This window comes from Lissotriton vulgaris, chromosome 11, assembly GCF_964263255.1.
Source record: "Lissotriton vulgaris chromosome 11, aLisVul1.2, whole genome shotgun sequence".
Classification (NCBI taxonomy): domain Eukaryota; kingdom Metazoa; phylum Chordata; class Amphibia; order Caudata; family Salamandridae; genus Lissotriton; species Lissotriton vulgaris.
Window position 1 is genome coordinate 581286192 of NC_141699.1, and position 72089 is coordinate 581358280.

Sequence of the window (72089 nt, forward strand, 5' to 3'; positions counted from 1 at the left end):
GGGCGCAATGTTTTTAAATACCCACTGGAAGTTCGGAAGATTCTTATATGACCAGCAGGTGCGACCATTATTTCGAGAATAAGTTACATTGTCATTCTTCTGATTCCAGAGTTCAGGTTTCTCAAAATGTAATGCTAAATTTACCACCAAGATGTTATGGTTGCTCAATTTAGTGGGAAGCACTTTAAACTGTGAACATGCCCCAAATAATTGAAAAGACAGGGCCATATAATCAAGTAAGGAATGGCCAAATGCCCCATGAAAGGTAAGCGCTGTGGGTGAATCCTCTAGAAATCTAACATTTAATAATACAAGGCCAAGATTCCTACGATTTTTCAACAGTGAAAGGCCACGTTTATCCGATTTTAAATTGGCCTGGAATATTGACTCTGGTATGAACCAAACCTCCTCCAACTCCACATTGGAAAAAGACGATATGGAACTGTTACTTATTTTAGCATTAAAGTCCCCTACCATTATTAAACATACTCGTTCCCCATTACTATATACGTCTTGCACAAAAGAGCAAATTGAGTCAACCAATGTAGTAAATGTTTTCCCAGGCGGAATATACACGTTTCCCAAAAGCAGAGAGGTTGCATGTCCCAAGTTATCTTTTTCTATTTTTAACTTGCAGAAATGCAGCACTTTGATGGATGTATGTATATCACAGGGTCCCATGTTAACTCACAACTCAACAGGATGGCTAAACCCCCACTTGCATGCCCCTTTATAGATTTTTTTGCTTCACTACAGTACACATAGTAATTCTCTACCTGGAACTCTTCCCTTGCCCACGTCTCCTGGAGAAAATTATCTTGGGGGCTAGGTATTCTAGGGACTTAAGCTTATGTTTTTCTTTTCCTAGCCCCGCCATGTTCCACAACACAATTGTCCCCAGTAGGCTACCCCCGCTCTATGGGTTTTATATTAGTTGTTTTTGCCCCATTCAAAGTGCTTGCGATCCAGCTCCATTTAGACACCTCATCTCCCTCTTCTATACTAAGGACCTCTTGGACCTCAGGGGCTGAAAATGAAATTTCTCTTGCACCCGATACCCTTCCTACTGTTATTTCCAAAACCTTAAATTTTGAAGGTTTATTTTCTCTCTCATGTTCAATAAATCCTTTCCCTTGCCGATAATTAGGTTTTTCGAGGCTTTTGGGTGGGACACCATGAGGAACCGTACCAATAAGAACATCTATTCTTCTTTTCCTGAAGCCATCCACATTTGCTAAAACGAGCGAATACACTACCGCGTATTTAAAAATGGCTTTAGTTACATGTGGTTTGTACCTCCAGTCTAAATGAACCAGTGCAATATCATTACTGGTAATTAACTTTAGATCATCTATTTCAGATATAATTCTAAGGAGGGCGCTTCTATTCAATGTCATTAGCTCAGCATCAAAGAGTGGGATAAAAATTAAAGTCTTATTCACTTGCTGAACACCTAATTCGGGAAGAATAATTAGATTATATCTTGCTGGCTTCTGGGGAGATCATCATTCAAATTCCCCCCTTTATTATTATTACCCTCTATAAACACTCTCTGACTAAATCCCCCGATGTTACTTAATTCTGGATTCAGTGATGACAATGCAGGACCAATTGGCACCTGAGCGGCACCACTCAATTCTACTCTCTGGAATGTTACGAAGCTTTTTGTATTGGCCTCTTTAATTCCTGAACTACTGTGCAGGTTAGAGCCCGTTCTTAACCTATCTTCACCTCCCCCATCATTAATCTGATTGGTGTTCGGCCTATCAGTCGAACTATTCTGCTGAAGGGCAAGATCCTGCTCATGATTCGGACTCATACTCAATTTCAGTTACCCCACTGAAGACATAGTATTCTTTTCGTTCACAAGGGCTATGTAAGTGTTTTCCTTTTCGTTTGCTGTTTGGAACCGCAACTTTCTTTGCTTGAGTTTTCTGAACCGGCGGTTTTTCACCTTCGTTTTCCTCCTTTGACCGTTTTTAATTGTTTCCTTTCCTGCTATGGAAGCTTCCCCCACAGCAGAACTCTCTAGAATGTTAATTATTTCCTCTGGTTGCTGAGGTTTAGATTTTTTTGACTTACACATATTAAAAATTGGAAAGACACTCACTGTGTCTATTACAGGTGAAACACTGACATTTAACCTTTCCCCCAAAATGGGGACCTTTACAGATTTCTTATGGATAACTTGCGACGCACTTGAAATTGAATTTTTTAAAGGTGTCGAGCTATCAAAGTCTGCCAGCAAAACTTTTGGATCCCCTATCCCATACACTTTATCCGCATTATTTATTACAATATGCATTTGACATGCTTTACTAACTGTAAGGGAAGCACATTTCGTGCATGATTGACTTTGATGTTTAAGATCTAAAACCCCTCCTAAAATGGGCGTGAGGACTCTGAGGATATGATCGGAGTTAGAAGTACTTTTGTCCAGCAAAGACAGGATTGCGGATAGAATAGTTTCCAATTTGAGAAACATATTCATTAACCCCTCTTCCCCTGCATTCTCATTCGCGAACAGTGAATACAGGGAATGCCTTATCCTTTTATCATATGACATTGATAGCTCTTCACCTGAAAAATCATGTAAGTCTGAAACCAAAGATAATTTAGTAGGAGTACTACTATACATGATAGGCGTGTGTGTATGAACTTCTTCTCGAGATGACAGTCCTTCTTTATTAGAATAAGATTCCGAGACCAAACTTTGAGCATCCAATATTTCTAGCTGCTTCACTCGATCGCATTCTTCTCAAATGGAATGGCAATGTCCGGAAGAGTTAAGTTCTCTATTTTCGCTTGCCCATTAAGTAAGCTGCCTTCTTCCACCTGTTCCATTTTTGGAGTGAGATCACTTACTTTTACTAATGGGTAGTCCGGCATGAGCCTCTGAGACACACTAACGTTGGCTTTTGCCTTTTCAAAAAGGGATATCAGATCTGCTAGTGGAGAGATTGGAGTGACTTCCTTACTTTCACTGGCCTTGCTTTGGGGAGAGCCCACATTCTCAAGCCTGGATAGGGCCATCTCCATCTCCATGTCCAAAATATTATCCTCCCCATCTACTTGCTGCTGATCGGCTCTTCTTACTGTTAACGGGGGTACTACGTAACATTCATCCCCATTTATCTTTACTATAGTTACAACGGGGAAAAGCACCTCTGGTCCTATTATATGACTCTCCGCTTCATTCTTGACTGTTATTTCTGAATCCATTGAAACCTCTGATATATTCCCCTCCTTTCCTTCATCTCCTTTTTTAGTCCAGGTCCATACGGAGAACTTCTTCCCTTTTTAGTAAACATTGACTTTACTGATGGATAAGATTTCAATAATGTTAGATGCACATCACTTTTGCGTCGACGGATGGTTTTCTGAGGTTTTAGGGGACTCAGGAGGTTCTTAGCACTCTGCTCGATGGTTACTAGAGATTCTGCTGATTTTACTGATTTTGCTTTTGAATGTGAGCGCAATTGCCTTACAGACATTACCATTGCTCTAGAAATTTAACACCACTTAGGCTTATTACTCTTCCAGCTGTTAATAAGAAAAGTTAAAAGCAGGTAACAATATGTATGAGGTTGAATGAATGTAAAACCTCGAACCTCAAATCTTGAAGGAGTTGGCAGAATTGACACTGCCTCAAATATTCATCAATTGCCTCGCAGATACCCCACTACTGATCACGTACCACCACGCCCAAGGCCTGGGCTACTCAGCAGTGGCCCAACCCGGAAACAATCAGAGCCACACACCGATCCCCGTCTGGCACTGGGGGAGTGGTGGCGAGGTAGCCGTAGTAGACTCTGAGGATTGATATAAAGTTTAAGGCAAAGTTTTGTGGCAGAATGAAATACTCGGCAAGCACTATATTTGAGTGCTTGCCGCGATACTATACCCAGTTCATATAGTTCGCACTGATGTTCGCACTGTGCACACCGCTCGCGCTGATCAAGGGACTGATCAACATCTATATCAGGAAATATTCTGCATTTATCCGGTTTTAAACTGTCACCGGTATCCTTAAAAAGAGAGGCAGGGCACCGCATGAATCCACACAAATCCCCGGGCCCAGGGCAGGACTCCGAGCAGACCACAGCAGACAACTATGAACCACGGGGTACCACAAAAGTTATTCTGGAGTCAAAGCGAGTCACACGGCACAGATGGCACAGATGCACGGTGGCAAGAAAGGGGTACACACCAACAGCTCCCCGACCGCCTCACTCGCTCGCCTTGCTCACCTCGTTCTCCAAACGCTCTCTGTCGCTGCCGTGGCCGCTCACCCGCCTCCACCGCTTCTTACTTTTTCCACTGCTTGACTCGACGTGTGCCCCGATTCAAACACAAGCAGCGTACTCTGTCCCATCCCTCCGATTCTTGTGTCCACCTTGTCTCTTTGCCTCCCCACCTCCTGGCCTCTCTGACAAGCTCTAGCGGGCTCTGGCGGGCAAGCGTGTGGGTTCGCGTATGGGTTCGCGAGCTTGTGGCCTGTGGGTCCGCCGACTACACACCGCCGGATACAGATGCGCAGAACAATGGACTCTGTTCTCCAATCTCCGACCTCCAGGCGAAGACGAGATAGACAGGACAGCGGGCCACAGACCACGGGCCAAGGACATGAGACTCGGTCCCAGACCTCTGCGGCAAGACCCGCAGCGAGGACGCCACACACCGCCACCGAAGCTGCTGCTCGAATAAAGCTCCACCTCCAGAAACGGAAACAGAAAACGGAATCAGTCTCGGTCATCAGTTCCACCCTCAAGGTCCTCAAGCTACATTTCCTCAAGTATGCGAGCATTTTTCCATGAGTGCTTCACTTGCCAAGAATTACCTCTAGTATGCCAGCATCACTTTTCTACCATAAGTACCCATTATGCCAAGAATTACATCCAGTATTCTAGTATCAATATTTTGCCTTGGGTGCCTGTATAAGACAAGAATTACCTTTAGAATGCCAGCACCAAAGGCAGACTTGCAAGCATAAAACCACATCCTTATTCACACTCACTTACATTCACTCATTCACATTTAGTCTCAATCACTTGCTCTGACACACTCATTATTATTTACTGTCTTGCACTCACTCTTTCTCTCACTCACTCATGCTAACTCTGAATCACTCATACTCACTTTCACGCATGCTTACTCACACTTGCTCTTTCTCACTTAGCCTCACTTATCCTCACTCACTTTGACCCATTCATTCTCACGCATTCATTTACACTCATCTCACACACTCATTCTTACTTTCACTCACTCATTCTTTCTCTATCATTCATATTCGGTCTTATTCTAACTCACTTTGACTCAATCATTCTCACTTAGTTCACTCACTCACTGTCACTCACTTGCACTCACAATCATTCTCGCTCACAATTTCTAACACTCTCCCACACTCATTTTTTTTCATTCTCAATTGTAGATGCTCTAGCTCACTCATTCTCACTCAATCAGACTCAATATTAGCATTGTATTTCATTCTCACTCTCTACCTGTCACTGATTCCCACTCACCTTTAGTCTCACACACACTTGCTTACATATACAAACAAACATGCATGCACTTTCTCACATAAACCTACCCTGACCTGCAAGAATGCACAAAACATACATTTAAAATAATTGTTTACTTACCTTAGCTGTCAGTAAAGTAGCTTTTCCAGGGACTTGTGCATAATACATTATTATTCACAATTCGTTAAATAATAAATTAGACAAAAAACAAGGTAGGGAGGAGCTCTGAGAGCCCTGAGTTTTGGCATTGATTTGGTCACCTCTGAGGCCAGGAGTTGCAAATGGCAAGCTAGAGGTCTCAGTTGTGACTCCTGGTGTACCCTAAATGATATCCATGCCTCCATATTAAAATGTGTTTCACCCATTTCAAGATGGCAGTCTGTGAATGAGCAAGTGAACACCTGTGCGGTGGACACCAAAAAAAATGGGTTTGCTTAATTTGAACAAACTCATATAAGGGTGGCTACAGCAGATCCACGCATATCCACTGCAGCCATCTTTGATTGTGTTTGTTCAAATATTATAAATACATGCAAAGATCGCACTTCGGATGCATACACCATTGTCATCTTTGAACACATTTGTTGACATTTTACAAATGTCTTTTAATTTGGCTGCTAAGACTCAGGCACATCGACGGATACTATATTACTCAAAAAACATTGGCTAAGCCATAAGGTTTCGCAGAGAGAATCTATTGGGCTTGACAATTTTTCCTATAAAAAAAATATATATATATATATTCACTGAAAAAACCATAGGTTTCACACCAGTTATAGTTAGGAATTAGCATTTAAAAAACCTATTAAATTCACTGAAAAAACCATAGGTTTCACACCAGTTATAGTTACCTGGAAATTTTACTGACATAAAACCATTGAAATTCCCACGTTATAGTTAGTTGGACTCACTATAACTTGCACGCCTGCAATGCACTGCTGATGAAGTCACATATTACATCACTCATGACATGGTCAGTGACATCACTCATGACATCACTGATGACACCATCCAGTGAATGTTTGTCTTTCTTAAAAACATTTTTTTTTTAATATGTATTTGTAAAGTACGATGCAAGAATAAATGGTTAAATAAGTGTGTAAATGGATGTTTGTTTTTAAAATAATTGATTGGTTAACTGCCTTATTAAATGTATCTTAGTGAATACATATATTAGCAAGTAAGTTTTATATATTGAAATGTATGTATCAGTGTTTCACTTTGTGTAAAAGTGGCTGTATGGGTTGGTGACTGACTCACTGTTTGTATGTGTTTTGAAGACAGCATATGTACAGGACTGTATAGATGTATGAGTGTGTATATGTGTATGTTAGTGAGTAAACGACTGTCTCACTATTGTCTTTTTCAGTAACGACATATGTTTTAATCTAGTATATGTGAGTATTGATTTATAAAACTGAGTATATGTGAGAGTGAGAGAATAAAAGAGTTCCTGTTTAAATTAGTATGTGTTTATATAAGTGATTGTTTAAGAGAGTAAGTATGTGTAAGTATTCTTGGAAGTAAAGTGGTAGTGTGTGTATAGCTGTATATGCAAATAAATGAATGTTCATTAGTTTTTTGCATGTGTGAATATGTGTGTGAGTAACTTTTGGATGACTGTCAGTGTGTAACAGGATGTATAGGTGTATCACTACATATAATGAGTGAGTATATGTATGAATGACTATATAGAACTGTTTGTGAATGAGTGGATGTGTATATAGATGGTGGAATTACTGAATTGTTTGTTGTAACTGGTATGGGTATCTCCACTTTTTTGAAAATGTTAAATACTATTTTTCAATATGTGTTTCAAGGCTTACATTACACTGAAAGGAGGTCTGTCACTCTGTCACAAGGATGGTGTCATCAGTGATGTCATGAGTGATGTCACTGACCATGTCATGAGTGATGTAATATGTGACGTCATCAGCAGTGCATTGCAGGCGCGCAAGTTATAGTGAGTCCAACTAACTATAACGTGGGAATTTCAATGGTTTTATGTCAGTAAAATTTCCAGGTAACTATAACTGGTGTGAAACTTATGGTTTTTCAGTGAATTTAATAGGTTTTTTAAATGCTAATTCCTAACTATAACTGGTGTGAAACCTATGGTTTTTTCAGTGAATTTCCTAGGTTTTTTAAATGCTAATTCCTTTCTATATCGAGTTTCTAACCTTTTTTTTTTTTACAATTTGCTGTTTTGTGTAAGTATTCATTTTTGAGTTTTTTTTATATAATTTTTTCCTTTTGCGCTCTGGGTGCGTGCTCCAGTAAGCTCTCCGGTAAGCTCTCCGGTAAGCTTTCCGGTAAGCTCACCGGTAAGCTCACCGGAAAGCGCACCCAGAGCGCTACTTTCGTTCGTGAAAAAAAATATGAATGAAAAGTTAATAATAATGCAAAACATTTCGTACCATACAAATAAAATCAGTTTTTTTTTATAATGAAAATGATTATGCATTTCCGTAAAAGTATGGTGACGTCACTTCGGCGCGCAACGTAAGCGCCCTCGGAAGCGCCTACGTTCGCGCTGCGTATACGCCCCCGGAAGCGCCTACGTTCGCGCCACGTATGCGCCCCGGAAGCGCCTACGTTTGCGCCGCGTGTGCGCACCCGGAAGCGCTCCGGAGCGCGTAGCGTAAGCGCGTCGGGTCATGTGACCTTAAAATAACACTTTTCATTGGTTGCTAACAGTTTTTTTTACAAAGAATGAAATCCCCACCCATTTCCTTCACTTCTTCTTTCACTTTTGTGACTGCAAGACCTGCCTTTTTGCTCCTGGATATTTCTTGGTTTTACAATGGCTGCAAGACAATCCAGCAGTGAGGATGAACCAGAATTCATCAATGAAGAGCCTCCTCAACGAAAAGTTAAGGAACATTTCATTTGGAATTTTTTTTAAATCCCACCTGGCCAAAAAAAGGTGAATGCTCCAAAAGTGGAGTGCAGGATCTGCAAAGAAGAGCTGTCACTGGGTAACCCTTTAAAAAAGTACTCTTTTGGGAACTTCACAATGATCTGGCATGTGGAGAGGAAGCACCCCCAACATTTTGCCCGGGAAAGTGTCAGGGCTCTGGCACAAGAGGTTCCCAGTGATGGGGCCTCTACATCAACCGGAGGAGCAACTTCTTCTGGGAGGGGGAGATCACAAGAGCTGGTTCCGAACATTCAACCTGCTTTTAACCATGGTGCCCTCAGATGCAGATACTGCAATCAACTGCTTACCTTTGGAGAACAAAGTGTACAGCTCATGGTTAGAGCATCAGAAAACCATCGCTGCCCTTCCCACCCCTAATTTTTTTTGTTTTTTTTGCTTCTGTTGAGCAGTTTCCATTCCCTGTTTTTGTTCCTGTTTAGAAAAAAGAAGAAAACCAAAAGTTCTTTTCAGAACTACCTCCAATTCTCATCAAAGAGCTATATTCTTAAAAAAATGAAAAAGAGTAAGTGAAATAGAGTGCATTGATAATGGAAAGGAGAATGAGTAAGAAAGAACAGAAAGGTATGAGAGGAAAAAGGAAGTGAAGTAGGAGGACTGAAAGAAGGTGAGTGTTAGGAAAGAAAGTTATGAGAAGAAGAGTGAATATGGGGAATGTTGATATTCAATGAAAATGTTGAAAAGGAACAGGGGTGTGGAAGGATAAGAAAAGATGCATTGCTGGACTCGAAGGCAGAAGGCCTCATTTATGAAGCCATGCGTCACTTTAACGCCACCAAAGCATCACTTTTTGTGACACAACAGTCCAATAAAAAATGCACCTTATTTATTCATATTTACAAAGTGGTGTTTCTAGGTAAATACGTCACTTTGTAAACCCCTGTGCCACATTATTCCTACATCAGGTGTAATGTATGCAAAAGGGACGTATTGACACAAGAAAGGGTCGTAGAGGTGACACAGTGAATAAACTGGAGGCCTCATTTCTGAAAAGTGACGCATCGCTACGTGAAAACAGCGATGCGTCACTTTTCTGGGCGCACTCCTTATGACATTCCAGATGTGTCATATTTAATTTATGACTAATCAATTCGCAAGGAGTTACACATACGTCAGTATTTCTGACGTATCTGTAAACACAAAAGTGATGCATTGCTGGAGTGCGTCACAAAAGTGACGCAACTCCAGTAATGCGTCCTTTCACATGGGGAAAGCACCATGTGAAAGGTCTTGCGTCAGTCTTACACCTGCTGTGAGGCAGGCGCAAGATTTTGACGCAACAGCATCCTAAAAGTGACGCAGTGAAATCTCATAGATTTCACTGCGTCGCTATTACGAAGCTTTTTGCGGGGGAACGCCCTCTCTGCATACATTATACCTGACGCAGGTATAATGTGGCGCAGGGTTTAAAAAAGTGACCCATCTACCTAGATACGTTACTTTTTAAATATAGCGCAACGAGGCGCATTTTTTTACACCGCTGGTGCGATGCGTCACTTTTCTGTGCGCACTCCTTACGACATTCCAGATGTATCATATTTAATGTATGACGAATCATGTCGCAAGGAGTTACAGATACGTCAGTATTTCTGATGTATCTGTAAACACAAAAGTGACGCATTGCTGGAGTGCGTCACAAAAGTGACGCAACTCCAGTAATGCGTCCTTTCTCATGGGGAAAGCACCATGTGAAAGATCTTGCGTCAGTCTTACATCTGCTGTGAGGCAGGTGCAAGATTTTGACGCAACAGCATCCTAAAAGTGACGCAGTGAAATCTCATAGATTTCACTGCGTCGCTATTACGAAGCTTTTTGCGGGGGAACGCCCCCTCTGCATACATTATACCTGACGCAGGTATAATGTGGTGCAGGGTTTTAAAAAGTGACCGATCTACCTAGATGGGTCACTTTTTAAATATAGCGCAACAAGGCGCATTTTTTTACACCGCTGGTGCGATGCGTCACTTTTCTGTGCGCACTCCTAACAACATTCCAGATGTGTCATAATTAATGTATGACGAATCATGTCGCAAGGAGTTACAGATACGTCAGTATTTCTGACGTATCTGTAAACACAAAAGTAACGCATTGCTGGAGTGCGTCACAAAAGTGACGCAACTCCAGTAATGCGTCCTTTCACATGGGGAAAGCACCTTGTGAATGGTCTTGCGTCAGTCTTCCACCTGCTGTGAGGCAGGCGCAAGATTTTGACGCAACAGCATCCTAAAAGTGATGCAGTGAAATCTCATAGATTTCACTGCGTCGCTATTACCAAGCTTTTTGCGGGGGAGCGCCCCCTCTGCATACATTATACCTGACGCAAGTATAATGTGGCGCAGGGTTTAAAAAAGTGGCCCATCTACCTAGATGCGTCACTTTTTAAATATAGCGTAATGATGTGCATTTTTTTACACCGCTGGTGCGTCACAAAAAGTGATGCACAGGCGGCGCAAAACTGGCAGCGCAAGGCCTTCATAAATATGGTCCTGGATTTTCCCCTTACTTCGCTCCCCGGTGCACTTCCCGGTGCGCGTACCGGGCGCTCCCCCCGCGCAAATAAAAAAAAAATATTTTTTTTAAATGCCCAGCGTGACCCTATTTTAGCCCCCACATTAAACCTAGGGGGTCAGGAGGGGGTCTACCCTGCCCCCTTATGGTCAATTCCCCCCTTTGTTTTTGCCACCTCTTGTGTCTCGATTTTACCGAGACACAAGATGGCGGCCGCTCCAGACTGTTTAGAATGTTTACAGACACCCAGGAGCCAATCAGCGTTCTGTGCGCAAGTCGAGTGGCATGCCCGGTGCGCTCCCCGGTGCGCGTACCGGGGCGCGCCTATAGATATATATATTTTTTTGAACCTAAATTACTCAAAATCCACTGAAGCACATATCTTGAGACATAGCAAAGGCACATCGGGCTGCTAGTCCCTACAATTTTGCCAAGTTTGGTGTAAATCCATTCAGCCGTTCGAGCTATAAGTGAAATCGACCGCCCTATGGAAATTAACATGGGGAAAACGCGTTTTGGGACCCCCCTTTTATCTCGGACCCCGCTTGACGAATCCCCCCAAACTTTCAGGGAAGGACCAGGGCGCCGCGAGGCCATTTTGAGGAAATTTTCAGGCAGATTTGTCAACCGAAGCCAAAGTTATTCCAAATAGAATTTTGAGATTTAACATTGAAAAAAATCCTAACGATAACTACCTACTGGCGGCCGCCAGTAGGTAATATATATATATATATATATATATATATATATATATATATATATATATATATATATATATATATATATATATATATATATATATATATTACCTACTGGCGGTCGCCAGTAGGTAGTTATAGTTACAACCTAGTTTCCATAGGAAATCCGCAACATTCCATTGAGAATAACTTTGGCGCCGGTGGACGAATCTTTGCGAATTTCTCAAAGAAGATGGCCTGCTCTGCTCCGCTCCTTCCCTGAAAGTTTGGAGGGGATTCGTCAAGTGGGGGCTGGGATAAAAGGGGGGTCCCAAAACATGTTTTCCCCATGTTATTTTCCATAAGACATTTAGACACGGCTACAGCTCGAACGGCCGAATGGATTTATAAGAAATTTGGTAGAAAGGTAGAGCCCAACTATAGCCCAATGACAGAATGTCCCAGAGTGTTCTAAAGAACAACTAGAGTGCTAACAGTCTTACTTATGACAAAAGTATGGCACACCTGAAGTCATCTTGATTGGAATAAAGTGTTAACACTTAAAACATTTAATTTGCAAAGGAACAAAATGAGGGGGTTCATTTTGCCATAGAAATTATGATTAGTGCTGAAGAAAGAAAAATTAGGGCACATTTTGAGTGACTTCTCAAATCCTCTTATATTTCATTAAAAAAATTCTGATATGCAGTCTCCCAAGATGGCCACCAGAGACAAAAGAGCCCAAATGTAGCCCAAATATCAGCCAGATGTAGCCCAACTATAGCCCAATGACAGTAGTTAGGACCTAGTTTCCATAGGAAATCCGCACATTCTATTGAGAATAACTTTGGCGCCGGTGGACGAATCTTTCCGAATTTCTCAAAGAAGATGGCCTGCTCCGCTCCGCTCCTTCCCTGAACGTTTGGGGGGATTCGTCAAGTGGGGGCTGAGATAAAAGGGGGGTCCCAAAACGTGTTTTCCCCATGTTATTTTCCATAGGACGTTTAGACACGGCTACAGCTCGAACGGCTGAATGGATTTATAAGAAATTTGGTAGAAAGGTAGAGTCCGGCTCGCAGATTACACTTTTCTTTGAATGGTGTAAATCTGTTCAGTAGTTGCTGAGAAAATTAACTTTGAAAAAATATTTATTGGGCTACATTGGGCTATATATATGTTAGAGCCCAAATGTAGCCCAATGTAGCCCAATGTAGCCCAAAGATGGTCACCAGAGACAAAAAAAAACAAATGTAGCCCAAATATCAGCCAGATGTAGCCCAACTATAGCCCAATGACAGAATGTCCCAGAGTGTTCTAAAGAACAACTAGAGCGCTAACAGTCTTACTTATGACAAAAGTATGGCACACCTGAAGTCATCTTGATTGGAATAAAGTGTTAACACTTAAAACATTTAATTTGCAAAGGAACAAAATGAGGGGGTTTATTTTGCCATAGAAATTATGATTAGTGCTGAAGAAAGAAAAATTAGGGCACATTTTGAGTGACTTCTCAAATCCTCTTATATTTCATTAAAAAAATTATGATATGCAGTCTCCCAAGATGGCCACCAGAGACAAAAGAGCCCAAATGTAGCCCAAATATCAGCTAGATGTAGCCCAACTATAGCCCAATGACAGAATGTCCCAGAGTGTTCTAAAGAACAACTAGAACGCTAACAGTCTTACTTATGACAAAAGTATGGCACACCTGAAGTCATCTTGATTGGAATAAAGTGGTAACACTTAATTTATTTAATTTGAAAAGGAACAAAATGAGGGGTTTCATTTTGCCATAGAAATTTTATATATATATATATATATATATATTCACTGAAAAAACCATAGGTTTTAAACACGTTATAGTTAGCAAGTAGCATTTAAAAAACCTATGAAATTCACTGAAAAAAACCATAGGTTTTAAACCCGTTATAGTTAGGAAGTAGCATTCAAAAAACCTATGAAATTCACTGAAAAAACCAAAGGTTTTACACACGTTAAAGTTAGGAAGTAGCATTTACAAAACCTATGAAATTCACTGAAAAAACCATAGGTTTGACACATGTTATAGTTAACTGGACATTTTACTCATATAAAACCAAAGAAATTCCCCCGTTATAGTTACTTCAGCTAACTATAACTCGCGCGCCCGCAATGCACTGCTGATGACGTCACATATTATATCACTCATGACATGGTCAGTGACATCACTCATGACATCACTGATGATATCTGAAATAACATCACTGATGAAATCACTGATGACATCATCCTTGTAAAAGAGTGGTAGACCTCCTCTCAGCGTAATATAACTTTGATACACACATTTAAAAATAGAAGCTAAAATGTTCAAAGCATGAGTGATGTAATATGTGACATCATCAGCAGTGCATTGCGGGCGCGCGAGTTATAGTTAGCTGAAGTAACTATAACGGGGGAATTTCATTGGTTTTATATGAGTAAAATGTCCAGTTAACTATAACATGTGTCAAACCTATGGTTTTTTCAGTGAATTTCATATATATATATTTAAGGGTAGAATTTTTAGATGTTGAGGTTTTTATTGATGATATGATTATTTGCACTAAGCTACACCGTAAAGTGACTGCTGGAAACTCCATCCTCCACGCCAGTAGCGCTCATCCAAGGCATCTTATAAAAAGTATTCCCTACGGTGAGTTTCTACGTATAAAGAGAATTTGTAGTAGGAAAGAGGATTTGGACATATGCCTAAATGAGTCTAAGAATAGATTCCTAAATAGGGGATACAAGAACAAAGATCTACAATGGGCTTTGGATAAAATGAATGCAGTTGTCCCATTAGATGAAAGTGAAGTAACTGACATGAGTCCTGCTTCAACAATTGTTCCTCCATCGATAAGGATAATTACTACTTTTAGTAATCAGGAGCAGGCTGTCAGAAAAATTATCAGTAAACATTGGTCTATCTTGCACACTGATATCACTTTATCTTCTGAACTTCAAAATCAACCCACCATCACTTTCAGACGAGCTCCGTCTATGCGGGATGCATTAGTTAAAACTAATCCTGAAGTGGTGGACAAAACAAATTGGTTGACCGACAAGAGGGGGTTTGTAAAATGCTTCTCTTGTCGTGCATGTAAGTTCGGTATAAATAAACAGTCTTTTATTGATCCCTTCTCAGGAACTTTGAATAAGATTAACGGATACTATACTTGTAAAACTGACTGTGCTGTATATGTTTTAGAATGTACTTGTCATCTCCAATATATTGGTAGTACCAAACTCCCTGTTTTTAATAGGATCCTCCAGCACTTGCGGGCAATCGTGAATTCTGATCCATCTTATCCGGTTGCCCGGCATTTTAAACTGGTGCATCAAAACAAATTGGACGATTTGAAATATTATGTAATTGACTCTGTGCCAAAATCTATAAGAGGTGGTGACAGAGAAAAGAAACTCCGCCAATTAGAGAGTCATTACATAGTAAGACTTAATACAAAGATACCTAATGGTCTTAATACGGGGGAAGATTTGGCCCATTTCTTATAAGTACAGATATATAGTTCTATAGATCAGCATTATCGTCAAAAAGTCTTATACAAGAATTGGTTATCTAAAAAGCTGATGTTGGGCGCAACATCAACGTTTTATCCTCATTTAGGTGACTATATATTCATGAAGTGTCTACCCTCAACTGATTGTGGTCTATTTCTATACGGGTTGAATGTGTATGTATGTATATATATGAACTTTAGCTTTTTTATTACGGACATTGGTTTTATTGACTGCAATGAATTTTAACATAAAATTTTGGTGTTGAAATTAATTTTGGATATTTTAGTATGTCTTAATATGACTGTCCATGAGAGTTTTATCAGTTTTATACTGACCTCTTTATATTCCAACTATTTTATTGCACTTAGTGATGATCCGACTAAAAATTCATAAGATTTTAAGTTCTTTTGTATTACATATATATATATATTTGATAATGTGTTTTAAAAGATCCTTCACGTTTTTGATACTCTACATACTCTTGTTTTTGATTGTAACTATATGAATTACTGTATTTCCTTATGCTTCTAACTGTCCCGCTTATTGATTGCATCCCCAATCATCTGATTTTAACTCATTTTAATGTATGGCTAGTATTAGCCACATTTTCACGTTTTGCACATTGGGTAATTTACCATGATCAATTAATTTTTGTCATTTGGTGTAATTTTGTCAATTCTATTTATTGGAGCAGGATTTGGGCACTGGCCCCGGATTTTTTCAGATGTTAATATTTATGACATAATGAATTAATTCTTCTCCAAGTACCATTTATATGGTGGTAACGATGTTTGAAATTTATGTTCAATTGGATGTTTTGAACTAATTTTGTTTCTTTTTAAGAAATAGGAGTGCACTTCTATATATATTTTGCACTCATGTTCAATGCACTTTAGAAATGACTTAGTCTGTTTTCTCTCTCAATGGAAAAGAGGGGAGGCTCTAAATTAATACATGGTATTTAAGGGTGTTACTTTCCTAAACACGTCATGTGATCAAGGCTGGGGAAACCCGGCTGAAACGCGTCATGTTGTGTATGGCTAAAAATAAAACTGCACTTTAAATTCTAACCTCTTCGAGTTGGTCCGTTCCTGGTGTGTGGCGGTTTGCAGTTCGTGAAGGTGGACTGTGCTTTTCTTCCAGGATCTGGTTTCCATATATATATATGTATGTATATTACGCTCCAGCTTTTCTTCTCTTTGCAGAAAAGACACAGCACTCAAGATGGGATGTCAAAACCACGCAAAGGTTTATTCAAACAAACTGCAAAAACGCGTTTCGGCGTACTGCCTTCGTCAGTGTGTTACTTACAACAGACAATCAACATGTTAAATAAAGTTTCAATAAATCACGGAAACAGACAAAGGACTCATCCCTCAGATCACACCATGAGCGCCATATTTAAGTGTGTTTCTAAAGCCAGATTACATATGTAAAAGACTCTCTTTACCCAATTTGGGACCACAAGCTCATGGTTTAAGGGTTAGATATTATTCATTACAGATGTCTCAATTTATTGACAAAAAATAAAGCCGTGGATCGGCTAGTGTCCTATGTCAGCATTGTCCCATCATAATTGTGATACGTTTTAAAATATACCGCAAGACAAAGTATATCTTCTAATTCATCAAAGTTCAACATTTCAGCAGATCAAATCGCAAGGGCAGTTGCAAAATACATTAATAATACATGTAATCGATTGGACCAATAAATGCAATCCATTCAATTTTGAAAAGAAATATCATTTCTGAGATCCAATTTCTAAACAGTAACAGCATGACTTAAGTGTTGTTATACGCCAACTTGATGACTACCGAAAACATGATAAATGAATGAGTGAATACAAAGCAAACAGGAAAAAATACTAAAGGAATATCTGTGTGTATCAAAGATTGTCTATACATGTCAAAGCATATCATTTCATACATGTTCCTCTCAGGAGTAGTTATAAAGATTCGTTAGTCTCATAAAAGCCAAGTTAACCCTGGACCATCACTTCATATTTGTGGAATCCCTGCAGAGATAGTGTGTATATCTCTAGGACGCATATAGAAGAGTGTAACATCACTTTCCTAGATGAAACGCCATTTCTTCTCCACTGTTAAGCCCGTTTGGATGTTTAGTGGAGAGATCTAGTATATACCTGGACTCCAACCTCCAGAGTCTTCTCAGGCGATCACCTCCTCTGACATTGGGTGGGGCAATATCCAACCCAAAAAACTGAAGTTTATCACAATCCCTGCCGTGTACCTTGGCAAAATGCCGGGCCACCGGGTAGCCAGGGTACGCCCTTTCTATGGCCCGCTGGTGTTCTAGTATCCTCAGTTTGAGTTCCTTGATTGTGCTGCCGATGTAGCGAAAGCCACAGGGGCAGAGCAAGCAATAAACTACAAATTGTGAGCTACAAGTGATGAACTTTTTGATGGGCATTGTTCTCCCTGCGTCTGGTATAAGGTAAGAAAGAACTCTTTTGCTACCGGCACAGGCCTTGCAGCGCCCACAGGGAAAAAACCCTTTCATCTCTTTGAGGGTATTCACTTTAGGTGTACGTTTTTCCAGATGACTGGTGACTAACATGTCTCCTATGGACCTAGCTTTACTAAAGGTCAATAGTGGATATGCCGGCAGTTCTTCCTTCAATATACTATCGGTTTGCAAAATATGCCAGTTCTTTTTCAACATGGCTCTAAAATCATTCGCACCTGATGAGTAGGGGGTGATCAACCTGAATTTCCCCTCGCTCGTAGCTACATCCTTCACACGACCACTCCCTTGAGTTTTGGCGGTGAGTAGGGTCCCTCACTGGATTGTTATCACCCTCCTCAATGTGTTCTGTAGTAATTTATCATCAAAGCCCTTTATTGCAAAGCGCTTTAAACAATCCGAGGCAGCCGCCTCGAAATCTGAGTCCCTTGAACAATTCCTTCGGAGCCTCAAAAGTTCCCCGTAAGGAATGCTTCTTACAAGTTGGGGTGGATGACTGCTGCTGGCAAAGAGTGTTAAATTCCCAGCAGTCTCCTTTCTATACAATGCAGTATGAAGGCGGTCTCCTTCGACAAACACCCTCAGGTCCAAGTACTCCGCTGCCACCGGACTAATTGAACCCAAGAAATGCAGGTTAAGGTTGTTGTTGTTAAGTAACCTGATGTATTCCTCTGCTGTGTCGGTCTCACCGTGCCAAACGATAAATACATTGTCGATATAACGGTGCCAACATACTGTTTCCCCCCTGTGTTTTCCAACCACACAGCTCTTGGGCACCTGCTCCTCCCACCAACCTACGAACAAGTTCGCATAGCTGGGAGCGAAGCAGGTGCCCATCGCCGTACCTGACCTTTGTATGTACAGCTGGTCTTCGAATAAGAAAATATTGTGTGTTAGACAAAATTCAAGAAACTCAAGAATCATTACATTGTGCTTCGCAAATCTCATCTGGCGCTGGTCCAGGAAATGGTGGACTGCTTCCAAACCATGTCCATGCTCTATACAAGTGTATAGGCTGGTAATATCCAGCACCATCAACAGATATTGTGGCTTTCAAATTAGTTCTTGCATCTTAATCAGGAAGTCCTTGGTGTCCTGGATATATGAATCCAGCTTCACTACCAAGGGGAACAGGATATTATCCACAAAACGGGAAATATTCTCCGTTAAACTGCCAATAGATGAGATTATGGGGCGACCTGGTGGACAGTTCATGTTTTTATGTAGCTTGGGGAGGTGATAGAAGGTGGGGATCATAGGATAGTTGTTCCGCAAGAAGAGATGTTCGTCTTTGCCAAGCATCTGTAAATTGTACAACTTCTGGATAAGTGTCTCATACTCCATTATACTCTGTTGATACAGTTGAGTGGTGCATTTTGCATAAAACTTCTCATCTGAGAGCTGCTTCAGTGCTTCTCCTACATATTTGTCCCTGCTCATAAGGACCAAGTTCCCCCCTTTGTCTGAGGGTTTCACCACGATGTTTTTATCACTCATCAGGTTTTTTAATGCCGTTCGTTGTTGGTCAGTGATGTTGTTCCTGTCGGGTTGATGGTCCGCTTTCCTATAATGCATGAGGTCGTTTTTCATGGCCTCCGTAAACACGTCCACAGCATCCCATGGTGATTGCGGCACGAAAAGGGAGGTGGGTGTAAACATGCTTTCCTCCCACTCTTGTTCGATCCCTTGTAGTTCTGCTCGCTGTACAGTATTCAGATGACTGAGGTCAGAGATTTGTTCCATCCGTAAATCTTCAAGAGTCTTGATGGCAGATAAGTCTCTACTACTGAGGCATCAGTTGCCGTTATCCTTGCACCCCTCATGTTATGATCCTTTATGTGAGGGCACAGTTTAAAATGCTTGTGGAGTTTAAGTTTTCTAGTGATGCGGAACAAGTCAATCCATGTTTGTGGTTACTCTAATTCATTGGTGGGGCAGTATGTTAAGCCTAGACTGAGTACTTCGGTTTCCGTGTTAGTTAGTCTTTTCTCGGTCAAATTCACCACAGTTAGGTTGGCCAAGCCCCCGTAACCGTCTTGTCTATGGACCCTCACTTCTTGTTGCGATTGGTCCAGCAGGAGGACCTTCCTCCTCCTCTGCCTCCTCTGTCCGCCGCCTGACCTCCTCGTTCTCCTTGTGCTTTTGATCCCCCTGCTGCTGCTCCTGCATCCGGTGGTTTGTTCTTCCCGTCGTGTAGCCAGGAGTTCCTGATGATTTCGAACTCCTCTTGAAAAGGGGTTCTTTTGGGTCTGGCACCTTGGGCGGCATAGGTAGTCTTTTGCTTTCCTGGGGCAGCCGCTTCCTGATGTTCATCACTGGATTCATTTTCGGTCACATCGGACTCTGAAGTTACAGCATCCGCTTCCACTGTTGTATTGGCGCCAATACCAGCCCGGTACCCCTTTGAAAAGCTTTTCGAGGAGCATCATACTTCTTTGCGTATGTTAGTACGCGGCCTATAAAATAATCGTTAGCATCGCGCTCATATTTTTCTTGTTTGCGAAGCCGTATTTTTTGCTCGTATTTAATATTATAATAATAATAATAAAACCATTTCTAAAGCGCCTGGTTACGCAAAAACAGTGTGTCCCCGCACTAAATACTGCAAATTAGCTCAAAGCAAAGAGCAAGGGGGAGCTGGAAAGGAGCGGGGAAAAGGAGAAGAGGTTATTCACGGGGAAAGAGAAAAGTTTTAAGTTTTCCCCGGAACCTATTTTCAGAGGGTTCCATCCGGAGCTCGAGCGGGAGTTCGTTCCAACACTTGGCAGCCAGGTATCTGACTGAACATCCTCCCATCCTAGCTCTAGTGATTTTGGGGAGTTTGAACATCATCGTTCCAGAAGATCTCAGGTTCCTGATGGGGCGGTGTATTGTGCCATGAGCGATTCGATGAGCAAAGCAGAGGGACTTAAATTTAATTTGCTCCTTAATAGGGAGCCAATGAAGTTTAGACAGAGCGGATTTCCCTGATGCTCTGCGAGGGAGTTTGAGCACAAGGCGCGCTGCGGCATTCTGAGCACACTGGAGTTGGTGAAGTCCTTTTTTGCTCAAACCCAGAAGCAGAGCATTCCCGTAATCAAGATGGGTGGTTACTAGAGCATGGACAATGGTCTTTCTGGAATCGATGGGAAGGAGATCTAAGACCTTGCGGAGAACTTTCAGAATGCTGAAGCACCTGGCTGTTACTTTACTGACATGAGACTTATATGAAAGGTCTGAGTCGAGTATTATGCCCAGATTACGCACCAAAACCACAGGACGGGGAGGACTGCCTAGTTCCGCCGGCCACCACATGTGTGACCATGCAGAAGGTGATTTCCCTACCACCAGCAGCTCGGTTTTGTCGCCATTAAGGCGTAGGCAGTTACTATTCATCCAAGCTGCCACTGATGAAAGACAGTTGGAAAAATTGGTGGCATCCTCTCTGTGGTCGGGCGTGAGCTTGAACATCAATTGGGTGTCATCAGGGTAGCTGACAATGCCCACCCCAAATGTCTCAGCTATGCGAGCCAGGGGTTCCATATAGATATTGAACAGTGTAGGGCTCAAACTGGGGCCCTGAGGAACCCCATGGCTTGCCTTCCTGAGAGAGGATTTAAAGGGGGGCAGTGCATCTGAAAGCTCCTGTTGACCAGGAAGGACTCTATCCAGGCCAGAGCCTGTCCCCTCACTCCCATGTCAGACAGCCGAGACAGCAGCGTTGAGTGCAGCATGGTGTCAAAGGCTGCACTTAGGTCTAATAGAACCAACGCTGCTGTCTCTTCTTCGTCCACTATGCACCTTAGGCCCTCGGTGGAAAAGAGTAGGGCTGACTCTGTGGAATAGCCAGCTCTGAAACCCGATTGTGTGGGGTGTAGGAGAGAGTGTTCCTCCAAATAACTCATGAGCTGCTTATTCACCACCTTTTCCACAATCTTTGCACAAAAGGGGAGGAGGGAAATAGGACGAAGGTTTTGAAACTGGGAGATGTGGGTGTTGGGCTTCTTTTTGAGGGGGATTACCTGGGCAGTTTTCCATGCATCTAGTACCTGACATTCTTGAAAGGAGAGCGACACAATAAGGCTGATTTGGTTGATTATTATAGTCTGCATGACTCCTTTACAGTGAGCCGGTGGGCAGACATCGCTCGGCGAGCCAGATTGTATGCTGTTGACGATGCTTAATAACTCTTGCTTCTCAGGTGTAATAAAACAAGTGAGACTAGAATTCCCCGTATAGGTGTTTTTGGTTTCTGCATATTTACTCGGTAGGCCTCATCCACTGTGAAGGTGGCATGGATTTTATCGATCTTGTTTATGAAAAAATCGGCAATAGAGTCGCACAATTCCTTCGAGTAGGTGTCTTGAGCTTCCAGTCTGGTTGGGACCGTAAGCTCTCTATTGATAGTAAAAAGTTCTCTAGTGGGATTATCCGCTAAATCAATTCTGCTTTTGAGGTGGCAGCTTTTTTCTGATCTCACCAATTTATGGTATTTGTTTAATTCCTTTTTATACAGTAATTTATCTTCAGGATTGTAGTGTTTTCTCCAGCTGCGCTCTAGGTTTTTCCATCTGGCTCTGGCAAGTTTAAGTTTTTCCGAAAACCAGGGAGCGGTTTTGGATTGCCTAGCAGGGGGCTTGGAAGTCCAAGGAGCTATCTCGTCCAAAGCCATGGACATCCATTTTTCATAGCTGTTCCAAGCCTCCTGAAGAGAGTTACTTTGCGGAGGGGGATTTTTTTGTAGTGCACATCTGAATGCTTCTTGATTAAAAGTTTTCCAGTTTCTCCGTTTTAGGGAAGGGGGTTTAAAAAATCTGTTTTCTAGAGGGGTATTATCTACAGAGGATGGGATGATGTAGTGATCTGACCAAATTATTCGAACCGGAGGGAAGACTTTGATGCCCTCCCAGTTAGCAAAGATGGGGTCCAGAAGATGGCCAGTTGGTGTGAGGGGGCAGTGGATTGCAGATTAAGCCCCAAAGATGTCAATGCAACCGCCACATCCTGTGCCTCACTGCATTCCCTATCATCAAAATGGAGATTTAAATCACCTAAAATGATTAATTTTTTGTATCGGAGAGCTGGCTGAGTAATGTAGTCTAGAAGCTGGTTACCGAACTGTCCAGCCACTCCAGGCGGGCGGTACACCAACAGACCATTAATGACAATTCTCGGCCCTATTTTAATAGTGAATAGGCCACTTTCACTATGAGGTAAAGTTGCTTTCACTAAGGTGCATTCCAACTCAGACTTATGAATAAGGGCTAGCCCCCCCCTCTTTGTTTATGTCTATCTAACGACCGATCAGTGCAGCATTATGTGATTCTGGGCAGTAGCTCACTTAATCTCCTCGACTGCCCCCAGCACCTTGATACCCTTGAGGGGGTGATATGTTCACACTTTACAAATACAAAGGAATTAATTCATTAATACCATTCAGATACAAAGTGTGCAACATCCTTGTTCAAACTATCTTACCTTGGAAAGTGACTTGAGGCGCACATTCATTCATATGCTTCTGCATTTATATCCACTTGAGATCCTCACAACATCTGCTGTTGGTACCCCCCCCTCGCGCCCCCCCAATGAATGTCCATGCCAAAAAGGAGTATTAAAATATCATATGCTGCAGTGTTAATGCATCATTCTAAATTTAAGTCAATTATAGAATTGTGCACTTACCTGAACTACCACAAAATTATTCCATTATTTGGTATTAACCATAAAACACCTCAAAACAGTACCTGGTATCCTCCATCACAATGTTAAACTATGCGACCCAAGAAAGGATAAAAGCATCACTCTGGTCATTTAGGTTCAACACCAAAGGACTTTCTACATAGCTCTGCATGCACTCTATTCTAAGCATGCAGTTCCTCATGGTGTAGGGCAGTGGTTCTAAACCATTTGACTTCTGTGGACCCCAACTTAATCATTACTGGAGTCTGAGGACTCCCACTGAATCATTTTTGGAACTCGGGGACCTCCAGTGAGTCATTTCTGGAATCCGGGTACCTCAGCTTAAGTAATTTTGATGATGTAAACCTCAAAACAATACACAAAAATACAGAAACAAACATTCATCAAACAAACACACAAGTGATAAAATATTTTATTTCCTTGACAAATAAATATAAAAAATGTATGTTAATTTTAATGAGAAAGTTGGGGCTTATCTAAATTTAACTGAGGGCACCTATTTCCCACACTATGGGGCCCATTAGGATGGCAAGCGGATTGCCCCCGCCAGGCTGGTGGTAGCCACCGCCGGCCTGGCGGGGGCAATCCGCCCTCCATCCTCAGCTAAATGCCCCCCGCCATATTAGTATGGTGGGGGTGACCACGGCGGACGGAAAGACCGTCCGCTGCTTTTCCGCCCTAGTCGCCTTGCGACAGGGGCGGAAAAGGTCTAACATGGTGGCGGTGTCTATTTGACAATGCCAACTCTATTAGGATGGCCCAGGATAGATGCCTTTCCGTGGCGGCGATGCCGCCACAGAAAGGCATGCAGTCTTCACTTCGGGGGCCCGCTGCGGGCCCCCGGAGTGAAGGAGAGGTGGGGGGTGCACAGGGGGGCTACCTGTGGTACCCCCCTGCATTTGCATTAGCAAAGCAGCAGGCACCGCACAGTGCCTGCCGCTTTGTTAATGTAAATGTATTTGTTCATGTTTAGCATTGTGGCGGGCGGTGCTGAAAACCCCGCCCGCCACAATGCTAAACATGCAGGATGCACCCGCCACAGTTTCGGGCGCATCCTAATGCCCCCCACGGGACCCCCGCCCTTATGGTGGGCAGTCCCAAAGACCGATAAGATGGCGGGCGGACTAAGTCCGCCCGCCATCCTAATGACCTCCTATGTTCTGTTTTCTACATTTACAGTGCTACTTCAGATCAATCTGAGGACACTACATTATTTTTTAGCCTCCAATTTCAAATTCCTCCCCATTTTGAGAACTTTTTAAAATGTTCCATTTTTCATTTTTAAGACTAGGCAACGGTTTATGGGTTCATTATGAACATAAAGGAAAATCTAAGGTTGGCAGTAATGGGCCTGCTTCACCACACCAGTCTGAATTGCAATTCCTAACACTTTGGGTGCTTACTCCAAGAGATCCAATTGCCAACAAACCTAACTGCTCCCGCACCATAGCTCCTGTCCCAAGGGAAACCACTGACCCTATGGGGGTGCAGGGGTAAGAGTTTGGCGTTAGCAAGCTGATCTTTTAGTCTCTTTGCCGAAGAGACTTCTTGTGCTTTGCAATTATCAACACCACAGCATTGCAGTTAGTCGGCTAAATGTCACTGTGACCTTAAATAACTTAGCCTGTCTCTACAATATGTAGCATTAAACTGAGCTATCACAGGCAGTGTCCGTCACAGCCTTCATGCCACATACCAGGAAGCAGGGCTTTAAGTGGGATGAAAAAACTGGGGGGTCTCTCAAAGGGGCATGCCCAGTGTAATTAGGGGCGTGGCTTTAAATCACTTACTCAAAAAATCTGTGCTTAGCATAGTGTGCCGCCCGACTTGTAATTTGCTGTTTCCGTCGTTGCATCCAGATATTTGATACAAGTAACATCATACCTACAATAAGTAAGTAATATTGGCTTTGTCAATGGTTATTACTTGCAGAAGATAAATAAGCTGCAACTATAACTTGTATATAATATTGACAATGCTTCCAATTAAATCCTTGGTGACCCTACCACAATGTTGCTGCTCCTGAGATTCAAAAAGAGAAGGGAAATCCAGAAAGAAAATGACTCTTAAAGGATTTCCCTTCCCCCACAACACTCCCCTGGCATGACGTCATGCTGTAACTTCTCTACTACTGAGAAGTGAGCAGTGCACATCCATGTGCCTGGTGCTGTCTCGAAACAGGTCTCTATCAGGCTTTGTTTTGCGCCATGGCACTTTTTTCCGAACAGCGGTCATTGCAGTCGGGGAAAAAAAAACGGGCTGCCTGTGTCAGGGCTCAAAACAGAGCCCGATAGAGAACCGTTTCGAGGCCCCCAGAAAAAAACTGCCAGTGCTCAGACCCCTTGAGACCCGGCCCAATTAAAGCCCTGCCAGGAAGCATACACTCTACTCCTTCTCTCTCTCTCCACACATACACATATACTCTTTCAGTCTCCCTGTCTCACAAACAATCTCACTCGTTGTTGTGCTCACACACACACACAACCATACACACATACATTGCCACACAGTCTCTGCCCCTAACACCTGGTTCTGTTTGCCTCTAGTTCTTTCTCGGTTCTCTCTCTCCAACCTACAAACATAGAAATTCTCTCTCATCCTGACACACGCCCTCTCACACATATAAACACACAGTCTTTCATATGCGTTCTTCTGCCTGTCTACACACACACGCGAACACACTCTACCTCTGTCCCTCTCTCCCATGATCTCTCACACACACACACACACTTTCACTCCGATGCACACACCCTATCTCTTTCATCTTCCACATTGCGCGCACACTAACACATGCACACTCACACACATACACCCCAGTAAGAGACCATGAGCAAATGTATTTTTCAGCATGTGCTTTTGCTATTAGCTGTAAACTGAGAACATTAACAATATGCCATGGATACTGCATTACAATACACATCTGTATATATGAATTGATTCCCCAATCTAATTGTCACTGACATGAACTGCTTGTTCGCGTTGTGATGTCAAATAAAGTTTCAGAGTGCTGCCGCTTTTAGTCACCGGGAAATGCAGTTCCCATATTCGTGGTTTGAACATACATTTTCTTACATGATAAAGTGGGGGCGCATCCGGTCCCCAAGAACCAGAAACGGCATTTAGACAATGGTTGTTTTGCTTCCTCTGAAGCCGACCTGTAAGGCAGCACGCGTAGACCTCAAGAAATTCAGAGGTGACACAAGCTCACCACTGAGAGACTCCCCCCCCTCCCAACTTAACACAAATGACGTGCTTTGGTGCCAGTGAAGTCCAGTGCTTTCACTGGGACGTTGTTCTGGGTACCTAGAAGACCTGGCAGATGATACTTGAGGCACAGTGGTGTGGATTCAGATTCAGAATGTAGAGTCAGAGTGCAGATTCAGAGTGCATATTTCAGAGTGCAGTTTCAGAGTGCCGACACTCACCACCACACACGCAACCACATACACAACCACACACACACACCACCAGCCGTCACTGCACACTTTCACTGGGCACAAATACCACCAGCCGTCAGTGCACGCTTTCACCGGGCACAAACACCATCAGCTGTCAGTGCAGGCTTCCACCAGGCACACAACACCAGACATCAGTGCACACTTTCACCAGGCACACACACCTCCAGCCGTCTGTGCACGCTTTTACCAGGCACACACACCACCAGCCATCAGTGTACGCTTCCACCAAGCACACACACCTCCAGCCGGCAGTGCAAGCTTCCACCAAGCACACACACCACCAGCCATCAGTGCACAATTTCTACAGGCACACATACCACCAGCCATCAGTGCACACATCAATTGTTACATCCACAATTAACTATTGTAGCAATGGCAGTATGGCGCACTTTATTTTTAAACATATTCATCTAAAGCGCAGCATGCCACCATTGCTACAATTCCAATCCAACCCACATAATTCCACTACACACCACATGCATACACTCCATAACACATGGCTAAAAGACATTGCCATTTACAATGCTATTAGCTCTAACTCAAATCCGAGACCTATTGCATTTCTAATGCTTGTTTTTTCTTTTCTAGCAAATTAAACGCTGCTTTCATTGCTTTGCAAAAGGGCCCAGCGAGGTAGCTTGTCCCTGGGGCGTGCTAACTTTGTACTTTCTGACTGAACACGGATCTGCCCCCACTGAAACAGAATCGTGTACTTAGTTGTCTATCAGTCCCACCTTTCCCAATTCCAAAACTCCTTTCTTTTCTTTTTAATCCTTGACGGTGCGATTTCTCTCGGGGCCGGCCTGCCTCATCTCATTTTCCCTGCTTTTATTTGTATTATAATAGCGCCGGGCGCCCTGGGGGGCCGTGTAAACACTTCTCCCAGACAGCCCCGGGCGCGCGCGGTAATAGCCCGATAAAACACACCCTGTCATGTCGTATAGCGGCGGGCTACGGGGCTTTTGGAATTGCATTTTCGTTGCGTTATTTCCACTTTCGCGCGGAAGGAGGGCCCCCTCTTTCCTGAGCTGGGAGCAGGTCGTATCTCTTGCGCGGCTCCTGTTTATCAGACCCGCCCTGGGGAGGCCGGCTGATGTTAGCAGACTAACAGATTAGGAAATTAATTAAGGATTTGGTTTTTACTCGTTGATGAGATATGGTTCGTGTAAAGCAAAGCTAATTACGCCACTCTGGCAACCGTTGGGTCGAAGGGACGTCCTCGCTGTCGCGAGGGGCTCTTGAAGGTGAGACAGGGATATTTAGGGGATCAGATCACTTCCTTCGGCAGGTACAAGCGCATTATCGTCTTACTGACACAGCTGGTCCTTAATATCTCCATGTTACTGTGGCTGTGGGAAGAGATGAACACGAGAGGCCTGCGGGTGTGTGCAAAGGACTGCAAATGAGGGGGAAGAAGGGAGCTGTGTACCTGACACCAACGCCTACCATAGAGGGAGCAGGTGCAGTGGCAGAGGGGCCCGCTGCTCCCCAATTGTGGGTGTCCCCAGGGCCGGCGCTGGTCATGGGTTGTGTGGGCTGCTGCCAAGGGACCCACAGTCAGCCCTCCAACTTGGGGCTTCGCACCAATGCGACACAGTCAGGCCACGACTTGAAAGGTGCCACCTTGCAAGTTCACCACCTTAGGGGGCCCCTTCCCCTGGCCTCACTGCTATGGTGTATGGAGGCGAACCAGGGGCTGGTGGAAGTCCCAGTTACACGAAGGCACATTCCTCAGATTTGTCCTACATTTACGCCTCCTCCTCCCACCCGTGCAAAGTCACAGCGGGAGGACTTTTGCCTGGCTGTTTAGCTCCCTGGCAGTATTAACCCTCTCTGGAGAGAAGCAACCCTCACACCCTCAGCCCTCTATGTGCTGTTAAGTGGTGCTTGTAGGTAGCTGAGAGGGAGGGACTGCAGCGTCAGGAGCAGGGGGCATCTATTGTGATGCAGACAGACCTGAATGGGTCAAGTCTATGCAAATTAGAGGGGCCTCTCACATTCTCCTTCTGGCCAGGGACCCAAAAATCCTAGAAGCGGCTCTGGGTGTCCCCTACGAGCACATCATTAGGGCCGATATTACCCTGGCTCTGCCACTAATCCTGTTAGTTCAAGCAGAGCTTTCCACGTAGGCGTAAGGGTGAAATTTGATCTGTGCAAGTCTGAAGATATGAACTGAATTGTGGCCTAGGCAGGAAGACAGAAGCAGAGTTTGAAGGTAAAGGTGTACTCGGAGATGAAAAACAGCAGCCTGAGGATGTTGACAGAAATACGCAGTGCTGTACCACTTTGTTGAGTTTTTTGCATCGACATACAAAAATTTTGAATCGAAAATATTGATGACCACAAGCTCAATGTATAAAGGTAAGTAGGCAATTGCTATGTATGCTAAAACATGGCGTACACATATGCACGGAGGTTCATTTAAGTATCTTGCATACATGCACTTACACAGGCTATGTCAGCTGCTACCTACTCTCCATAACCAAAAAACCCCATGCCTCCCACTCCTATTCAGTTTTTTCAGCCTTCTCTGTCCTTTCCACTAGAACTCATTCCAGGTCCAGGATGACCTAAACACCACCTTCTCAGAATCACCATTCATGGCTTCTCATAATAAGGCACCTCAAAATGGAGCAGCACACTGCCTCATTTACTCATTCCCTTGTTCTCCAGTCCTGCCCCAGCACACACGTTCAGTATCTTAACCCAAACATCACAAACTCTCAATGGGTGGCAATAACAATATGTATTTTTCAATTTCAACAGAAAGATGAGAGGCAATACAATCTTTACGGGACGTTTCAATGTTCAATAATATTCCATTCACTGTCTTCTCGTGTAAGCAGAAAGGTTCTTTATTTCGATAACTTCAGTCCAGGACTAACCCGTTATACACTTTAACCAACACATGTCTTGGGAACGCTGGGAGCTGTATGGATAACATCATTTGATTTGATTTTAACCCAACAACCTAAGGTACTACTGTAAATACTTGATGAATTTCTAATTCCGTAAAGGACTTACTAATTCCGTAAGGGACTATGGAGCACTCTAACTGATAGCGTTTCCGAATTTGACTTTGAGATAGTGCTATCACAATACGTTGCCCTGAAGAAGCCCTTGTAGGGCGAAATGTGTTGGTTGTACCTACTTGTTATTGAAGTTAACAAAATAAAGAACCTTTCTAATTACACGAGAGGACAGTGAATGGAATAGAATTGAACATTGAAACGTCCCATAAAGATTGTATTGCCTCTCATCTTTCTGTTGAAATTGTATTTAGCTTATGTCTGTGTGGCAGCTGGTCGTTTGAGGTGGGTAATACACGAATTGTGACACAGGAGTGACTATACTGGGTGGTGCTGTTTTTTAGCCTTGCTGCTTTTCTCTGCCCTCAATATGTATTTTTCCATGTTTTGGAGTTTGTCATTTGACAACCACCCACTGATTATGCCACCACTCTGACCACCCACTGATTATGCCACCACTCTGCATCCATAGTGGTCTCATGCACCGACTCTTACTATGTACAACCGTTCTTAAGATGCGCTTTTTTTCACGATCTACCATAAAGAATACAGAAATAACTGGTGATGTAAAAGATAGATCTACCCTGCTTAATGATCAAGGGCATACACCAGTGAAAATGGGTTCAACCTTGTACTAAGTGGGAATAACTTCCTCCACCTTATATTGTGCTTTCCTTGGCTCTCAAGATTTATACATGAAACCTTGTATTGCGTTAATAAAGCTTGGGCGGCTAACACTCAGTTCTGATTTCTGTATATGAAATGTAATTCACTGGCTTTGAGGCTAGCATACTCAACTCAGAATTTTATTTTTCAAAAGTCAATGAAATACCTGTTTGACTAAAAAAGTATAAGGCTTTTCTTTCTAGATAGTGAATTTTTCCAATAAATCAAGATCTAAAAGTGATTCTTTCCAGTAACTAGAATGTTTGCTTCTTTGATTCCCAATTGCAGTGATCCAAGTTTCTTTTGCTAACAATCGGGAGCTTCAACGCCACCACTTATATGTCTTCCTCAAAGATAGAGTGGAGGTAGCCTATATATATTTTTGGAACTGTTGACTCATGTTGAACCTACCACCTGGACCATGGCTTGTTCATACATACCTAAGGCTAATACAGTTGTAGTGACCGGATATGTTGTCCTATTTCTGAGTGATGGTGACTTTAGTCTACTACCATCTTAGTATAGTGGATAGATCCCTATTTTCGGCCTATTCTTAGGGTTAGAATACTGACTTTGGCATAATAACATGCCCTTTTATCACTTTCGGGCCTGAAGGCCTATATTAGAGGGTAGATCCTTTATTCCTGACATCATATCACCTATTGGTAGGGCTTGCTTATGTATCTTGATAAAGCTATGTGTCTCTTTCATCTTTTTCGGGCCTATAAGGCCCAAACGAGAGAGACTCCATTTTCCTTTCTGCCTCGGCTGCTCGAGGCGCTTGTAGGTCAAGAGTGATGTTTTAGTTATGAGCTGTTGTTCCCTGGAGAGAAACCGGTCAGAGCTGGCCCTTATCGGAGGAATGTAAGCAGAGCTCAGGTTTTAGACGAAACAGCAGCTGGCCACTGTGGGAGCGACGGAGGCCCGGAGCCTAGTACAGGAATCTGGTGGGCGGTAGGTTACTGCCTGGAAATTTCCATGAACGAAGAGCTCTTTATATTATCGAGGTGCAGAGAGGAGAGGCAGGCAGAAGACAGTTGGCAGTTGACAGTTAGCAGTTGCAGTCGACAGTTGGAGTTTGGAACGATCGAAGGCTGATGATCTTTTGGAGAGACTGAAGTTACATCGTGAGTCAGTCTGTTAGAGCAGTTGGAGATAGTTAAACGTCGGAGTTAGAATAATCAGAGTGAAGAAGTTAGTTGAACAGATGGTTTCCAGAGCGGTTGAAACTATATCATTAGATTGAAGTCTGAAGGTGAAGACAGTTCGTGGGAGAGAGGAAGCCATTGCAAAGTGATCGGTGCAGAGCTGAGACACAGAAAAGAAGAAGACGAGATAAGGTTCCAGTGCTTTGAAGGGGCATAGCAGTGCAGACGTGTATCCGTGGGTGCAGAGTAGAATCTGAGATGAGCCAAGGCACAGACGAGAGAGGGACCCAGATGACAGCTAGAACCGGACTCCGTAATTATAAGGTGAAGTCTGTCCTGCTATTATAGTGCATGAATATACTAACTCTTTCCTTTACTTTTCAGGCTATGCTTAGACTTTTAGGTAGTATTGTGACTTTATAATATAGTGTTTTCGTTGTCTGTTATTGTGTAATAAAGGGACCCAGTTTGTAACGAACATATATATATATATTTGAGTATTGTTTCTATGATGAAGCTAACCTTTCTTTACAGCCAGGGGCCAGCGTATGGAAGGATGGGCGATTCCCTTCCTACAGGTAACTGATGCGGGAGATTGATGTGAGTTTTATGACAGGGAACAATTCTTAAGTGTAACAATTTGGCAGTTCTTGTGTGAGAGGATCGGATCTCCTACGTGGTAAAAGCATGCGTTGTAATGTCATACAACCACTGTAAAAGAAGTGGCCAATGTCAACATTAGTGTGGGGTCTTTACCCACCCTCCGATAGTTTTACAATGACTAACAAGGCATTCCCTCACCTCAGATTTGCTGAGACGCACAAGGCGCCCATCCCCGCATTCCTTATCGGCTGAGTTAATATCAGTCCAAATCTTCTTACGTAAACAGTTTCTTCCGCTCTAAAAAAGACACTGGAGCCACAGTTAATACCCAGCTCACGGCAATAATCCTTCCTTCATTGCAAACACTTAGGCTCATTCTCACCTGCTCGAATTTGTGTCTAGCGATGAGATAACCGCCTTCGCTGCAAGCCACCGCTAATTAGTTTGCCTGGAACCCGGAAGTGGTCCCTTGTTAAACTGTTCAGTGTGCCTCTCAGGATGCTGGGACCTGTAGTCCCATGGCAATTCCTCCAAAATACATTATCAAATTGAGCCGGCTGTCTCCACATTAACAAATTCCACTGTGTCTGTATTTTCAATATTAGGCTGCCTGACAGTCAAATGTGACCAAGTTTATGAATGCGATAAATAAATGCTGGAACCTAGTTTAAAACAATGCAGCAAGATGTATGCAAAAATGAACGGTTAGCAGAAGTCACACCACTCTAGATAACTCAGACATTTCGTTAAGACTCGTTAGAGTGCTGTTGAATTTCATGATAAAGTATGCTTCTTTCGTCAATAATAAAAAGTCTATGTCTGTAGTGAGTCTGGATGTATTCACTACCATCAGCACAGTCCATTTAAAATCATGTTCTGAATGATTTTCTGTCACAAAATGCTCAACCTTAGGGATTGTGTGCACCTTCTTCTTTATTCTGGAACGATGTTGTGTGTTCCTGTGGTTAATTTGTTGGTTGGTTTTACCAAAATATATTTTTTGGCATGGGCAGACCACTGCGTATATGACTTTTTTTGTCCTGCAATTAGAGAATGTAGAGTGTTTCCACTTGATGTTCTCGTGAATTAATTCAGTTCCCTCTATTGTGCTTGCGCAGGCGACACACATTCCGCATTTATGATGACCCTCTGCTGGTTTCATGCCCCATTGTGCAAGTAGATCTTTTTTCGCCTCCCTTGTACTAATGTCAGCCCTTACTAATTCCTGCCCGATGCTTTTGTTTTTCCGCATTGCAAAAAAGGTGGTGCGGTAATTCCTTCCCCATGTTTTCCAAAAGGTGCCAATTCCGAATAATAATTTGTTTGAATTTGTTAGTCTGTGGGCCAAATGTGGTCACACAAACCAATTTCTCCAATGGTGGCTTCACCCTCTTCTCTAACAATGACTCTCGTGGAGTATTCCATGCGCGTTTTTTAGCATGCTTGAACATTTTTTTAAGATAACCCCTCATTCGCATCTGCTCTCAAAAAACATGCCTGATGATCAAAATCGTCTCTGGAGGAGCAATTCCTACGAATCCACAGTAGCTGACCGTAGGGGAGGTTTTCTTTTAAACTTTTGGGGTGTAGCGCCAGTACTTCTTGGTTGTCCCTCGGCGGGCGGCCATCTTTAGAGGGTGACGGTCTAGTCTCCCCTCCCTCCCTGACTACATAGGGCTGGGCACCATCCCGCTCGGTTAGACTGACTAATAGCACCGTAGCGATTGGGTGTGTTCTGAACTTACTGCTGCAAGGGTTTTTAACCTGATTCATTTTTAACTCTGTGTATGTTTAAAATAATTGTTGTTACCCTGCCAGTTCACGCGCTGACTCCCCGGTCCACCGCAGCAAATTCATGCTGTTTGTGTGGAGGGAGGAATAGCGCCAGTACTTCCTGGTTGTCCCTCGGCGGGCGGCCATCTTTAGAGGGTGACAGTCTAGTCTCCCCTCACCTCCTAATCTATATATCTCTGGTTTGCTCGCGCAGCGGTTACGCGCAGCGGTAGCGCCATAGAAGCGCCGAAGAGGCACCAAAGAGAAGCCAGTCTGCGCCAGTCCGCGTCCAGACGCTTCCAGCTTCCTGCTTCTTACTTGGCCTGTCACCATGGTAGGAAATCACCTCATTTATAGTTCTTCTTCCCTTCATTCGCTACGTCCCCCCTCCAACTTTATGTGCCTTCACTCGATCCTCCCGTCCAATACTAGGTCTCATTGTACATCATGTGACTGGAGTCTGTCTCCCGCATACACCGAGAAACCTCAACCCTCACATAAAAGGAGAATGTTTCTCCTCAACTGTCGGTCTCTACCAAAACACCACACAGAGCTTTCCATGTTGATAGAAGAGCTCAATCCTGAGGCTCTCTTCTTGACAGAAACTTGGCTTCAGCTGGAAAGCGATCCAACTACTGTGTGGGCGACCCCTCAAGTCTACACCCTGAAACGCCTTGACCGCCAGATTGGCAGAGGAGGCGGACTGGCCATCATTTATAGAGACATTTATAAATGCCGCATCACCTCCTCCACTACACCAGCGTATGAGAGCCTACATTTTACCCTAGAGTTCTCTCCTACCACCACATTCTCCGGCATGTTAGCCTATCGCCCTCCTGGCACCCTTAGCAATTTTGTTTCTAATATGACAGATATTGTCGCTAGCGCCCTGCTCACCTCAGCAAATTTTACTTTGCTGGGTGATCTCAATCTGCACCTGGACGACCCGTGTGACACTTCAGCCAACAACCTCAGATCTAACCTTCAGGCTATTGATCTTTGCCAAAAGGGTTTTCTTGTGACATACAACAAGGGACACCTTTTAGACCATATCTATAGCAACTTAGATAATCTAAAAGTCGAGACTCCCATTCCACTTCCTTGGACTGACCATTTTTTAATACCTTTCACTTGGTCCATAAGTCCCCCTCCTATTTCTCATAATCTCAATAAGCACCGGGGAAGGAAATGGTCCTCACTTCCGTTCCCTGACTGGGAACTGGCCCTCACTGAATATCCACCTCAGAGGTCCACTAACCCCAATACCGCCACCACCCACTTCGATAACTGGATCTCCAGTACCCTCGATCAAGTTCTCCTCATTACCCCCTTAAAATCAATAACAAGATCCAAAGTTGCCCCGTGGTATACATCCGCCCTCAGAACAATGAAGCAAACATGCCGCAAACTTGAGAGAGCTTGGAGGCAGGACCATTCACAACAGAGGAAGGCCGAATACAGAGCCGCCATAAAGCTCTGTAAAAAGGAAATTCATGTTACACAATCCCGCTTCTATGATGTGAAAATCAATATGGCTGCTAATGCACCCAAGGAAATTTTTAAAATAGCCAAATCTTTAATCTCCCCCTCCCCCCTGAGCGTCCATCATCAGGCGGCGCACAAACCCGCTGCAACAATCTTGCTACTTTTTTCTCCCAGAAAATCCAGGCTATCTACTCCTCATTTACCACTGGTGATGACAACACAGAACTCATCTCCCCTCCTGTCTCTGATCACCCCACCCCTTGTATGCTCGAAAAATTTCCATTAGATAGGCTGATCCCTAAGATCACCTCGGGATCTCCTAATGACCAAGCACCCCCCCAGACTCTCATTAAGGTCATAGACGTTATTCGTCCGGTCATCCTAGATGTCCTTAATGCCTCCATTGCTTCCAAAACCGTTCCGCCTCCATGGAAGTGTGCGATGGTTAAAGCTTTGTTGAAAAAGCCTACTTTGGACCAGAACAACTTGGCCAACTACCGCCCCATCTCCTTACTTCCATGGATGAGCAAACTACTTGAGAGGCACGTCAATAACATCTTAGTGGACTATTTCGAGTCCAATAGTCTGCTCCGTGCCTCTCAGACAGGGTTCCGCCCTCAGCACGGAACCAAAACCACTCTTTTGGCGGTGACGGAAGAAGCTAGAGCGCTGCTGGACCAGGGAGGTAAGGCTGCCATCATACTACTTGACCTCAGTGCCGCGTTCGACACGGTTAACCACTCCACACTATTACAATGGCTGAGTGGTCTGGGCATGTCGGGCGCGGCCCTGGAATGGCTTACCTCCTTCCTGGATGATAGATTCTTCCAGGTGTTCGAGGGCGAGTTGGTCTCCCCTAAGCATCCTCTTAGTTGTGGGGTACCCCAGGGCTCCTCCCTGAGCCTCACTCTTTTTAATGCCTATATGGAGCCCCTAGAGAGGATAGTCCATCCCTTCGGTGTGCGTATTGTTACCTACGCAGACGACACCCAACTGGTGGTCTCCCTTGACCACTCAGAGGGATCGTCTTCCACCTTAGGTCCCTGTCTAGAGGCTGTTGCCAGATGGAGGCAATCCTCATACCTCAAGCTTAATGGGGAGAAAACAGATATCATGCTGTTGGGCAACCCCTCTCCATCTGCCCTAGCATCCATCTGGCCTCCATCTCTTGGCCCGCCTCCTCCTCCCAAACCCCAGATTAAGAGCCTGGGAATCTGGCTGGACAAAGCGCTTGATTTCTCAGCCCAAGCCACTAAAACCGCCTCCATTTGCATCGGGATGATGAAAATGCTTCGTAAGGTGCTTCCCCTGCTCCCATTCCAGGCTAGGAGGATCATGGTCCAGGCCCTGGTCCTCTCTCGCCTGGATTATGGGAATGCTCTTTATATGGGAGCCCAGGCAGCAGTGACCCATAGGCTTCAAGTCACACAAAAATGTGCTGCCCGTCTACTGTATAACATCCCCCGCTGGCTGTCAGCTAAGAAAGCTCTGAAAGAACTTCATTGGCTCCCAGTAGCGGCCAGAGTGCAGTTCAAGGCCATGTGCATTGTGCACAAATCTTTTCACCGCACTGGCCCGGCAATTCTGCACCCTATAGTTACACCCTATGCACCGTCCAGAGCCTTTCGCTCTAGCTCTCTACAGCTTGTAACCGCCACCAAAATTAACAATGCCCGTTGGGGTGGTCGTTCCTTTTCTCATACCGCGTCCAAGCTCTGGAACTTCCTCCCCCTCTCCCTTCGAGAAATCAATAACCACATGTCTTTCAGAAAGGCTTTAAAAACGCACTTCTTTGCAAAAACGTGCTGATCTACCCTGAGCCCGCCACTAGCAATCAGTCTAAAGCGCTGCGAGGCCTCCGGGTAGTTACGCGCTATATAAGTGCAATTTTCATTTAATTTCATTTCATTATACTCCCAAAATGTAGAATAGTGTTCTTGTCTGTGGGCTTCTGGTGTAGAGTAACTGTAAGATGCCCTTCCTTGGGGGCCACATCTACGTCCAAAAATGTAAGTTTCGTTTGGCTTTTAGAGCAGCAGAATTTAATGTCTCTATGTCTGCCATTTAACCATCCAAAGAATTGGTCTAATTCAGTACTCGTCCCCCTCCACAGGCACCAGACGTCATCAATATAACAGAGCCATTGTGTGATGTTATGTGAAAAAGGATTGTTGGCATCAATTAATCTTTCTTCAAATTCCGCCATGTAGAGGACCGCCATCTCTGGGGCAAAAGGACGTTCCATGGCGGTCCCCTTCACCTGCACATAGGATGAATTATTGAATTTGAAGTAATTCTTTTTGAGGGCAAGAGTTGCCAAACTGAGAATAAACTCTGTTGGGACTCGGTGAGGTCTTTCTCTTCTTTCCAGGTACAATTCTATAACTTCAAGAGCCTCCTCTTGAGGTATTTGAGTATACAATGAGGTGGATTTTAATGATCATGACCAGTGGATGGTGACCTTTGACGTCACCTCATTTTATACTCAAATACCTCAAGAGGAGGCTCTTGAAGTTATAGAATTGTACCTGGAAAGAAGAGAAAGACCTCACCGAGTCCCAACAGAGTTTATTCACAGTTTGCAACTCTTGCCCTCAAAAAGAATTACTTCAAATTCAATAATTCATTCTATGTGCAGGTGAAGGGGACCGCCATGGGATGTCCTTTTGCCCCAGAGATGGCGGTCCTCTACATGGTGGAATTTGAAGAAAGATTCATTTATGCCAACAATCCTTTTTCACATAACATCACACAATGGCTCTGTTATATTGACGACGTCTGGTGCCTGTGAAGGGGGACGAGTGCTGAATTAGACCAATTCTTTGGATGGTTAAATGGAAGACATAGAGACATTAAATTCTGCTCCTCTAAAAGCCAAACGAAACTTACATTTTTGGACGAAGATGTGGCCCCCAAGGAAGGGCATCTTACAGTTACTCTACACCGGAAGCCCACAGACAAGAACACTATTCTACATTTTGGGAGTTCACACCCCAAAACTTTAAAAGGAAACCTCTCCTACAGTCAGCTACTGTGGATTCATAGGAATTGCTCCTCCAGAGACGATTTTGATCATCACGCAGATGTTTTTTGCGAGCAGATGCGAATGAGGGGTTATCCTACAAAAATGCTCAAGCATGCTAAAAAATGTGCATGGAATACTCCATGAGAGTCATTGTTAGAGAAGAGGGTGAAGCCACCATTGGAGAAATTGGTTTGTGTGACCACATTTGGCCCACAGACTAACAAATTCAAACAAATTATTATTCGGAATTGGCACCTTTTGGAAAACATGGGGATGGAATTAATGCGCCCCCTTTTTGCAATGTGGAAAAACAAAAGCATCAGGCAGGAATTTGTAAGGGCTGACATTAGTACAAGGGAGGCGAAAAAAAGATCTACTTGCACAATGGGGCATGAAACCAGCAGAGGGTCATCATAAATGCGGAATGTGTGTCGCCTGCTCGAGCACAATAGAAGGAACTGAATTCATTCACGAGAACGTCAAGTGGAAACACTCTACATTCTCTAATTGCAGGACAAAAAAAGTCATATACGCAGTGGTCTGCCCATGCCAAAAAATATATATTGGTAAAACCAACCAACAAATTAACCACAGGATCACACAACATCGTTCCAGAATAAAGAAGAAGGTGCACACAATCCCTAAGGTTGAGCATTTTGTGACAGAAAATCATTCAGAACATGATTTTAAATGGACTGTGCTGATGGTAGTGAATACATCCAGAATCACTACAGACATAGACTCGTTATTATTGACGAAAGAAGCATACCTTATCATGAAATTCAACAGCACTCTAACGGGCCTTAACGAAATGTCTGAGTTATCTAGAGTGATGTGACGTCTGCTAACCATTCATTTTTGCATATATCTGGCTGCATTGTTTTAAACTAGGTTCCACCATTTATTTATCGCATTCATAAACTTGGTCACATTTGACTGTCAGGCAGCCTAATATTGAAAATACAGACACAGTGGAATTTGTTAATGTGGCGGCAGCCGGCTCAATTTGATGATGTATTTTGGAGGAATTGCCATGGGACTACAGGTCCCAGCATCCTGAGAGGCACACTGAACAGTTTAACAAGGGACCACTTCCGGGTACCAGGCAAACTAATTAGCGGTGGCTTGCAGCGAGGGCGGTTATCTCGTCGCTAGACACGAATTCGAGCAGGTGAGAATGAGCCGAAGTATTTGCATAGAAGGAAGGATTATTGCCGCGAGCTGGGTATTAACTGTGGCTCCGGTGTCTTTTTTAGAGCGAAGAAACTGTTCACGTAAGAAGATTTGGACTGATATTAACCCAGCCGATAAGGAACGCGGGGACGGGCGCCTTGTGCGTCTCGGCAAATCTGAGGTGAGGGAATGCCTTGTTAGTCATTGTAAAACTATCGGAGGTTGGGTAAAGACCCCACACTAACGTTGACATTGGCCACTTCTTTTACAGTAGGACCGGCCACAAGAGGAAGATAGTCGTGTCCGAAATGCCGTTTTAAGCGAGTAAAGGTAGGACAAAGTAAGGGTGTGGTATTAAGTTGGAAACGAAGTCTAGTGGGAGAATACCGATATGCACTTTCGTTTTTCCACAGAGTTGCCCCCAATCACTGGTCCCCAGCAATATAAAACATTTGAAATTCTACCGCTTTCACGAACAAGCAGAGACTAAAGGTAGGCTCTAACAATGTGCCCGCTGGTATGAGTTGCAATTTGAATACAGCAGGCACAATAAGTGATCTTAGGAATTGTTTCTTACAGATTAATTGCGCTTTTGGCTGTCCTCCACAGTTTGAAAATCTATAAATATCCACAAATTTAAGAATCTTCGTGAAGGTATGTGATGTTACCTTTAGCATAGAAAAAGCTTGCCAGGAAGGTTAGAAGTATTATTGTTGAGCAGTTACTGTTATTTTCACTTGCTTCATAGATTATCCATCTTGCCCATAGTAAGAAACCCTGATGAAAGCCCGTGAAGAATATAAACGTGGCTGGAAACGCGTCAGCATGTTTTGCCATTTAATCTTGAAGTGCCGGAATTAACTAAGCCATCTGTATTGACACTAAGTCATCTGTATTGATTAAAAAAAAATTTTTTTGTTTGGTGCTCTTCAAATAGGCAAAATCCAGTTATGCTTCTCGTTGCGATGAAATATGTCGAGTAGCATTATTTTTTCAACTGAAAATTGGAGCAATTGTTGTATATTTAGTGTGTTTATGATGTCAAATTGTGTTTTGAAACATGTGTATATATGTGTAATTAATGTCTTTCACTGTATAAATTGCATGTGTTTCTGAGTATTGAGGAGATTTCCTATTCATAGAAAATATCAAAAATGAAAAAATGAGAGGCTGATTAAAATCGCCTAACCACTTAAAGAATATATTGTGGCTCTTTTGAAAAATTGAAAAGTGGGAATCCAGGTTCTTTTGTAGATATGTTGTAGTTTTGGCCCTACCTGGTTCCTGTCATTGGGCTTAACCCCTGTGCGATTTTATTTTAGTTGTTTCAGACATTCCCCTGATGAAGGCACAATACCGAAATGCATAGGGAGAAGGTTCAATTGATATAACCAAGCATGCAGAAATGATGCATTGTGTAACATGAGGTTTTACCTTGGATATTGTTGAAAATATATGTGAAACGAACATATCAGAATACAAAAACAATAAGGAAGAATAACTTTGTGAAGAGTGTTTATTTCAGTATGGCTGTAGACATAGCATTCCACAACCTGTGCCCAGAGAGACACCCCAAGTGGGTGGGGTTGCAACCTATTCATTGTTGTGATGCACGTAAGGGGGAAATGTGGCATTGCTCCCTGTACTGCCAGTGTAATGCCAACTTGTTCCTGCTGTTACTCCTGCCATTAAGACGTGCTTATACCGCACAAGAATTGTTGTGAGTGCATTTGACTATCTGCTGAGTGCAGTGTCACATACATCAGTACACATTTTGCCCAATACACTCACAGTGGTCACAGCATGAGAGGGGTAATATTTGCCCTTAAATTGTTTTGCTACAGGGAAGGGCTAACTAACGGTTTGCATTTTGGTTTTGGCCCTATGTGCCACACTACTTTCTTGATGCTGACAATGTGGTGGGGTATGTCTGTGGTGGACATGTGCCCTTCCGGGTCTCCATCAATGGGGATGTGCTGTCCTGACTATTGGAATGTGATGTGCAATTTGCTCAACAACAACAGGGTTAGTCCTCCACATCATGTATGAGTGGATTTGACAAGACAAATCAATTTACTAGTGTTAATGATTACACAAGCCGTGGGCAGCAACTGACTTTGACATGTACGGGTACATGACTTTACCTGATGGGCTATTGGTCTAGATTGGTACAATGGTATACCGTTCCATTGGTGCAATGGTGGCACCACCTGTTTACACATATAGACCCAATTTTCAGCATCTCTGTATCTGTTTAGACATGTACACTGCTAGTATTCCCATTGGTGTACCTTCTGGATGACTCAGTGTCCAGACCCTATTCACTAACTTTGTAACTTGAAATGTTTGGATAAACGCACATATGTGTGAATTGAATATTTTTTTTTTTACAATAATGGTATGCATATTGTACCAGTGCATGGCCATACATTTACACATTGCATGTAGGTGCCTGTTGGAGGGCCAGACAGAGTCGATTGATGGTAACAAGGCCAAGGATAAAGGCATTGTTCAGTCCACAGGCTGGTTGAAGTGGAATTGGCAAGGAATGAGGTCATATGGCAGTCTATGGGGGTGTCCAAGGTGGTTCCAGGGGACAGTGGAAGAAAGTGCAAGAAGTGTATGTGTGGCACAATACTGAGCACAGCACCACAGAAGAAACTGGGCTTTTGGCACAGAGGGATGCTACCGCTTTCTCCACAGCAGAAACGCGCTGTCATCCTCATCTCCATCATCTGGTGTGTCATGTGCCTCACATGTTTGTATTGGTGTTGTGGGTGTAGCACTGTAAGGCACTGACACATCAGGTGGTGGAGCTGAGGATTTTGAGGCAGCAGCAGCATCCATCTGCACCAATCCTTGTGGCAGCAATGAGGCAACGAGCTGGTGCAGGGCATGATAGATCAGGTCAACATCACACATGTAGGTAGCCCTGGCAGCCTTGTCCTGGGCCTGCATCCTCTCCATGCTCTCTATGATCCTGCGGATGTTGGCCCAATCCTGGCTGACACTGCTGGAGCCACTCAGAGTAGATAGCGATTGGTGTCTCTGTATCATGACTCCATCTATTTCAGCCATGGACATTTGGAGAGCATTGAAGGGGCTGTGGGTGTCTGTGCCCTTCTGTAAGTGGTCCCTAATGGGACTGAGACACCCACGTAGGGCCTCAAGTTTGTCTGCCAGGTGCTGAAACCCCACCTGCACCTTTTTCCCCAACTGCTCCTGGAGCTCTACAATCCGCCTTTGGAAGGCCAGGGTGGTGGAATCGGGCTCCTGGGAGGTAGCTGGGGCGGGAGGTGCCTGCTGCTCGTTGGTTTGTGCAGCAGGTGGGGTTGCCGCAAAGCTGCTGGGTTGCCCTGCTCCGGAGGCTGAGTGGTTGAGGGTGTCGATCAGGAGTTGCAGGGAGTCCTCGTCGATGTTGTCGTACACATCCACATCATCAGTGGTTGCTTGGCCAGGCTGCTGTCCAGGAGGTGCTGTCTCTGCCTCTGAAATATGATATGGGAGATACAGTTTATCAGTGTTTGTCATCTACAATCATGCATTGGATTATTTGACATGGAGACAGCAGGACAATGTCAATTCATACTGATTTTGAGGGGAGGGCATTGTTTTGCCTGATGGGTACGATTTTGAGGAAGTTGCTTATGTGAAGTTGTAGTGGTACATGGTGGTATCACAGTGCCATATTAGCAAGAAGATCAATTGAAATGGCTCTTCTTTTGCGCAAGGAAACTGCCAATTGAGCGGAGATGATGTACTTCATGATATGCGTCATTGATTTCCAGTGGAAGGCCAGGATACATAGGCAGGACATCTACCATGTGCTTCTATTGGAATTCAATTAGGCATCTCATGATGCCCCTTATCGCTGCTTTAGCAGCATTTTCCTGCAGCTGAAGCGGCGCACATTTGATCGGGCTTATGTTCCACATTTTCCTAATATGACTGAAGTAATGGGACAATCTGTACACACAGGCCTCACAATTTGTGTACTCTGTTCATTTGTGTGAGCAATGCGCTTATCAACACAGAGTAGTTATTGTTGTTGGGGTCAGATATGTCTGTGTATGCACTGCATTGTGTGCTGGTGGTACCTACAGCTTTTTTTCTCACTCCATATTCCCTTTCGTTTGTTGGCCTTTAGAGTTCTGTGGTTTCCGAATGGTGTGCTGTGGCGCACTAGGTCTTATGTGAGTCTTGGTCACGGTTGTGTGTTTTGTGCATTGTTGCAGTTTTTGTTTCTTGTTCCATCAGGGGTTGTATGTACACAAGAATATCTCCGAGTGTCGATTGCATGTTTAATGATGTTGTCCACACTCAGCAACATCAATGATATGACATCATACTTGTACAATGTGTGGCCTGCACGCATACTATTCATCAGTCAGTGGCACTTGACTTGGCAATGTGGCTCACAGACGCACAAGTTTTCTGGCTACTGCACATGCGCTTGTTTCTAGTCTGGGTATGTTGCTGTCTGATTGTGGCACACTTTAGGCTACTTTAGCAAGGAGAGCTTACTTGCAGTTTCAACCTATGCAGCTGTGTGTGGTACACATGGACATCTATGTGCCTTTGTCTGTTGTTATGTGTCTGGTGTGCATGTTGTACGTCATGTTATGGCCTGCATTGCTGTGTGCACTCCATTTGTGAAGCATGTTGTGTGTGTGGTTCTTTGTATGTTAGAACCTTTGGGGCTGGAAATCCACACAGGGTCATGTTACCAAGGAAGTGGCAGTGATAGACTTAAATCATCTATGGTCTTTTTTTAAAGCTGGAGGGGTCATATGATCACGAATGGCATGGAGGATATTTCTGCTTTAACTGCAGCATACTGCCACTGAGTCAGCGATAAGGGGCTTGCCACTATGCCCTGGAGACTTCCATTTGCAAGCCATGTCCTTGTGTGAACCGGTAATAAATTAGTTATTTGGACTAGATATTTCCAAGGACCAATTTTATACTTTAGCGTGATTTCACTTCAGCAAACACAGCAAGGATGTCATTGTCTTACTTGCTGTTGTGGCCCATCGTACTCACAACTCCCACCACCACTTACATTGCACCAGGATCACACATGCTCGAGTGGGTATGGTTTCGGATGTTGTTTTCGCCATGCAATGTTTCGAATATTGTACAGCTTTGCACCAGCACAGGATCCGTAGCAACATTTTAACAGTGTGTCTGCAAGCAGGGAGGTTTTTTTTTGTGGAAGTAGTATTTTGTTATTGCACATGGAGTGATCATAGACTGTATCTTTGAACTTTCATGTGTGCTGCTCCATGCAGCATACATGTGACTCAGGAACTGGCATCTAGTTCCACAGTTTGCTCATGTACAGGGAAGAACACCTTCCAGCGCATTTGAATACCATGGCTTTAGACTTTTCCGATGTGAACTGGCACACCTGGAACTAGCTAATGTGAAGATGTGTCATGCATTTCTCAGAGTTTTGGTACCTTAGGCCCAGGGATTATGTGGTGTTCACATCTGCACTGCCACATGTTATATCCACTCTTGATGTAGAATGGCACATCAGCTACTGTGGCTGTAGTGGTGAGACACCCACCACTACAACAACTGCATGTCCCCTTTCAGAGAAGGTTTAACATGGAAGTGGCCACATTTGCTAATCTGGTTTAGACACTTTACATAGCGTGATTGAACATTGGGAGACTTGACGCTGGCTTTGTCATGTTGCTCTGTTCCTATCACCACCGCTGATTACAACATGAGTGACATTGTTGTTGTGATGACGGCTTGTTGATATGGCCCATGATGTGAACACACTCTACCCTCAAAGTTCACCCAACATGGGGTGTGTAAGTGTTCTATGTTTCTGGTCCATAGTTGTGTGCACCCCACCCCACACAGCTCCACCTGTGTGCCCGTGCCCCAGCCTGCTGCCGCTGATGCTGTCAGGGGTTCCAGGACCCCCCCTGCTCCTGATAGTGGTTTTGTTTAATTTCATTGTATACTGTGTTTTATAGTTTGGAGTTGCTCTTTGTGCCTGTGTGTGAGTTCTGCTGTGCTTGTAAATTTACAGTTGGAGTCTGCTCCCTCCTCCCAGCCCTAGCCTTTGTTGCACATTCCTCGATGCCTGCATGTTCCCCCGCTGCACCCCCTGTAGGCCCACACCCCATTCTCCCATTCGCCCTCCCCACCTCCCAACTGCTCCTCCCTCCCACGTCCCCTTCTCATGGCAGCCGCTGCGCAGCAGCACAGCGTGTGCACAGCTAGGACGCAAAAGGTGCGCCAAAGGCAAGCCCGTCAACGCCCGTCTGCACCTGTACCATGCATAGCACAAGAACCCCTGGCCCCCGCAAATGCCACAACACCAGATTCCGCTACAGCTGCTGCACCATCCAGGCAGTAAATGCAGGACAATCACGTACCTGCTGCCTGGCCCCCTCGAAACACACACAAGGGGCCTTCTCCTGCCTGACCTGCAACGACACCAGAATCCGACTCGCAAAATCACCAACAAGGTAAGAAGACAACCACCTCACATGCATCCTCCTCAACACCCGCTCCGCACGCAAACACACCGTAGAACTCTGGGACCTACTCGACTCAACCTCCCCAGACGTCACATTCCTAACAGAGACCAGCATGAACCCCTCCTCGACACCCTACATCGCCATAGCCATCCCGGATGGCTAATAGCTCACCCACAGGGACCGCTACAACGGATAAGGAGGAGGAATCCCCATCATCCACAGGAACACCCTCAAGGTCTCAACTAGCTCCGACAACACACTCAGCACCGCTGGACACCTACACTTCCAGATCCACACCAACCCCAACACCACCCTCAGAGGAACCCTCATCTACAGACACCCCGGACCTACACCACCTGAAGAACAACAACACCACCAACTCCAACACCATGATGGACAACCTAGCCAACCTCAGACTCACCACCCACATCTCCATTGTTAGAAATGGGATTTCTGGTTGGCTAAGGCTTGCGCCAAAGCCAGGCAGAAACCACCACTCTAGTCAGGGCAAGGGAGTTACACGCCAAAGATAACCCCTGCTCACCCCCTTGGTAGATTGGCACGAGCAGTCAGGCTTATCCCGGAGGCAATGGGTTAAGCATTTGCGCACGCACACAGCGACAACATCCCAGGCACACTACAAAAGGAACTCCACACAAGGTTATATAAAAATAGCCTTTGTATTCTCATAACACATTAGAATAGTAAACACATAACATACACTGTGCCAACTGGCATGGTCAATATTCACAAGGGATTATTTACACAGGACAGGGCAACGTGGGCCACTGTCAGGATCAGCACTTAGCAGAAATTGGTAAAAGTAAAATAGGTCATAAACATACAAACAGTAACCACTGGTAATCACGGTACTCCACCTCAACCTGTAACATAAGCAACATTATGCACAGTAACTTCAGGCGTGAATTACATTCTGTGCCAACCTCACCAGCCTCACTGGCCCCTCACGGAGCTCTCTGAAACAATTACTGCCCCATTGTTGGAGCACATTGACTCTGGGGGGTAACAGGGGACCCCCCTGAACCTCTGGAACAGAATGTGCCCACTGTTGGAGCGGCCCGCTGCAAGACGGGCCGATCGAGATAAAACACAGGCATGGTGCATCGAATGGCACCAGGCAACATGGAGGCCCCACTCACTGGGGCTCAGCAAATGAGGGGCACATCGTGGGGACTGCCCTCTGTACAGCGGGGCTGCCCCGAAGGGAGGCACCGACGTGGTGCTTCAATTCTTCCCTCCCCCAGCCGGCTTCACTTACCAGCTCTGCGCAGGGGAGGCTCTCTCTCCGGGCGGTTGCTCCTCTGGCCACGTGGTGGGGGCAGGCACCAGTATTGTGCCTCAAGCCCCCTCCGCCTTCAAGCTGCGCTGGCTGGTGCCCGTGGGGCTCTCACTCAGCCATGGGAGCCCCGCACAGGCAGGCACCAGCTTCTGGACTCCCGGCAGCTTCTCTTTTCTCTTCCAGTGGCGGGCGCGGGACTTCCCTTGGAAACCAGAAGTCCCGCCCGCCGTCAGGCACTACGGTGCCTGACTTCCTGTTTTGCCTCGGGCTGTGGCGGTGATCTCTCTCCCTGTAATACTGAGGGGTAGGCAACCTTGTAATTCAAAAATTTGAAGTGGAGTGGGCACCCACTTAAATTGCGGACAAAGTCGTGGTGTGGGCACCAGTGCACTAAAATAATTAAATAAGCGGGGTAGGCACCCGCGCATGAAAATGCGGGCAAAGTCGCTGGGTGGGCACCCACACAATTAAAATAAGGACAACCACGGCGGCCACGCAGGGTGGGCACCCGCAAAGGTCACAAATAACAATGGCCAGAATGCAGGGAGAGCACCTGCAAGGAATGCTAAATAACAGTAAAGGTTGACATAATGCAGGAAAAGAGCCCCGACGCTAAAGGTAGAGCTACCCAGCCCCTAAAGGGCAAAAATAGCACAAAAGGGTCCTAGGGCATCAGGGAGGGCAGTGCAGGGCCCAGGGGCCAGCGCACTCCAGCAAGGAGACAGCCCCCATGGCGGTTCCTCCTGGGCCCCTGCAGCAGCACGCCCCTGGTAGATTCAAGTCAGGAACAAGAACAAAATCATTGGGTCACAGCCCCTCTTTTATATTACATTTTCTTTTGTTAACAAGGTGCAGGCAATGGGACAACCAACTACAGCTGGTTCAGCGGAGCTCCTGAGCACTTTGTTTTGCACAGCCCCTCTCTCCCTTTCACTGGACAGGCTAGGGACATCAGACGTACCACAGGGGGTGGAGCCAGCATTGTGTAGGGATGGCATAGCCCTATTCAAGTCCCAGGTGCAACTCCTCCCTTCCATCAACATGCAGATCTCCCTATTCACCACCGGTCAGACCCATCCTGGCTCCTGCAGCCAAGCACAGCAGCCAGCTCCTGTCAATCAAAAGCCAGACAGTCAATTCCCATTCACTGCACACAGAAATGCCAACTTCTAAAAGTGGCACTTCTACACTAGACACATTAAATCTGCGCAGACCTTCGCGCAGCATTTAACCTCACGAGTTCGCACATGCCAAACTCGGCCCTGCACTCCCCACACATCAGGAACCACCATGGACACATATATCCCAATGCATTCCTATGGGAGGGCAGGCTACTCTCACCACAGATACACAGAGAGCGCGCGCACTTTACACTGGACCACAGTGAAAAAAGTGCACAAAGGCCTAAAATCACCAACACCAGGTTACAGAAACAGGCTAGGAAAATGCAAAAAGTATCGGGGTGAACCTGACAAAAGGGCCAAGTCCAACATCCATTAAACACACCACCACACTCCACTTGACTAACCATCGCTGCATCCACTTCACCTTACAGAAACCCACCTGGCACCACCACTCCCAACAAATGCCTTGCTGCTGCTGGAGCAAAGTCACTGTGGACCAGCTAACCACCACCCTCGCCCAGAGCCCACCCCCCCAAGCCCAGCGGGGCTGCCGCCAGCAACCTCAGACAGTGGATCAACAACTACACCAACACCCTAGCCCTGCTCATGGAACACTCCAACAGTCACACCAGCAAAGGAGCCAGCTGGTTCACTGAAGACCTCCAGGCCTCTAAGCAAATCTGCCGCAAGCTGTAGACAAACTGGCTCTGTGAACAAACACCGGACAACTACATAGCCCACAAGGAAGCAACCCACAGAGACCACCACATCATCAGATCTGCCAAAAGGGGGTCCTTCATATAACACATAGACAACAACACACACAACAGCAAAAAGCTCTTCAACATTGTGAATGAACTCTCCAAAGCCTGCTCCAACACCAACGACATCCCACCTGTACAACTCGCTGGCCACCTTCTTCCATTGCAAGATCACAGACATGCACAACATATTTAACGAAACCACCGCCACAACAACCACTGAAACACCCAATGACCTCCCTTAGTGCCAAACGCCTCCTCTCCTGGACCTACATTAAGTACAACAACATCATCAATGTCATGAACAGCATCCACTCTGGATCTCCATCAGACCCCTACACACACCACATCTTCAACAAAGCCAGCAACGTCATCACACCCATCTATGTAAAGTCATCAACATCGCCTTCAAGACAGCAACCTTCCCCGTGAGCTTGCAGCACGCCGAGATTAACCGATTACTTAAGTGACCCCAGGCAGACCCCAAGTACCTCTGGAACTTCCAGACCCTCTCCCTGCTCACAGCTAAAGTCATCGAGAAACCATCAACATACAAGTGACCCGCTACCTCGAGGTAATCAGCATCCTGGACCCATCACAGTCCACTTTCCACAGCAACCACAGCACAGAAAGTGCCCTCATCACCGCCAACAATGACATCAGGACCCTGCTAAACAACAGAGAAACCACAGCCCTTATCCTCCTGGACCTGCCATCCGCCTTTGTCACAGTCTGCCACCACACACTACCGGCACACCTCCATGACACAATGATCCAAGAGGAGGCCCTGGACTGGACCACCTCTTCCTCACCAGCAGCACACAGAGCATCCTCCTCCCCCCTTCATATCCAAACCCACCGAGATCATCTGCAACGTACCCCAGGGCTCAGCACTCAGCCCACGCTGTTCAGCATCAACATTGCACCGCTTGCCCACGTCGCACGACTGCACAACCTCAACATCATCTCCAACGCTGACAACACCCAGCTGATCCTCTCCCTCACCAAGGACCACCACACCACCAAAAGCAACCTTCACGGAGGAATAAAGTCCGTCAGAGAATGGATGAGGAGCAGCCTACTGAAGCAGAACTTGTACAAGTCCGAAGTACTCATCCTTGTATCCACCCCCTTGGCCTAGAACGACTCCTGTTGGCCAACCGCACTGGGCACAGCTCCAACACACACCAACCACACACACAACCTAGGGGTCATCCTCATATCCACCCTCTCCATGACCAAGCAGGTCAACACCGTTTCTTCCTCCTGCTTGAACACCCTACACATGCAACACAAGATCTAAAGGTGGATCCACACCAAAACAAGAGAAACAGTCATCCAGGCCAACGTCAGCAGCAGACTGGACTACGGAAATGGTCTCTATGCAGGAGCCTCAGCCAAACTCCTGAAACAACTACAACGCATTCTGAACGCCTCTGCACACCTGGTCCTCGATATCCCACGCGACAGCCACATCACACCCCACCTGAGAGACCTGCACTCGCTCCCCATCAACAAGAGGATATTCTTCTATCTCCTCACACATGCACACAGAGCTATCCACAACAGCGGACCAGTGTACCTCACCATCCAACTCAGCTTCTACACCTCCACCCACCAGCTCGGCTCCGCAGACCACACCCTGGACACAGTCCCCCACACCCAAAGAGCAACCTCCTTCATCAGATCTTTCTCCCACCGCACAACCAAGACCTGGAACACCCTCCCCATCCACCTATGGCATACCCAAAGCCTGCTGTCCCTCAGAATACCCCTCAGGATCTGGCTCTTTGACCTGTAGCAGCATCCCCCACCCCCCTGATACTCTCACGTGTCGGTAGTACACTTTACAAATGCTATGATTGATTGATTGATTGATTGGTTGTTGTGTGTGCATTTCCTGATATCTTTTCCAGCTGCTCGGGCCTGGTCAATACCACCCTGACATGTGATGCTAATGTGTGGGTGATGTGTGTTTGTGTATGTGCCACTCAGCTGCTGCCATGGATGGTACATTCTGTACTGGGTCTGATATTCACAGTCTGACATGTGTGTGATGGGTAACTAACTGCATGTTAGTTGACTGACACAGTTGACTTGCCATGTTGTTATGTTGAATGGCACATGAGGGTGTGATGGTAGACTCAGATCATGAGAATTGTTGGATGCTGTATTCTGTGTGGCAGATGTTTGCACTGTGGGCCATTTTGCCGTGACTAGTGATGTACTTAATACCGCTTTGCCAGCAGAGTACAGCCGCAGAGGCGACAATGAGGGGCTAGATCAAGTGGCCAATGGAATTACCAAATGAGCCTAGGGTCACACCAGACACTGGATTTTGGATGCAATTCTATGGGGGATTTCATCACGCCTCTTGCCGCCACTTTACCAGCATTTTCCTACTGCAAGGCAGTGATGATTATGTCACCATTTTTGGTAATGTGGCCCCACATCTTATGGAGAGGTAAGGAGACACATTACATGAGAATGCAGGTGTTGTCTTAATTTTTGAATTTGCTCATCACCACACACAATCATTTTGTGTGCTCACAGACACATGCAACTCTGACACCACATTGTGGATGTACTGTGTATGTTGATGTTCATGTGCACAATTAGGCCTGCTGTCTCCAACATTAGCACACAGGTGACATTAGGCACATGTGCTTGAGTAGTCTGCAGGTATGTGCATGTGCGTATGTATCAGGCCGGCAAGGCATACACGAGCTTGGACACTACTCAGACACATGTGGGCAATGCTGCAGGTGTGCTGATGTTGGTGGAGGCATGCCTGATTGTGCACGGGGGCATAGACACTCCCAGCACATTCACAATGTGGCATTTGAGTGACATGTGTACTTGTGCAGTTAATTTGTATGTGCATGGTGATGTGGCAAGGGGGCCATTTGTCAACTTTCCACATGTCAAGTTGTTTGCCACTGTGTGGTTTGCAGCTGCACATACGGGATGCTCTGGCATTGTAATTGGACTATGTTTGCTTAGCTTTTCTGTGCACATGTTATGGTCAGTCTGTCCCCCACAATGAGCCATTTTATCAATTGTGTTGTCAACATTGTAGTTGCTTTTTCAGGAGGGAACGGCTGCTTCAGCAACACAACGGTTGCTTGATTTTTTTTTTTTTAACATCGTTTTTATTGCAGAACCAAGTCTTACATACATATTACGGTTATGGGCATTTCATCACTGCAGCAATTAGATGGAAAATTTGCTCGAGCGAGTCATTTACACAGCCAATAAGCCCACATCCCGAAGGCCGGGCGGCGTCAGTTCTTTGTTCATCCTTCACGGTTGCCCCCGATTTCTTGTATTCCGTATATCAGGATGTCAGCGGTCTGCTTTTGCATTTTCACCCCTCCCCCTCCCCCTAACTTCCAGCCCGCCCAGAACCCCCAACTTCCCCTCCTCCCACCCTCCCCCCCAGTGCCTGCGCCTACGCCTGGATTTCTAAATAGCGTATGTTCTGGTGGTTGCAAGGAGGAATGAATCATTCGCTAAGAGTGTGTACCCGGCGTGCTAGTGGGATCTTCGGTGTCAAAGTCGGTGTGTCCCCCCTCTTCCTCTCCCGTTCCATCATGGAGCGCCTGCACTAATGACTCCCATGCTGTCGCCCTTTCTAGCGCCTTTTCGTCTGCAGTGCGTCTGGCTAGTTGATACCGCAGGGTGCTTTCGCTCGCCGCCCATTTCAGACACTCAGTATACCACCGCTGATATGTGGGCCCCCTCCTGGATTTCCAGTTCCTAGTGATTTCCCGCTTTGCTAGTATCAATCCCATGTCTATAAACGTACTTGTCGTTTTATTCTTGGGTGTGTGAGGAAACCAGTGTAGTATTCCTACCGCTTTAGTGTATTGCAAGTTCCTGTCCGTAGCGTTATTCAATGCCTCCCCGATCTCCTGCCAGTAGTCCCTCAGTTGGGGACAATCCCACAGCATGTGTCCCAAATCTGCCTCTACAGTATTGCATCTAGGGCAAGCCGCGTGCTCAACTCCAAAGTATTTCCTTAGTTTTCCCGGGGTGAGGTACGCCCTATGGAGAATGTAGAAGTGTATCAACTGAAATCTGGCGTTTCTCGTGCTATTTCTCGCTCGCCGTAGTAATTGCGCCCAGGTGGTGTCGGGGATCTCCATCTGGAGGTCCAGTTCCCATTTAGCTTTCAGGGCTGTGAGTGGTTGCAGGGTTTCCCGCGACATTCGGGAGTAAAGGCAGGTCACTGCCTTGTAAGTGCCGGCTGCCATCATTGTGTACTGACAGGCCATTGAAGTGGCGGGTTCCTGCAACCCCTCCCCCCAGTGCTCCTGCATGGCTCCGGTCATGGCAGCATGCATCAGGTAGTCCCCTCTAGGCAAATCGAATCGTTCCTGCAGGGTCTGGAACGGGAGTAATACCCCGTCCTCATATAAGTCGCCTAACATCTGTAGACCCGCATCTTCCCAACCCTGCAGTCTCGACCAGTCTCCGCCTTGAGGGAGTGCCGTCACCATCCTAAGCGGGATTTCCGGTGCGTACATTCGTCGAACCCCCGCTCTCCGGCACGCTCGATTCCAGCAGAGCCTAAACGTCTGCTCCTCCAGGGATAGGTCTCTGACAAGGAGCATTTGATGTAGGGTAATATACGCAAGCTCATGCCGTGGGGTGCCCTCGTCTCTGTCCGGTTCCGGACCTCGATAGACCTTCGCTATCTCTTGTGTAAAGGTCTGTAATTGAGCCGCCAGGTAGTAACACTCAAAGTCAGGCGCGGCCATACCCCCTCATCCTTGGGTCGAAGTAAAGTGTCAAGCGCTATCCTGCATCTACCTGCACCCCATAGAAAGGCTATCACCAGTGATCTTAACTGACGGAAGATGGAGCTCGGTATCCACACTGGCAATGTGCGGAAGTAGTAGAGCAGCCGCGGAAGCGCTATCATCTTTAGTAGGAAGATACGGCCCGTCACCGAAAGCGGAAGAGTGGCCCAAAAGGCATGCTTCCCTTCAATGCATTAATGCAGCGAACCACATTGCCATCCAGCATGTCTGCCGCAGAGTGGTATATATACACACTCCTAAATAATGTAAACAGCTAAGCGCCCACTTGAGCATTCGGAGGTTGGCAGGTTGTGCCTCCCCTCTTCGCAGTGGAAATAAATAGGATGTGGTCCAGTTAACCTTCAGGCCCGACAGTCTCCCGAAAATTCCGAGGAGCCGCTTTGCTCCCTGCAATTCCTCGGCCGCATTCGCTAAGAGCAACAAAAGGTCATCGCGTATAACGAGATGGCATGTGGTATTCCTCTATAAGCGAGGCCCTTGTAATACCGCCCCGCCCGGGCCTCTGCCACAAAGGGTTCCATCGCCAATGCAAACAACAGGGGAGATAACGAACACCCCTGCCTGGTTCCATGGCCCACTTGATACTGACTCGAGATGAGAGAGCCTATCTGGACCCGCGCCGTGGCCGCCGTGTACAACACTTTGGTCCAACCGATATAGTTATCGCCCAGGCCGAAATGCTGCATCACCTTGTAGAGATACCCCCGCTCCAGGCTGTCAAACGCTTTCTCAATATCGATAGAGAACACAAGGGGCACAGGCGCTTCCGATAGTTGGTCCCCGAGTAGCCGTGTCAACCGACGTATGTTGTTGGTAGTATTCCGCGTGGGAATGAATCCTGATTGGTCCTTGTGTATCAGCCCTGTCATATGGCTCAGCTGCCTGTTGGCCAATATTTTGCTCAGGATTTTATAATCCGTCGTCAACATGGACAACGGACGATATGAGGATAGTTTTCTGCTCTCCCTCCCAGGCTTTAACAGCGGGATCATTAGAGCTTCACGCATGGACTGGGGCAGCCTCCCTCTCGACTGTGCTTCATTATATACCGCTTGTAACTGCGGAGCTAGGAATTCCAGGTATCTACTATAAAAGTCTATTGGCAGGCCATCTAATCCCGGGGTTTTGTTCCGAGCCATCTGTTTCACTGCACTCCCTATTTCCCCTAGTGTGATATTTCTGCCCAATTCATCTGCCTGTTCTTATTCCAGCCGCGGCAATTGCAGCCCTTCCAGAAAGGCATCAATTTCGGCTTCTTGGCCTTCTGATCCGCTCTCATACAATCTTTCGTAGTATACTCGGAACCTATCTAGGATTTCCGTTTGGGTATGGTAGATGTTTCCCCCTTCCTCCTCAATAGACAAGATCGGGTGGCTGCGCCTAGTCGGATTAGCAAGCCAGGCAAGCATCGTTCCTGCCTTATCGCCCTCTGCATGCGCCTTAGTCAGGTAGAGCTTGTGATCAAAACTCCGTAGCCGTTCCATTTCCCCCGCTACTGCTTCTTTGGCTTTGCTGACTGCTTCTTGAAGCTCGGGGTGATTAGGGCGCTCTCCTTCTATTTTCCGCAACTCTTTTTCGGCCCTATCGAGGTCATCCAAGAGTGTCTTGCGAGCGCCCGCAGATGCCCCTATGCAATGACCTCGGACCACAACCTTGAAGGCATCCCACTCTGTTGCCCTGGAAGACGTGGAACCACTGTTTTCCTCAAAATAACGAGTCAGCCTCTCGCCTAAGGCGTCCCTGAACAGTAAGTCATATAGGGTGTCTGGTCGCAGTTGCCAGGTCGGGACCCGCGAAATTTCGGTCATCCAGTTCAGGGACAGCAATAGGGGGTTGTGGTCTGACAGCGTGCGGGTCAGATACTCCGCGTTCGCTATAGCGGGAAGTATGAGTGAAGAGCACAGAAACACATCTAACCGGACGTGTAGGTCATGTATACCGGAATGAAATGAGTAATCCCTCAAAGTAGGGTGTAGTGTCCTCCAAGCGTCTTCCAAACCCCATCTCCCCTGCCACTCTAGTCTGCGTTTCACTAGTCTATGTACTGGTGATGTATGTAGAGGTGGGTGAGACCTATCCAATGTGGTGCCTGTTATCGAATTAAAGTCCCCTCCCATGAGTATAGGGCTTGTCAAGTAGCTTGCCAGCTTGCCTGATAACTTCGTCAGAAAAGCAGGTAGATCTATGTTGGGAGCGTACACACTGCATAGCGATATGTCCCGGCCTCTGAGCTTCCCCACCACGGCCACAAACCTACCCTCCGGGTCTATCACCTGTTTAGTCACTTGGAAGGGAACCCCAGCTCGACCCATATCAAAGCACGCCTTGCAAATGCAGAGTATGTCGTGTTGAACAACTGCCCTCGCCATCTCCTCTGCAGCGCTATGCCCTCCTGCTTCGTTAGGTGCGTTTCCTGCAGCAGCGCTATCTGAACCCCTCTACGGACTAAGTAAGCAGTTATCTTGTGCCTCCGCGCCATGGTGTGCAGGCCCTGCATGTTCCAGGTCACACATTTCAAAGAGCCAGCGCTAGCCATTGCCCCTTGCACACTCGAACATGGTAATAACAGTCATCGTCCAGGCGCTTATGTTGGCACATCTCCGATCCCCCCTCCCCCTCCCAACAACTATTTCCCAAACCCCACCTCCCTCGCCTCGAGCCCCCCAAACTACTCTCGGCATCCACCCCCCCAGAACAGGACCTATCTTAACCAAAGTAGTTCCCATCCAAACTTTATCAACCAGGTGACCCACCCCAGTCGCCAGCACTATATTCCGCAGTCTCCACTGCGGTGACCGTAGGGGCCAGTAGGGCACAGCTCGATTCCGAGGGTGTTTGTTACACTATAACATTCCCGCCCCCCTGCCCCACAATCCCCCCATGATCACTCACAAGTCTCCATATGTCTACCAGTTAGCCTTTGACATCTATGGGCATGGTCCTCCCATGTTCAATGTGCGATGCTGCTCCTCAAAGTCTCCCCCCCTCAAGCTTCTACAATCTCTTCCGACGTTTGTAGCGTCACGATTGGCCCTCTAGCTCCACCAAGTTCTGAGAGGTCCGTTTCTGACCCCGTTGCCTGTTCCTCAGAGTCTGAGCCCTTACAGGACTGACTGCGCACTGTACCCGATAGGTCCACCACCGCTTGAAGTGCTGCCTTCCTCTCTTCCTCCGTTTGTGACGCCGTTGGTTTACCATTCCTTTGCCGGCGCTTCTGGAGGCGCTGCGATTTTCTGGTCGGTTGTTTCCGCTATTCCTCCTCAGCTCTGAATCGAGCTCCATCTGTTCCGGCCTTATAAGTATCCCACCACGCCCAGGCATCCGCCGACGTGGGGAAAAAGAGTGTTTTGTCGTCCACCACAATTCTGAGCTTAGCTGGGAAGAGGAGTGAGTACTTGATGCCCTCCACACGCAGCTCCCGTTTAATCGACAAGAAGCTAGCCCGAAGTTTCTGTGTCTCAAGCGTAAAGTCTGGGAACAGTGTCACCCTGTTGTTGTTAAACTGGAAGGGGCCTGCCTCCCTGACTCTTTGCAACAGCCAGTCCCTGTCCTTATAATGCAAAAGTTTGATCACCACAGGACGGGGTGGCTGGCCCGGGGCAGGCGGTCTGGCCAGGACTCTGTGCGCCCGCTCCAACGAGAAGAAAGGGGAGAGCCCCTCCGGTGCTACTTCAGTCCGCAGCCAGTTATCAAGGTAACCCACCATGTCGTCGCCCTCCTTTTTCTCCGGAAGGCCTACCAGGCGGACGTTGTTGCACCTACTACCATTTTCGGCGTCCTCCGTCCTTCGTTCCAGCGCCTGCATTCGGTCCAGAGCATCACCCAACAAACTTCCATTGGTTTTATGCACCGGGACCATCTCTTGCAGGGTTACCTCTGTACTCCTGACCCTGTCCTTTAGCTTATCATGGTCTGCTCGCAGGAGCCCCAAGCCTGTCGCCACCTGGGCAATGTCTTGCTGCAGGGCTTCCTTCGTGGCTGAGATAGCTTCCAAGATGCGGTCCTGCATTTGTTGTAGGTCCGTGTGGCCCTGATCGGCCCCATCCGTCGGTTCAGAGCTAGCAGCCCCATCCCCTTTTCCTTTTGTCTTCCCCATCTTAGGTTGTTCTCTAGACGATGAGAGTTTTTCAGGGACCTGAAGAGGAGGGGTGTGGGGTTCCCCGTTAGGCCGGGACGAAAGGTAGGTCCCACTTTCAATAGCAGCTAGCGGCTCGATCAGTCCTAGGCCTCGAGCGTCGCTCCGTGACCAGTTCTCAGTCGGCCTCTCTACGCCCCAGCGCTGGCTGCTCCGGGCAGTCATCCAGGGTAATACAGGCTCCTCAAGATCCGCGCCTCTTCAGGGGGTAGAGGATTCTCGAGCCCAGTCTAGCACAACAGCGTGTAGGCCTCCAGCAAGCGTCGAAGCTTCAGGTTGGGTAGGGTCCCCTCCTCGCCGTTCAGGTCTCCGCTCACGAGGTCCGGCTTCCCAATCGGTTTTACCACCTTCAGGGTCTCGTGGTCAACCGGGATGTATGACGTTATAACGCATACCATTACAACTACCTACCATTTCAACGCGACCATTACAACGCATACCATTACAACGCATAGCGCTTAGAGGTGCTGGATAGTGGTAAGTATAATTTACTATTCCAACTCCAGTCCCCGTGGACACTAGGGAAGGTGTTGGATAGTAAATTAAACTTATTCCCTATCCTAGAGCGCCCCCCAGCGCAATGCGTTGTAATGGTATGCGTTGTAAAAGATGCGTTGTAATGGTAGGTAGTTGTAAAAGTTGCGTTGTAACAGGTGTATACCGGTCAACCGCCCGGAAGCTCCCCTCCTCGAGCCGCGAGTCTCTACCAGTCCATAATCGCACTCAGGGTCGCTCCTAGGACCATTGGGCCAACTCCCAGGCCCAGTGTGGTGCAGCGGAAATACCGGGCTTCCGCCAATCCTCAGACAAGGCCTCGCATGTGCTCGGTTCAGATAGAGCGTCCAGGCTATTTCGGCCCTCGCAGGTTAATGCTTGAGTTTCTGTTCTTCCCAGGTCTGGGGTTCGTGTGCTTGACGTCCCCCACCTAAATTTGGGCTGCGCTCCGTGTGCAGGGCTCGGTGCAGACTACTCCTCTGGGCAATCAGGGGGAAAACCACCTCTCTCCAGCCGATGCAGTGTCGCGGGGGTCCTTACAGCCCCTCTTTGTTCGCGAGGTCTTCAGCTTCCGTTTCCCAAAGTTGCCACCATCTTAGGTGCGCCCTGGGGAAGTCCGCCACTCGTTTGTCGCCGTCTCCCCCAAGCGGAGTATGGGATGTCGTGTGTGATCCCCTCAATTATGGGCTCTTAGCATCTCCGCCAGCGACGTCTCCGATTCTGCCGGTTCTTTTAAGGTGAAGGTCGTCGAGCTTCTTTTGTCTGCGACATCACCGGTTCAGGCCTCAACCCGCCATCTTGGATCGAAGCGTTTCCTTCCGCGGACACCTCGCAAAGTCGTTTTTCGCGTTGATTCACGGCAGATATCTGCGATCACAGGGTCCCGTCGCTCCACCGATGCCTTCAGCCAGTAGAGCAGTCGTTCTCCGTCGAAATTCGTGCAGTTTAAAAGGATTTTAGCCGAGATCGGGCGCGGAGCTCAGGAGCTTACGCTGCCTAACTCCTCGGCATCCAAGCCACGCCCCACAACGGTTGCTTGATGATATGCCCTATTGAATTTAAATAGCAAACAAGCTTCTGGTGTGCACCTGGCCTACTATTTAAATTCAATTGCTCATATTCACATGCCCCTCATCAGTGCTTTGGCAGCTGGTTCCTACCGCTACTGCACAAATTACGCTAGCATCATTCCTGTTACTATGGCCCTGTGTGTTGTGTGATGTGCTGTTTGTGAATGGTGATATGTCTCTATACCAGCATGCACAGGGTTATGTAGGACTTGTTGGACAGTACATGTGGGTATGCAATACAATTACTTTCATAGTACATGGTTGCCACTGTGCCCATCCACCCCCTTCCCTTGTCCCTGGTTGATGCTCACCCTGGTGTTGTTGTGGGCGTTCACATTCAGCACTATCCTGGCTTACGACTCCAACTACAGTCTCCTCGCTGATGACGCGGGACACCTGCTCCTCCAGCTCATCCTGCTCCTGCTGTGGAGCTGTGCCCCCACCTCCAGTCTCCCTCGCTGCCTTAAGGTTGGCTCCCAGTTTCTTATTGGTCTTACTCTTGGTATCGTACCACCGCTTCTGGCACTCATACACTGTCCTCCTCCTCTCTCCCACTGCATTGAATTTGGACACCATGTCCTGCCATATGTCCTTTTTCCTTGTCAATATGACGGTGGAACTCACAAAGAGTTCCTGTTGGTGTTGCGTCACCTCTTCAACCAGGACCTGGATCTCCATTGGACTGAACTTGGGGTTCCTCTTGGCCTTTCCTTGTGTGTCTGCCTGGCCCTCCTGGGTGTTGTTGGTGTTGTTTCTGGCCTCTGCACTTGTCCCATGTTGTTCCCTATCTTCTCCTGTTTTTTCCATGCTTTTTTCATTTTTTTCCTGCTTAGCCGGCATTTGCTTGTGCCTTTTTCCTGCTGGACGCGCTAAATGCAAGCCTGGGGCCTATTGACAGGCGTATTTTATCGTTGATTGGCCCATCGTCATTTTTTTCATGTTAGCGTGCGTTTGTTTATCGCCGTCACGCAAAATCTATCGCCCCCCTTTACGCCAGGGAAGTTAACTATCGCCGGTTAGCAACGTGTTGCTAATACGCCACTAATGTGGCAATAGCTTCTGGCGATGCGCGGCAATAAAAAAAGTCACGCTAAATGGCGTTAGCGATAAATATCACCTTGTGTTGCTAATATGCCCCCAAGACACCCAAATCAGTGAATCATAGGTGTGAGGTGACGTTGGAAACCGCTGAAGACCACGATTGAGAACTTCAGGACAGATGTTGCTGGCTTTAAAGTTGCAGAGAAGACAGGTCAAGGCTCGAGGGAGTTGTAGAACTACCACCTGTGTTTCTGGGCCTTTGAAAGTCTGTGGGATGTCAGGAGTAGCAGATTGGTTAGCTTTGTTGCTTTGCCTGCAGATGCATGGGAGTGACTCCTTCACTCCAAAGGAAATTACTTCAGGTGTCCTTAATGCCCACAAATCTGTTGAAGATCCTGGAAGAAGCACAGACAATGAAGAAGACTTGCAGAACAGTGAAACCATGAGCAGCAGGAGTCTTCCTTGATGCAGCCTTGGTTCGAGGCAAACACCAGTCAGGTTTCAGGCTCATGTCTTGTCCTACGACGAATCTGAGGGCCCACCCACAGGTAAGCCCTTAAATACCCTAGGAAAGGAGTTAGGATGACTCAAGGGTCCCTCCCAGGGGAGGGGCAGGGCAGAGGTGAGGATAATCCCATGTCCTTTGTCCAGTTTTGCGCCAGAGCAGGAGCCACTGGGGCTCACTGAACTGGTTCAAACTGGAGTATGCAAAGAGGGGCCCAAATGTGCCTTCAAAGCAGTCTGATGACGCTGGCAAGAGCCCCACCTCAGCTCAATACACTAAGTTCTGTCCGGCGAAGTGGCCAAACCTCCCCGCAACAGGAAACCTATTGTTCTAACTTCCCCTGCTCAAGCTTGGCTCAGCTGCAGGATGGCAGAATTGTGTCTGTGGTCAGCAGCAGCACTAGCTTGCTGACAGACCCTGAAAGGCTGTAACTGGGGGTACCCTAAGGGAGTCCCCCAGAATCAGTGTGGAGGTATGATTCCAACATGCATGACAAGGTTCAGGGCAGCCACTATATAGTTAGACATCTTGTAATGACTGATGTCCACTATATGTATTAAAATGGCTGGCCACACTTACATAGACTGAAGAATTGACTTCGAGGTTTATAGGGGTGTCCTGCTCATGCAGGGGCACCCTTTGAACCGATAACTAAGCACCTTGTCTTCAGGACTGAAAGGCATGTCATAGGGGTGACTTATAGGTGATAAATGCAGTGACCTCAGATATAAGAGAACGTATATCTGTCATGAGGGTTGCTAGCACCAACTCACACAGGCTGCAATGGCAGGCCTGTAGTCACAGTTTGAGTAGTCTGTCATGGGGGGCACAATACAGACTGCAGCTCATGGGAGAACCCTGGTGTACCTATGCACTGGGTACCTTAGTACCATATGCTAGGGACTTACAAGGGTACATGAGATGGATGTGCAGAAATACTTAACATAGTCAATTTAGGGAGGAAGCACAGTGACTGGGGTCCTGATTAGCAGGATCCCAGTCAGACTAGTCAAACAAATCATACTGATACTAGCGAAAACTGGGAGGAACCATGCTAGAAGGATCCTACCTTCCTACAATGCCCATATTCTACGTGTCCATTCATGAGCAGAAGTGCTGCTCATTGACGTAATACAGGACAGAATGAACACTTCCTAGACCGGCTATCACTGCATATTGAGAAAGATGACTGACACTAAATATCAGCGGATAATTAACATTCAGCACTTTCTATTCCAACATTGGCATTCAACAGCAGATATTGTGTAACGTTCCCTAGGATTCATGGTTTTTAACACCGGATTTTGAGTTCAAGAAGTGCTTCCAGGACACTCAGTGGAGTATGAACTCTGAGGATAGAAAGGTTCTTCACTTCCACTTGTAAGTGGCCTCTACGACTGTACTGCCAGAAATCTAGCCACAGAACAACTGACTTTTTGAACTGAGACTGATACTCTGGGCCCGATTCACAGAACTAACTTAAGACAAAATCCTAAACTTACTACTTTAGGTATTCACAGAAGGTATTTAGTAGTAGTCAAGTTAGGATTTTGTCTTAAGTCTGTCTTAAGTTTGTCCTAAGGCTGTCTTAAGTGTGTCTTAAGTCTGTCTTAGGTCTGTCTTAAGTCTGTCTTGAGTCTGTCCTAAGTCTGTCTTAAGTTTGTCTTAAGACTGTCTTAAGTCTATCTTAAGTCTGTCTTAAGTCTGTCTTAAGTCAAACTTAAGACACAATCCTAACTTTACTACTACTAAATACCTTCTGTGATTACCAAAAGTAGTAGGACAGACTTAAGACAGATTTAAGACAAACTTAAGACAGACTTAGGACAGACTGAAGACAGACTTAAGACAAAATCCTAACTTTACTACTACTACTAAATGCCTTCTGTGAATACCAAAAGAAGTACATTTAGGATTTCATCTTAAGTTAGTTCTGTGAATCAGGCCCTCCACCTTTTTCTGCATTGGCAAACCTAGTTGTGTTTTCTGGCAGTACGAATTGTCTTTATATAGAGTAGGCTCAGGGAAATTTGTGTAAATTGTCTGATTTTGGGAACTTCGAGTTATGCTTGTTATGTGTAACTCCCTAAATGACGCCTTTATGCCACGTAGCATAAGCAGGTGCAGCAGCTCAGGCACAACCAGAATGTAAGTGGCTGCTGTTCTTGTTCTTTGCACTTGTGTTTTACACACTTTTTTAGTGTGAAATAAGTCCTTATGTCTAAAATTGATACAAGGACACATTTTGTGCTAAATATAGGGCTAAATAACGGAATTGTCTTTTCACATAATTATGCATAATTTCGCGTAATTACACATCATTTTGATTCATTTTCTTCAAGTTTTGCATAATTGTACCAAAGCAAATTACATGAAGTTCACACACCTCTTGTAATAGATACCTGTCTTTTGTATTTTGTTTCACTAAAATTACTCATTTCAGAGCCAAATTCCACACATTCTGTATATTTGGCTCTTTATGAGTCGTGCTGAATTTACTCAGTCGCTTTCAGATGTGCGAATCTCTAACGGATAATTTTACTGTACAATTGGTTCTATTTTTATACGAAATCAATTTGTTTTTGGACCAAACATTACTTTTCATCTCCACATGGCCGATAAAAATCCTACTTTAATGTTCTGTGAAAGTAGTCCCTGCTTATTCAAGTATTCAAGGACCAAGAGGCAATTCACTGTATAATGTGTGCTATATAAATGATCAATATTACTAGCTGTTATTACTCCAGAGCTATATGTTCTCTGAAAAACAATGCAAAAGAAGGTGAAGTGTGATATTATGGAGATTATGAATTTGCCTGCTGCAGAGGAACCCATGACTAAGTCTTTCTTAAGCTTTATTCAGTCTGCAGAACTGCCCACTCATGACGATCAGATATCGAGCACGATGACCTACGCAGAAATGGCAGCTGTACCTTTTCGTCACCAATCTGTGTTGCATGAGACAGAGTGTAAGGAGTCTAGGGACACACTGTATGTCATCGTTCAGCACCAATCACGATTGCAACACGAGACGCTGACACACAGACTCAGACGCCATATTGTCATCGAAAAAACCTGCTCTGGTGTCACATACAGTACAGACGCAGGAAGATGTCAGGTGCAGACTCAACAGCCTTCTGTCCCAGAGGGACAGGTGGGGAAGTTTGTGTTCCAGTCAATAACCTCAAAAAACCTCCTCCTCTGTAACCTGAAGGGACCTTTACACTGAGCTTTCAGACTACCTAGTCACTTCCTTTCTTTAACGTCAATTAACCTTAAATATAGGCATGCCTGTTTATTCAACATCTTTTTAATGTTAGTGCTGAGTCACGGGAACAGCAGCAAAGTGCTGCTCTTGACCAGGGGGCCACATGTAAAGGTCAGGAGGGCCGTACTTTGAGTATCACTGTTTTAAAGGAATATCTCCAGACTGTCTACCATGCCTCACATGAAGACGCTTCTCGGGAAATGTAGTAGAATTGGACAAACTCAAGGGCATATTCACAAGCCCCTAACGCCACTGGAGCATTACTTTTTCTGATGCTCCAGTGACGTTGCTCTCAACCCAATATTTTCAAGGTGGTGTTAAGCTACTTAATATGGTTTACCGCCACCTTGTAAATATGCAGCTTGCCGCAGCAGGCATGCAGTGGGTGTTGCTATGGACATTCCACCGCAACACTCATTGTTTTTGACACTGCCCCATATTTACAAGGTATGGGGCAGCACCAAAAATAAGACCAGGGAATACCTGCTCTTAAACAGGCAATACAAGGAGAAATTTTTTATTCCACCTCATATTTTTCTCGTTTCATTTGTGCTGCAGCACACCTAGAAAGAGCAAATGGCCTGCAAAGATTGTTTTTGTGCAGCAAGGTGTCCCTTCCTGCACATAAACAATCAACCCTGCAGCACCGGCATCCTTGCAACATGGAGCAAGGCTGCCTGGCCTGGCACTAGGCAGCTTATTAAGCGACAGCACTAAGGGAAACGCAGGGGTGCGCCAAATTTTTATAAATATGACCCATCCCTGCGTTTAAAAAATGTCGAAATACAGCATTAGCAATTTTAGAGCAGCACAGCGCTCTGACGTTTTTTGTAAATATTCCCCTCACTGTACAGAAAGTAATGTAGCAACAAGGCCATGGGCCCTGTTGGCTCCTTTGACGGCTGTTATGGTAGTAAAATACAACAATTTGCATGGTTCATTGGGATTGTCAGTGCTCTGGCCCTGGTGCCACTGCACCTGCTGCACCAGTGGTGACTACACCCCTGTATACAGAGGCCCCTCTTTTACTGAGCGTTGTGGGTGGGTGACAACAAAGAATACATGGCAATGCATTCTAATGGAAATAGAAGAAGAAAATAAATACGAGACATGTGGCTAGAATTTCACACCAACGCGGGCATGAAGACACTAGATTTAAATAATGCATGCAATTAAGGACCATTAAACAACACAAGGTGCATGGGACTGGACAATTAGCCTACAGCAGAAGTCTGTGCAATTGTCCAGAGGAGGTCTGATAAGCAATCAATTTTCGAAAAGTGAAAACAATCATACGGGAGGAAGTTTGAAAGTAAATAATGACCTTGAAGAGACATGGATAATGTTTTAAGTAAAAATGAAATAGGAAGATGACTTGAAAGCTTATGTGGTGTCGCTTTTAAAGACATAAGTTCACATTGATGAGAGTGATGCTGACACTGCAAAACTCATCCAACAGGTACAATGAGACCCTTACAGGAAAAACCCAAATAGGGTTAAGCCAAGGAAGATCCTCATTACCTTTCAAATGTACGCCCTAAAGGAAAAAATCCTTCTATGTGCATTAAAACTGAAGACACCAAGGGGAAAAGACTTCCCAAATGAAATTAGATCAGATCTATCATGGGTCAACTTAGATAGACAATGGGAGTTGGGAAAGTGCTTAGATGAATTAAAAAAAGTAGGGGTGACAGCACAGCTTAAATTTCCTGCATCCCTGAGAGTACTGTACAACAATGAAATGCATATGTTAAGTAGCCCAAAAGAGGCAGATGATTTATTAGCTATTAAGAAGGGAGGAGCAGGAAACTAGGTGATGATATGCATACAAATGGAGCTATGGGTTAGGATGGCCTTGGTTATTATTTTATTTTTTCCTTGGGGGTTATAGGTGAGGTGTAAGGGGGCGCATATAAATATAGATATGTATTTATGTTATTTCTCGGATGGTGGGTGCTTCTGGCGTGGAAAAGAAAATTTGGACTAACATTAGATCCAGGAAGAAGAATAGGTGGGTTATCCAGGGAAGAGTGTGGGGATTGTGAAGAGGGGGTGTACTAGGGGGGAACATCTGGGAAAAATTATTACAATTTCCTCAAAAACCCCAAAGAGCTATAAGGTATTTAGAAAAATTGGGGTATGTCTATTCAGATTTTAACGTGGAATATCAATGGTTTACGCATGAAGGGGAGTATTACAGTACCTTAGAGACTCTCCTATTTATTATTAATTTTAATAATAATAATAATAATAATAGGGAAGCTTATAAAGTGCCTGGTTACGCGCACCGGCCTGTCCCCACGCTGTAGTAAGTGGAAACAGCAAGCCCTCAGCAAAGCTCACAGAGCCAGTCTACTGCACAAATAAATGGGTTTTAGGTTTTCCCCTAAACCTTGCCTCTGACGGTTCCAGGCATAGTTCCAGCGGGAGCTTATTCCAGCTCCTGGATGCAGCTTTGGTGAGGCCGGATCCCTAGGGGAGCCCGACCTTATCGATCTGCAGATCTGTCTTAGTGCCTCCGGGGGAGGGGTAGTAAAATTCTCAAGAGCATACAATCCCCTGACTTCCCTCTCCACCTCCACAAACTCCGACCCTATTATAATTTCTCCCGGAAAGGATGAGTAAATCTTGGCCACTTTTTCAGAAAAGAATTTCGCGATCCGATTACAAGAATCTACTGAGCAATCCATGGGCACAGCGCAGGATTTGAATGAGGAAATTGCCCTGTAAATTTTAAACAGTGCCTTCGTAGAGTTTTCCGCATCACCAATTCTCCCTGCAAAGTAGGCTACCTTCGCCCTTCTAATAAGTCCATGGTAGGCCTTCCTCTTAGCTTTATACTCCTGCTTAGCTTGGCTCAGAAAGGCCACCCTCCACTGCCTCTCAAAATGTTTGCATTCTGCCTTTTTTCGACGCAAGTCTTCATTGTACCAAGGGGCTGTTTTCTGTGAGCGTCGCCCATCATTGTTCAAACAGAGTGGGGCAGTGCTATCCAAGGCCTCTGTTATATGTTTATCTAGATTGCTCCTAGCAGTTTCTGCATCCATCCCACCTGGCCTCCCTCCTTTAGTTAAAGCTTCATTAAACTTTGCCTGTGAGAATTTCGCCCATTTCCGGCACACATAGTTGGAGAGTGGCTGATCCTTGGTTCTAGCTCCCGGAATTCGCACCACGAAGGGCACAAAAAAGTGGTCCGACCAGGGAATCGGGATGGGGGGATTTACCTCCACTTCCCCCCAGTTGACAAATATAGGGTCCAATAGGTGGCCCTGCTGATGGGTGGGGGCCTTTACTCTCAAGTCAAACTGCAGTGACTGTAATTCCCGGCAGAAACCTGCCGCCCCTCTATCCAGTGGGTCTTCCAAATGCATGTTCAAATCCCCCAGTACGAGGAATTTATCTCTCCGTAAAGCAGCCTCCATAATACTCTCCACCAAGCTATCCGTGAAGCGGGTGTAGGGGCCTGGAGGTCTGTAAATGTTTTATAGAGCGCAAACTTGACCCGTGAGGGTATCAGAGCGCTTTACACAGTTACACTGTAAAAAAAAGAATAAAGCAAGATAAGAAAGCAGCAGAAAACTCAAGTACAGAAATATAAGGGGTTTGGGGAGGGATAGGGAAGCTGAGGAGCATAGGATACAGTTATAGTTGTCCAGTAGAAGCAGAACCAAAAGCAACACGATTGCATATCAGGGCGAGTTGGTAGGCAGTGGTGGAGGCAATAATTAAGATCCAGATGTAGGTAACCAAATACTGGTCAGTAATGGCCGAAAATACCGAATTTTGGCTGTTACTGACAGGTATTTGGTGTTTGAGATGTAGGGGCCACAAAATCGTACGATTCGGTAAATTTACCGAATCGGAAAATTTACTGAATCGGTAAATTTACCGATTCGATACAATTACCGAATCGGTAAAATTACCGATTTAGTAAATAAGAAATGGTAAAAATTACTTTTGAGATGTAGGTAACCTTTAAATACCGAATTTACATGAAATTCGGTATTTAAGAGTCCGTATTTACCATGGATTCAAATCAGATGGTAACCAGGTGCAGGCTATAAAAAAGGGCCTAAAACACAACTGTTTGACCAGTGTGACAGCATTCTATGTGATTGCGAGGCGGCTACGGCTCCAGGCAGAAGGAGAGAGGGTCAGGAGAAAGGAGGAGCAGGTCTACAGGCAGAGAATCACCCTATTCCAACTGACTGAGCCAGAGATCATACAAAGGTACAGGCTACACCCCCAAACCATCCTGGAGCTGATCAGGGACCTCCACCCACTTTTAGAGCACCCAACCCCAAGGGCGCACGCCATCCCACCCCATGTGCAGGTGGTGTGTAGCCTACACCTGCTTGCCTCTGGGAGTTACCAGAGTGTGGTTGCTGCGGTAGGTGGGGTGTCCCAGAGCTGCTGTCACGTTTTTTTTAGAAAATTCCTAGAGGCCATGATGCAGAGAATGCATTATTACATCAGCTTCCCTGCAACGCACGCAGAACAGCTCAGGACCAAGACAGAGTTTTATCAAATGACACTATTCCCCAATGTCATTGGCTGTATTGATGGAACCCACATACCAATATGTCCACCTGCGGCCACAGAGTACATTTATAGGAACAGGAAGTCTACCCACACCATAAATGTACAGGTAATCTGTGATGCAAAGTACATCATCACGGACATAGTTACCAAGTTTCCTGGAAGTACCCACGACACATACATCTTTCAAAACAGTGGAATATACACATGCCTGACAGCGGGGGAATTTGGCGAAAGATACCTGCTAGGTAAATCACTGTGTGGCACTCCCTCGATACATATTGCAGATGTATGTGCATGTGTGGATGAGTATTGTCTTTTTCTGTTACTTATAGGGGATAGTGCATATGGGGTCCGGTCTTTCATCCTTACTCCCTACCTCAACCCTTCAACCCCCAGCCAGAGGAGATACAACAGGGCACACAAATCTACCAGGAACATTGTGGAGCGCACCTTTGGGCTGTGGAAAAGCAGGTTCTGCTGCCTCCACAAAAGTGGAGGGGCACGCCAGTATACACCAGTGACCTCCTGCAAGATGATTGCAACCTGTGCAATGTTGCACAACCTTGCCATGAAGAAGGACACCAAGGTGGAATTATCTGATTATAAGGACCATGATGACGTACAAGCACTGCCTGAACCCAACACTGCTGGAGTAGCAACACCAACAGATGGCAGACACAGACGGGAAGAGATTACACGCAACTACTTTTAAGTAAGTAAAGAGATACAGACAGGTGGAGTATGCACCCAACGTAGTTTAATTTTGTCACTACGCAGGTTTCTAAAGCACAATTGCGCAACACAAATTATGTACATTTAATGATGTCAGTTCTGGGTCTCTACCCCATCAAGTGAAGTACTCATTTGCGTCTACGCTTAGCACTGCCAGATGTTTGTGGCTGGCTGTCTTCGCTTGGCGTTTGAGCTGTTGCCTCACGGTGGCGCCTGCTGCTCCTCCGTGTCTCTACGCCAAGGGGGCGGGCCATGCTGCTCCTACTTGTGCTACCTTCACTCTCTGGCACATCCAGAGCAGCACTTTGTGCTGTTTGTGCATTTATGAGCACCTCAACAGCACTGGTCATCCTAGCTATGCCCCTTGACACCTCATTGCTATTTTGAGTGAGTCCCTCCGGCATGTTTATGCATCTCCTGCATAGCAGGGAAGTGGCTGTGGCCAGGCGGTTAATGGCTTTATTTTGTTGTTGTGCACGCTGTTTCTCCTTGTGCCTTGATGTCATTTCTTGATCTAGTTTTGTGCACAGAAGCTGCACAGATTGTGACATATCACGCATCCCTGCAGCTATCTCCTCATTGACATCAACTAATTCTCTGATGCCCTTCCCTACGTCTTCCATGTTGTTGTTTAGGCTCCTCATTTGGCGTTGGGCAGACATGATGGCCTTTCCCTGCATCATTTGGATTCTGACCATGCTCCCCTCTAGGCCACGGAACACACTGGGAGCCTCCACATGTGCTGCTACACTACTTTCTCGGAGCCTGCGGCGTCTTCTACTAGTATGGGCAACCTCTGCACTGGAGTGCAGTGTGGCAGAGCTACCTTCCCCAGGCTAGGTGTGTGTGTCTTCCCCCTCAATGTCACCTGCTGATGACTCCATTTCCAATAGTGGGGCAACAACATGCCTCCTGCTCTGTTGTGATGCAGGTGTAGTAACAGGCAGTAATGCAAGAATTTCTGGGGATGACAATAACAGTGGTGATTGTGAACTTTCTGGGGACGCCTGCAACTCTGGAGCCATTTCTGTATCTTGGGTTGGTGGCTGTGTACTTGGTGCACCTGTGTCCTCTGATTCAGTCTGTGCGCTAGGACCTGCCTCCTGGCTCTCATCCTTCTCTGGGGCCGTGCTTTCACACTCCCGGGAACACCTGCGAGATGTCTGACCTGTGGATATATGAGCGTACATTAGCTAAACGCTACTGCCTCACAGCCACTACAATTAAATGATTTTCACTTGAATAATGTACATGTTGCCTGCGCTTCATTATGTCTGAAAATATTTCCCTAACTTGGTGGTTGCTGTGCTGTATGACATGGTCTTTCATTTAATGACTACATGTCCCATGATGCATTGCTCCTGTATAGTGCTTGCTGTACTGGACTGGGGTTCAATTAGCCACATAGGGTTAAGGGAAGGATGATGGGGTGGGGGTATTGCTGTGCATGCATCTTACCTTTTCTGCTGGCAGCTCTGGCTGAGCTGTCTACATCTACAACGACGAATACCCACACCCCTCCTGAGGCACAGCCGGGAGAAACGCTGCTAAAATTGCTTATTTGCACACCTGTTAAAAACTTGATTTTAACTGTTTTAATACTCTGTTTACCTTGCTCTCCCCGCCTTCAAGCATCCCCTGGAGCGGAGCTAGCGCTCAGAGGGAGTGCCTGCGGGAGCCCTGAGCAGCCGCCATCGGCCACGAGGAATCGAGGGACACGCCCCTCTCGAGGCCACGCCCCCTTTCTTCGCGGTATAAAAGCACGCTGACCTACGAGCGCACACGAATACCGACACCCCTCCTGAGGCACAGCCGGGAGAAACGCTGCTAAAATTGCTTATTTGCACACCTGTTAAAAACTTGATTTTAACTGTTTTAATACTCTGTTTACCTTGCTTTCCCCGCCTTCAAGCATCCCCTGGAGCGGAGCTAGCGCTCAGAGGGAGTGCCTGCGGGAGCCCTGAGCAGCCGCCATCGGCCACGAGGAATCGAGGGACACGCCCCCCTTGAGGCCACGTCCCCTTTCTTCGCGGTATAAAAGCGCGCTGACCTACGAGCGCACACGAATACCCACAACCCTCC